Here is a 72,089-nt window from a genome sequence, read left to right on the forward strand (position 1 = left end):
TTTAACAATCATACTCCTTTTCGATACGTGCAATATCCGAAGATCGTTCACACCTCGACAAGCATTCGTTCATAACGTTCACACATCATCCATACACTACCTATAACATTCATATCTTTATTTATAACCTGACAGTATGCGCAATATCCGATATCGTTCGCGTACTGACAAGCAATCATTCTTACCTTTCACATATATCACATATGGCATACACTTATCACTTAGGATAAGTGTATTAACATTTCACGTCGGGTATGCACACAGCCCCGAAAACATAACAAGGAAGTGGGGCTAGAAACTCACCTGAACTCCGTTCCTTTCTCCGTTAATAGTTAATCCTTTCTTCAGTTGAGCTCTGCTAACTGTATATACGTTACACGTATCAATACTCGTCGGATCTAATCTAGTGGTCTAGTATTAGATTACTTAGCACTTTTATGGTTTTCCTTTATTTTAACTCTCATGTGTTTGATCTCCTAAGTCTTTACATTGCACGCCATCACGAGTATACACATATATGTCTACATTTGCAACTTGCCATGTATCCAGGTCTCAATGTAAGCGAACTTGAGTGTAAGCGAACTTACTGACGAGCGAACTTATATATATAAACGAAGTTATTGATAAGCAAACTTAGATATATAAGAGAACTTATTGATTAGCGAACTGGATATATAAGCGAACTTAGATATATAAGCGAACTTATTGATAAGCGAACTTAATATATAAGCGAACTTACTGATAAGCGAACTTAGATATATAAGCGAACCTTCTGATAAGTGAACTTAGGTGTGGCGAACTTAACAACAAGCGAATTTATAGCAGCGAACTTGTATGGCGAACATGCTTGCAAGCGAACTTGCTTGCAGACGAAGTTGTCACAGCGAACTGCTACTGTACGGGTTAGTTTATCGACCAAAACATGCGTTTTACAACCCTTAATCCGCTCGTTTATGGTTCGGCTTTAGTCCCAGTCAATCCCTAGTCCGATTGCGGCCCAAACTTGACCCGTTTGTAATATAAATCATGAACCTTTAAGGCTAAACGTTTAATACTAGATCTAGGGTTCATTTTAGACGAGCCGCACATGTTTGTAGGTCCATTAAGTTCGTTTTAGCATCAAGTTTACAACTTTACGTTTTGTTTATACCCGATCTATTCTCGTTTCAAGTTTCAAGACTAAATGTTTATAAAATCGTAAACTTTTAAGATCAAGAACATACCTTGCCGGGTTCGTTTGGTCGCGGTTAGTTCGGTTATGAACTCTAGATCTTGCGTATATCTTGTATATGGAAGATCTATTAATAATCGTTCTTCCCTTTCCTCTCTCTGCCGCGATTAACAAAGAGGTGTGTGTGTGTGTTTTTTGAGTGTGTAGAGATTATGAAAAGATAAAATGAGAGTTAGGGTTTTAGGATGGTTTAAGGGGGTATTTATATCCCTTAAAGTCCATGGACCTAAGGCCCATTACCCTTTAATCCACCTTAATTAATCCAAGTCCATGATCTTTTCTTTATTAATATTAATTAGTTTTTATCACACGACAACTCGACGCAACTTTCTTTATTATAATATTTGGGATGTTACACAAAAAAAGGTTTAAGTATGGAGATATTTGATATGAGCTAAATTATATATAAAAGCAACAACTATTTCCTACACTTTTGAGTATAGTTGGGGTTGTTTTTATTAAATTATGCTCGTTCATGGTTCATTATTCTAATTTAAAGGGTTTTGATAATAACAAGCTAATATATATTAAACTTGAAATAACGAGTTAAACTTTAAGCAAGTTATGTAGATTAAAATAAGACTTTAATTATATTTTAATTATCATATAATGTTGATTGATTTTGTGGTGTAACAAACTGATGCAGGCCACGTGAGAGTAAATTCTTCAAATAAATCATGTTAGACGTAAACCCAATTGGATTTGAGGATACAAAATAAGTTCGTAGCGGCCCAACAAAAACATGTGCAGCCCACAGAGAAAGAAATTGTTTATTTTTGCACAAGTCAATGATAAAAAATATAATAACGAAAACAGAAGACACGTGGGGGAGAATTAATTGACCGCGGCAGCTACAAGGCATGTTGGTCATATTTCAACGCAAAAAGGAAAAAAGAAAAGAAGGTCAGCCGCAAAGAGGAACACGTTGGTTCGAGCAGAGATCGTTTTGGTTCAACACCTACTCAACCAAACATCATTATTACTGGTTTGAATTTATTATTATCTTTATGAATTCATTATTTGAACCAAATTATTTTCTTTTGTTCTTGAGTTTGGTTGTTGGTTAAACCCTTAGACCGTCTAGGTTAGTGATGAACTTTTGTTGACATGGGATTTTGGTTTGTATTTTGTTTTCGTCTATGGTTTATGATTAAGTAAAAGGTTTCTTGAATTTCATTCAATGCATATGTGTGCTTAGGATTGTTTGATGAGTTTTATTGTTTCACAGTTTTCTTGATGATTGTCTGTCATATAATAGGATTATGTTAGGTTATCTACTGTGTGTTTTTGACTAGTTTGTGGTTGATTTGCAATAATACCGTAGGAACAATATTAATAAATCAAGTAGACCTAAGTGTGCTGATAATCTAAATAGCTGTAAGGTGATAGATTATGTGATAGATCTTGGTTGGTTTAAACTACTAGATTTAGTTCTCTGTAAGGAGTCCGTCTAGGTTTGATTTATCAGCTTTTTCTATCTAGTCGAGTGAGTTCATTAGACCACCTTTGATTTCCGTGCTGTAAGGTAGGATTTCTTATGGAGGTACTTGTCATAAAATAAATTAGCAATCGTAAGTGAGTCTAATTAAAACCGGTAATTATAATTGCTTATTAGGATTCCATAGGTTCCTTCTTGAGAACGGTCAAGGGTCCTGTTCGGTTTCCCATTAAGTGAAGTTTAAGATCCTGGTTCTATAACTTAGCATTTTCCAACCATTTGATAATTGATGCATTAGGGATTCTAGCTTAGGTGGTTACTTGTCATATCAGAGTTAAGTCCACGTTTAAGTCGTCTTTAGTTTTATTAATTAGTTTTAATATTAGTATTTAGTAAAACCCCCCTTTTAAGAATATATAAATAGTCGTGTATGTAGTTGAGTCTAATTTAGCTAGTTTACGTAATTAAAAGAGTCTCATGGGTTCGATATCCGGACTTACTTAGTTGTACTAAAGTCGATCGGTTCACTTGGCGGTTAGTAGTTTTAGTTAAGTTAAGAGTCTAGATTTATTACTTAGTGTCTAGATTAGCTTATTTTTAGTTAATAAATATTAGACTACTTTTAGCACATTACTCCTCTCTCCTGATTAATTTTTTAATCAAATTTATTCTCAGCCACATATTCAATACCCATTTAATTGATTGTGTGGTTCATATTGAGTTCTTAAACTTCTTACAACTCATCAAGTTCTCAAAAGATCATTCCCCTATATATATACATATATATATATAGTTTCTAATAGTTCTTAAGTTTTTTAAGGTTCTTAAATGATACCAACCATATATATATATATATATATATATATATATGGGAACGTTAATGTCCAAATGAAATTAACATGATAAACGTGAAAATCAAGTAGAGTAATTATATGTACAAGTAGAGTAATTATGTAATTAAATCATAGAGTAATTACATAATTACTCTACTTGTATATATAATTAATTTACTTGATTCTCATGTTTAGCACGTTAATTTCAATTGTATTTTATCCATGCCCTATATATATATATGTGTGTGTGTGTGTATTTAAACGATTACTTACATATATGTAGGTAATAAGTAATATAACATACACGGGTTTTTAATTATTATTATTTTTTACAACGGGTTTTCTATATATGTCTATATATAAAAACCCATAATAAAGTTGTGTAAAAAGTAATTTTTTATGTAAAAATTAACTTTGTAAGAAATGAAATATTAACGCTTCATATATAATTGAGAACTTTAAGAACCATTTTGGACAACAACAAAAAAATCGTCCAGGAAAAAATAAATAAAATTTTATAAAGCTAAAAAATGCAAAAATAGAAAAACAACTTAAAAAAAAACAAAACGTTTATCTTGCACACCGGTTTAGAAAAAAAATTAGTTTTGCTAAATTATACATATATATATGTATATACGTATAATACTTATTTTTCAATTTTAAACATGTATGTACATATATATCCATACATGTTATTTTTTTATGCACATATGTACAATTAAGATAAATGATAATGTACATATGTGTATATTATGTAACTGGAGATTAAATGATAATATACACATATGTAGAATTAAGAGGTTTTTTTTTAAACCAAGATACTGAATAAACGTTTTGAATTTTTTATGTTTTTAAATTTTTCATATTTTATAATACTTTTTTTTGTTGTTTTTAAGGAATTTTTAGTGTTGTTCAAAATTCTTAGTTTCAAAAGGTTCTATATACACACATATAGATGGGAGATGTTGAGAAACTAATAAACTACTCGCGAAAACTCGACCCAAGCATATGCTAGAAAAAAAATCCGATCACAATATTTGGCATATTACACACACATATACATATAGGGGAATGATATTTTGAGAACTTGATGAGTTGTAATATTAATAACTTTAAGAACTCAATATAGACCACACATTTAATTAAATGAGTATAGAACATATGACTGAAATTAAATTTAATTAAAAAATGAATCATGAGAGAATAAAGATTTGTGATGATTATACAAGTTTAAATGTTAGTTACACATGTTAGAACATCGATTCGGTGTGTAAAAAATACTGTAAACTTTTTTACGTTACTTACACTTACATATTACATGTGTAAAAAAATTCAAAAAAAAATGTTACGTTGAGTTCTTTCGAGTTATTAAAATTCAAAGTGGTTCTTTAAAGAAATCAATCATATACATACATATATATATATATATATATATATATATATATATATATATATATGGTAAGGATCCTAAGAGAACTCTTTGCAAATTGAGAACTTTGAGAACCATTTTGGACCACTAAAAACACCTTTAAAAAAATATTTAAAAAAATCATAAGACAAAAAATAATACAAATTTTAGAAAAGTAAAAAACCAAAATTCTTATATTTAATTCCGGTTTCATTAAAAAAATTAAAAACAAATTAAAAATATTAAAAAAACGTCGTATTATACACATATGTATAATTTTATTTAATCTTTTGTTACGTAATATACACATATGTACAGTATCATTTATCTTAAATTATACACATGTGTACAAATAAAACATATAAATGTACATATATGTATATATTATACATATGTGTATATAATTTAGCTAAACCAAGTTTTTTTTTATGAAACCGGATGATAAAATAAGAATTTTGGTTTTTTTACTTTTTTGATTTTTTTGGTTTTTTTTTATTTATGGTTTTTTTTATTTTTGGGTTTTTTGTAGTCTAAAATGGTTCTCATAGTTCTCAATTTTAAAAAAGTTTTCTCATGATCCTGATCCTATATATATATATATATATAATATAATGCACCCCTCATAGGCAAATTAAGACACTTAAATATTTAAGTTTTTTACAACACTCAAAGCATGAGGTACAACATTAACTAGGGATAAAAATGTCATTTTTACATCAAATCTGACGTGCATTTAAAGTTTCTTCAAAATAGTTACAATTTTAATTCTTTAAACTTACAACATTGGTCCTTAATATTTTACATATATATTATTTTGTTTTCACTTTTAACCCAACTACCCCCACGATTTTTAAACGATCATAACTTTTTCATACGTTAATAGTTTTTAAAATAAATGGCATCATAAAAATGAGCATTTTATTATCTTTAATTTGAGTATGATATTGCTATAGTTTTTGAAGTAAAAAAATTATGCAAAAGTGTTTGTAGTTTGGTTTGATGGTTTTAAATTATACCATGAGCCAACTTTACACATTTTGTGTATTCGAAAACCAAAACTGAACTGTTAAAAGTAAAATCCAACTAAGCCATACCATTACCAACGGTTAGGTTCTGATATAGTTTCTACTTCAAGAAAAATATTGAGTTTAAAACTTAAAATAAGAATTATTAATTTACATATATTTTCCCTTCAAACTAAGCACCAACTGATACATTATTATAGACAATCATACTATGAACAAAGATAACTTTGGTCACACAAATAATAAATCATATTAGAATAAATAGAAGACGAAATCATAACAAGAACAAAGATTATAAAAAAACATGTTGGAAATTGGGCTAAATTAAAGTTGTAATAGACGAGTTTGTTTGTATTAAATAAAACTTTGTTTAACTATATTTTAACTATGTCTAATATATATTATAAACCATATCTAATACTAAATAAGTAAATAATTAACATTTCAATATGTACGTCCAGCTCCGGTTTAAACCGAGAAACCAAACTGGTGAACGGACCCACAATTTCAAACGGAATAATGAACATCCATATATTTGTTACATGATTATCAAAGTATGTGTTTCCCGCTTCATCGTGCGGGCAGTCTCATAGTGTAAATATATATATATATATATAGGGGAGGGTTATTTTGAGAACCATCGTGAGTTTTAAGAACTTTAAGAACTCAATTTTGAACCACACATTTAATTAAATGATATGAAATATGTGGCTGAGATTAAATTTAATTAAAAAAATGAAGCAGTAGAGAGAATAAGTATTTTTGATAATTACACAAGTTTAAACGTTAGTTACACATGTGTAGAAAGTCGATTCGGTGTGTAAAAAAATACCGTAATTTTTTGTACATCACTTACACTTACGTATTACACATGTGTAAAAAAAATTCGAAAAAAAAATTGTTACGTTGAGTTCTTTCGAGTTCTTAAAACTCAAAGTGGTTCTCAAAAAAATCAATTATATATATATGTGTGTGTGTGTGTGTGTGTGTGTAGGATTGGGATCATGAGAGAACTATTTTAAAATTGGAAACTTTGAGAACCATTTTAGAACACAAAAAACCCAAAAATAAAAAAAAACATAAAACAAAAAAAAAAACGCAAAAATAAAAAAAAAGTAAAAAAATCAAAATTCTTATTTGTCATCCCTGTTTCATAAAAAAACGTCTCGGTTTAGCTAAATTATACATATATGTATAATATGTACATATATGTATATACATAATTTTTTTATACACATATGTACAATTTAAGGTAAATAATAATGTACATATGTGTATATTACGTAACTAGAGATTAAATGAAATTATACATATGTGTAAAATACGAGGTTTTTTTTTATGAAACCGGAATGAAATATAAGAATTTTGGTTTTTTTACTTTTATAAAATTTTTGTTTTGTTTTTTATAATTTTTTTAAATATTTTTTAAAGGTTTTTTTAGTGCTCCAAAATGGTTCTCAAAGTTCTCAATTTGCAAATGGTTATCTTAGGGTTCTTACCCTATATATATATATATATATATATATATATATATATATATATATATATATATATATATATATATATAATAGTGTTGTTGGTGTGATGCGTGGTATAGTGAAAAAGTTTTTTAATAGTTTGTTTCACATAATGTCGAGTTTTAATATTACAAAAATGATTTTTATCTTAATTATACCACACACAATTGACAAGTGTATCTATCGTATATGTAGTAAAGTATAGGTAAGAACCAAGTATCGATCCACTGGAACACTGTTTTGATTTTTACTAATAAATCACTGTATTTATTTTAAACGAAAGTATATATCGTAGTAGTCTTTGGTTTGACAAATAATTTTAAGAGAAATTTAAATGCATAAATTAAAAACAATACTTTTTTTTCGGTGTTTTATATTTTTATAGAGATGATCAAATATAAAATTGTATCATCTTGGCTGAAACTTCTCTTTACTTGATTTAACATTTAATTGGTAAACATTTGATATAAGCTTGCTACGGTGATTAAATGTGGGAATAGCACTTTATTTTTAAGTCATGTATTCCATCATAATTAAAGAAAGAGATATGCATAACTTCATGACCTCCACTTAAACATCATTTTATGTAAGTAACTGGTTTATATCATGTATTTATAAGATAACTTACTTTAAGATGAGACAACCCCATAAATTACTAAGTGAATTGCCCTCTATATTTTAGTGAAAATAACCATTGTATTATACTTAAAATCCCAATTAAAATTAGTTAAGTTGTAAAGGATTAACTTTGAATTACCAAGTATTAACCACATAACTCTTGGACAATTATAGAACTCATGTAATAATAATCCAAGAGTTGTTTAAAGTAGGTTGTGTTGCACATTCACTTGACAAGTAAGGAACCAATTTTAGTGGATGAACATTAACAGTTCGTTTTAACAACATTGTTAACATTTCAATTTTATGATGATCAATTACTACTAATAATTTATTTGGTCCATGTTCATATTAGAATTTATGTTTTTTCTCAACCAAACCCTTACAAGAATGGCAGTTCCCCGGCTTATCATCAAGTTCGGTACTTGGCGTCTATTTTAAAATTTATTAACCAAGGCTTCGCAAGAGTGGCACTATGGCAATTCCTTGGCTTATTGTCAAGCTTAGAACTTGGGGTATCTTCTAAGAGTATTTTAGCATTCCTCATTGTAACATCCAACTTTGATATTAATAAATAAAAGAAATTATGTTTGTTTGATATGTGTCAATATTTAATTAAGATTAAATATTATAAAAGAGTATGGACTTGGGCGGGGAAAGATGGAATAAGGGGTGGGATGGACCTTAGGTCCATGGGCTTAAGAGGGTATAAATACTCCCTTAAACCTCCCTAAAACTCTAAAACCCTCATTTCTTACATTCCAAGCTCCCTACACACTCTAAAACACACACACACCCTTATACTTGCGGCTGCGACCAAGGTGGTGATCCAAGACCAAAATAAATCTTGAATCTTGATAAATCTTGATTTTAATAGCAAGATACAACCCGAAAGTTCATAACCAAGCTAACCCGTAGCCTAAAAACGCATAAAGGTATGTTCTTTACATGTAAAGGTTATGTTTTTATGATTGGTTTGCCCTAAAACTTAACCCTAGAGTAGATCGAGTATGAATGAACCATAAAGTTACAAACTTGATGTTTAAAATGGACTTAAAGAACTCATGGAGATATACGATTCATAAAGAAAACCCAAGATCTAGCTTAAGAACGTTTTTCATGCTTAAAGGTTCAAGCTTTACGTATAAGCGGGTTAAGTCATGGCCAAAAACGGAAATGGAAATGGGTTAAGGATGATATAGTGCCATAATAAAGTATTAATATCGTGAGATGTAATGATAATGGTGAAAAAAAGGACCAAGCAGTAACATCCCGTTCGAATACAATGTATGTATTCGCATACATCTATAAAATTCGAATACAATGATGAAATCCCATACATCTATATATTTGAATACAATGTTCTTACTCGAATACAATGAATGGTTCGAATACACTATAAGACTCGATTACAATGGAGGATTCGCATACATGAACACACTCGAATACAATGTTAGACTCGCATACATTTGTATATTCAAATACAATGATAGACTCGCATACAATGTATAACTCGATTACAATGGAGGATTCGCATACATGGACACACTCGAATACAATGTGCATAATCGAATACATCATATGAACTCGCATACACTGAGCATTCGAATACATATGTATTTGAATACATATGTATTCGAATACATATTATATACGCATGCATATTGTATTCGCATACAATGTGTAATGGTATACATACATGTCTTTGAATACCATATGGTTTGAATACAAAATTGTATTCTAAGTAACCTCCATTCAAATACAGAAAAGGAGAAAGAAAGATTTAGCGAGTGTTAAGTATTCAATTACAAAAGGAAAGAAAGAAAGGAACACATTTTATTCAAATACAAAGTATTGAATACATTAGTGTTGAGGGTAAAATTATATTCTAAGTAAAATTTATTCTAATACAAAGCCATGCTTATGAATACAATGCCTTACAAGCCATTTTACTAGACCAGACTTAGCCATTTTGGCTGAAACATGATTAATGTGATTAGGACAAGTTTTGATACATGTAATTACTGTACAGTTATCCGAGCTCAGTTAAAGAAAGGATTAACCATTAACGGAGAGCGTAACAGGATTCAGGTGAGTTTCTAGCCTCATTTCCTTGTTATGTTTTCGGGGTTGTGTCATACTCAATGTGAATGTTAATACACTTACCTTAAGTTGTAAGTGTATGCCTTTATGATAAATGTGATAGTTATATTTATATTGTGAAAGAATGCTTGTTGGTACGTGAACGATATTCGGATGTTGCATATATTTTCAAGGGAGGTAAAGTATAGAAAGTATGTATGAAAAATGTATGTATGTTAATATAACTATTAAAAGTATGAATGATTATTACAATTGTTAAAGATAAGGAAAGGGTAAGGTATGATGGTAGGGTTGAAAAGGGAACAGGCCCTAATAATACTCAAGGAAAAAGGGAACCGAACCCTAATAATATTCAAGGCAAGAGGGAGCCGGGCCCTAATAATACTCGAGGCAAGAGGGAACCGAGCCCTAATAATACTCGAGGCAAGAGGGAACCGAGCCCTAATAATTATACTCGAGGCAAGAGGGAACCGGGCCCTAATAATACTCGAGGAAAGTAGGGCGTAATGCTCTTTAAAACGTAAGGTATTAATAAGAAAGAAAGAAAGTATGAAGGTAAGTAAGTATGTATTGAATGAAAGTATGAAAGTATAGAATATGTAACGTATGAATGTATTGTATGTTGCCTGATTAACTAGAACTCACTCAGCATAGCTGACTTTTAGTATGCACGCAGGTGAGTAGGTTGAGGCAGTTCGCTTGACGTGGACACATGGCATGGAATTGAAGAACACTAGCATCTCGAGGAAGAATGATAAGATTATGTTTATTTTAAAAAGACAAAGTTTGAATTATGTCAAGGCAATGTTTGAATGTTATGTAATATATATTAAAGTTTTATATTCCACGTAAAGTTTTAATTAACTCTGATATTTAGAACTGTGTTTATGAGTAAATCCAACGTCCAAAATGAGGCACCGGTAACGGGGCCTTACACTCATCAAGTGATAATTACAACATAACCTTTACTTTTTAGACAGAATTACAAATTTTTTCCTTTAAACAGCCAATTTATGAATCGTGTCCCTTTTTTAGTTTGTTTATAGGCGGTGTCCTTTAAACATTTTTTTCCTACACGTTATATCTTTTATGCTAACTGGGTTAGAAAAGCTCAGTTAAATATCGTCATGTGATTCGCATGTGAGGTGTTTTTGGTCTTTACATCTATACCTGCAAAGCAAAGAAAATTGTGGGCTCACGTAACCGTCATTTCCACCACCATCTCTACAACACTCTCTCTCTCTCTCTCTTTCATTTCTTGAAACACACCTCTGCAACTTCTCCTTTTCTCAAAATGCAATCCGCAATCCAGATCAATATAAAACCCCAAATCATGTACATAAAACCTAGATATGGTAAATTCAAGAAATTACAATTGCAAAGAAGAAGGTTCATGGGGGTTAGGATTGAGAGGCGGCGGAGGTTCACGACGGTGGTTTGGCTCGTTTCAATAAATGTGATGACGTCATCGCTCTCTACCTCCACCACCACCATATCCTGCCACCTCCAACCCATCCACCACCACTGTTTTGAATTACAAGAAAAACAAGCAGTAGGAAGAACGGCGTTGTAAGGAAGACGGGAAGGAGAAAAAAAGGTGAATAAATATTCTAATTCCAAAATTTAGGGTTTAATTGTGTTGTTTTAGCTTTGTAATTTAAACTACCACCGAAAAACGTCCCAGGTCTAGTGAAGAGAAGAAGGTGTTGTTAAATCCAGTCAAGGGAACTGACAATAAATGAAAGGACAAAAAAGCCCTCACATGTGACTCACGTAACGATATTTAACTGATCTATTCTAACCCAGTTAGCCTAAAGGACATAACGTGTAGGAAAAAAATGTTTAAAGGACACCGCCTGTGAACAAACTAAACAAGGGAACGATCTATAAATTGGCTTTGTTTAAAGGACAAAATTTGTAATTTTGTCTACTTTTATAAACTGATAACATGTTTAACCAATATTATTATACTTCATTTAAGATTCATTATAAATAAAGATGATACTATAAAAGTTCAGCCAATAGTAAGCATAATGTTATACATCAAAGTAATAGATACAAACATGATCAAATTAGAACAATTTAACCAATTTCAATGACTAATCTTTGATGCTAATGACTTCTTACAAGTGTTTAATGTCACACCCCAACCTACGGCGGAAATGTTGGGGCATGAACTGATTGCCCACAGCTCTCAAGATGGACAATTTAATATCTATTAAGTTTATTCAGTTAAAATCAAATATTCAATACAAACATTCCAAATCAAATAATTCACCAAACAACATATATCAAAATATAAAAGACTTGTTTATTTCTATCTTGAATCATAAGTTCTCTTTCCAATCTTGACTTAACTTCACATCAAACGATAACCTGCATACGCGTTAAAAATAAAGTAGATTTGTCAACATAGTTTTGGTGTATAATATAATATATAAATACGCGACTAAGTTAAATGAGATAAGAAATTCAACCAATGAGTAAATAAATGAGTTGTCGAAAAGCACGAAGCTATTACGACTGTCGTATGATCATACTATTCTGAGATTATGCTAGACCTCTCCGAATGCAGTTTACATAAAGTACATTATAATATTTAATATAATATTTTATTATATAAAAATATTTGCGTAAAAGTAAAACATATCTTTTATAATTAATTAATTTTTCAGATATATAAGTATAAAAATTTACCTTTTTAATATATATTAAATCCATAATCCAAGATATAAATTACGTGGTAGTAATTATGCATATCTATACATTAAAGATTCTTTAATGCGGGAAAAGCATAAAAATCATAATCGATTTTGTAAAAGATTGCTTATTTATTAGTTATTATTATATATATTATTTATTTAAATAGCTTAAAAGGAAGAAAAATAACAAAAATAGATATACAACGGGGTGGCAGGGACTCGAACCCGCGACCTGCCAACCCATAACCAATGTTCTAACCAGCTGGCCTAACCAGCGACGTGCAACATAAGTCATAAACCATTAAATATAAACATACATAGTAATCAGAGTTCAAGAAAAAAACCCTAACAACATCAATCGGTAAATCCGAATGATGTTGATATAATAGGTGTTAGGGCTTTCAAAGAAGACATCACGGCGATCATAAAACACTAAACAATTACCTCAAACGACGTTTGATGATATGTTAATTGGACAGAACAGTGGCCGGCGACGGAGTATGAAGAACAACCAATCAAACAGTTAGTATAATTTAACTGATTAAGGGGTTAAGGACGGCTAGAGGTTTGTGATGATTACTGCAAGGTTAATTGAGTTTTTATAAACAATAACTTGATTAACAAGTTCGTGTTAAGGGGCGGCTCAAACAAAAAAGGTAAAACGAATCAACGAGATTGAGTTAACACAATTAGCTTGTCGGTTAGGCCGCATTTGGTAAGTATAACGCGAGTATAGGTATAATATCCATAAACATGACGAGAATGGAGGTCCAAGGCAACCAAAATGTATACGGGTTTGTGAATTGGGCTAACGGGTCTGGGTTGGATATGGGTAACTGGATTATTTGAATCAAAATCACAAGATTTGCACATTAGTCCCTGTGGTTTGAAGGTGGATACATTGTGAGGTAAGAGTTTGGTTTTGGGTCAAAGTTGTCTATTATGGAAAGTTAAAAAAAATATATAGTATATAATTAATAATAATATAATAATAGTTTATTTTCTCGATAAATGCGATAAAATTTCCCGATCATCGAAGTGGGTCGGGTTTTATTAAAGATATAGTTTTTGAAAAGTCCGAGTTGTTACATTTAATCTCCTTGATCTTCAAAGGGTGGATGTATGGGATAATTCTCTTATTAATGATGGTGAAAGGAGATGGATGAAGTGGATTTAATGTTATTGAAGGTGTATTGAATGTGGAAGATGAGAATTCAATTTATACCCAGAGTTGGGGACTTAACACGGCCCGTGTTTAGCTAGGCACAGTTGCGTTGACCAGTTTGTCGTATTGTATTAATTGCTTGTTTTCAGATGATACAGCAAGAGAGAGAACACGGCCGTGGTGAGCATAGTGTTCATTTTTGTCTTTTCTCTTCTACTTTTAACATGGGCGTGTTTGTGTTGAACATGAGGTGAACCCTCTATTTTGTCTTTTACTCTTGTACTTTCAACATGGGATGTGTTGAGGTTAACATGGCCATGTTGTGACTTCCTCAATTTTGTCTTTTCTTCTTATGTTCTTAACATGGCCATGTCTTGATTCACCGTGGGGTGTGTTGGGTTCGTTTCCATAGTTATACTCCGTTTTTCTCCGTATAATAGCTTGATTTATTCTCCAGGGTTATATTTACCTAGAAATAGAAATTATAAATATTAGTGGTTATTTATTCTAATATAATTGCCGATATTACGCTTATTTATAGATATTTTAGTGCCGAAAAATGTATAAATTATTATGCATCAGTTATATTACATATATGTAATATAACAGTATTACATATTTAATACAACAATTTTACATATATTTAATATCATGATCGGTGTTTTCTTTTTCTAAATTTTGGTAAATAATAAAAACATATAAGAAGGATGAAAAAAAATATAACTTAAGTTAAGTTAAGTTTTTGCGAGGTATTTGTTATTTAGCCATATCCTACATATAATAGTGGGTGGCCCGCATTTCGGAATTTGTCCGTAAGAGTTAAATCTAACTGCACCTACAAGTTGACATGCCTTAAACACTTACTAAAATTGGATATTATTATTTAAATAGTAATAATAATAAATATCATTAAATGTTCATTATTATGTGTACATAATATAGTGAATTACATATTATTATGTGTACATAATATAGTGAATTACATATGCATTAACAAATAAATAATGTACACTATTTATTAGTAGTTACAAAAGACAATTTAACCTCTCAAAAAAAATAATTACTTAAAGTGAATAATAAAATATTGTATCACATTTGTATTAAAATTTGTAAAATTATTAAAATTCTTAATATACCATCTAAAGTGCTTTATTTATATATATATATAGAGAGAGGGAGAGAAACTAGTGAGTGACCAGTGTTTAATAATGAGTTTGTAAGAGTTAAATCTAACATCACTTGCCTTAAACACTTATTATATATGTGTATTATTAATATTATTTAAATAATAATGATGATTATTAATAATAATAGATGTGCATTGGTGTAGTGGGGGTCGGGTTTTATCCGGAAATCCCTCAATAGGTGGACCGCTAGGGACTTCGTTTGTCCGGACTCGTGACCGGCTCGGGCTCCCTTTAGCCAATGGGGACCGCGTACGGAGTACCCGGCGTTACTTAGTTGGTCGTTCCAAAAAAATACAATAAATTAAATATGCTTTAATAAATATTATATACTATTTATTATTTATTTCAAAAGACAATTTTACCCTTTTAAAAAGTTTTTTTATTAAAGTGAATGTGTTAGTGTTGTCTCGTATGCATCAAAATTTATTGAACTTAAGATTAAAATAATTCTTAGCATACCCATTAAAAATGTTATATATATTTTATGTGTGTCTGAGTGAGTGAGTGAGTGAGTGAGTGAGTGAGAGAGAGAGAGAGAGAAATTTTGAATATATAACAACTATACTCTTTAATTTCTTTGTGTAATAATTAATAATGCACGTTAGTGGGGTTAACAAATTTGTTCTTTTTTTTAAAACAGTGGCTTTTTTGTATTTAGGCTATCGCACTCTTTGTAGAGTCCTGATGCCCTAAACCCTGATGCCCTACTCTTGCCAGACTATGTTGTCTTAACCGGGCCCACGCTGGCTTCAGAGTTTGGCTTGGGCGTTCCCTCGGGAAATCATATCGTCGACTGCCACATGACAGCCTTATACCACCGCAAGAGCATAACTCTCTGGCGTAACACATGGTAGGACGAAAACCCGGGTGGGCTCAGGGTTCGAACTGAAAAACTTTACACAAGGTATAGCTCAAATCCTTCATTGCCAATATCCACCCAAATGTGACACAAATGATATTCGAACTTAAGTCTCCACTGGAGAACCCAAGCCTACTACCGTTATAGACCACAAGTGGGGATAACATATTTTTTCTTACCACGCATTAAACTGCATAATTTAAAGGAAATTGATAAAATAAAATGTCTCTTTATTCTATGTTATATTATAGATTTTATGTTTCTTTTTAATTTCAAGAAAAAACTAAAATAAATTAACTTATATCTTATTACATCTTGTTATATCGTATAATAACGTATCATATCATATTGTGTTAAATAACATCAAATTACAATATATCATATTATTTCACATCATTCTATCAGTTGTTATATGGATAGTGTTAAGGCTGAATGCTTAAACAAATTTATCAACATTTTCTTTTAACCGCATGTGTTCTGTCAAGAGAAAGAAACCATATCAAAATCTAGCACATAAGCAAGGAAAAATGTTTTCAATAGATATCAAATGTTATGAGTGTGGATACAAAACCAAGCAAAATCACTTTATTACACTTACTATTAATCCAAGTGAAAGAGACCTTAAATAAAGCCATATATATATATATATATGGGATGGTTATATATAAATATCAGGCGAGAAATTATCTTAGTACGAGAAATGCGAAAATCAATATGTACCACTAGTTTTATTTGAAATTACAACTCTTTAAAAATAAATGAAAATGGTTTAATTACAACAATATTAAATATCTTACTTCTTTCATTAATACAACTAATAAAACCATTAATTTCTCTTTTCAATTAACATAACTAATCAAACTTAATAGTTAAAAAAATAAAAAAGAGTTCATCTATTTTTGTAACTTATTTATCTTCTATCGTGATTTTTTATGCTACACAAATACAAATTATTCATGCACTACAAGTTCTTGTGATGAATACATTTTATTCTCAACTAATATATCTACACAAACTCATACATAGTTTACATCGTGATTAATGATACCAAAAAAAATAAAAAAAATCTTATACATATTTGCACGAAAATATAGAACATACACTTGTTTTAAGCATAAGAAAACTTATAACATACAACCTACAAATGTAATACATCATCAACAAATATATATATATATAGGGGATGGATCTTGCGAGAAATGATATTACAGCGAGAAGTGCGGAAGTGAAGGTATAACTCCATTAATCTTTAGTTTCACTCCATTTCATATGATGTTCCATACATATATGTACGTTGGTTGTATTTATGTCTTAATTACACATTCAAACCTACATACAAACATATAAATGTATCGAGCCACATTCAAACCTATGTACCTATACACATACAAACATACATACACATATACAAAACATACGTACACATATACAAACATACATAACTACACACATACATATGCACCTACACATAAGAAATAGAGTGAAATTAGGAATTAATGGAGTTACACATTCACTTCTCGCACTTCTCGTTGTAAAAAAACTTCTGAAATAATCCAATACCTATATATATATATATATATATATATATATATATATATATATAAGCTACACAAAAAATACACATATCCTACACATTTGAACATTAAATATCAATAAAAATATACAACCTATACAAAAAAAAAGAATAAAAAAAAGATAAACCTACACTTGTATTTCAGCATCATAACCTACACGAAAATGCACATAACCTGCACATGTATATTTAATATTAACAAAAACATTAGGAGGTTGTATTTTAAACTACACATGTGATATATACATGTTAATAACAAAATTATAAAAATAAATTAGACCTTTTTATTTTTTTAATTATTATCTTTTAATTAGTTATATTAACTAGAGAGATAATTACAATGGTTTTATCTTTATATTGTTTTTAATTATTTGAGTTTGTTTAGTTATGCTAATTTAAGAGTGAAATTAATTATTTACCTAGTTGTATTAATTAAAAAGAGAAAGCACTTAATGTTGTAATTAAAACATTTATATTTATTTTTAAATATTTAAAACTCATAATTAAATTAGTGGTTCATATTGATTTCACGCGCTCCTCGTACTAAGATCATTTCCCATATGAACTTAGGCTTGTATATATATAGAGAGAGAGAGAGAATGAAAAACAAATATGTATATATATTTATATGTATGTGTGTATGTATGTATATGTCCAAGGAATGGGTTGTGTTAAATTAGAATAGGGATTTATACTAATTACAATCATGGCAATATCATTACCATCATATCACTTTAGTAAATAATGTGTTTTTTGACCATTAATTGCAAACAAGAAGTTTAGTCTTTAATATATAATAATCAAACAATTCATTATGGCATGTATTCACTTTTAGCTTTTCGCGTGTTATTGCCTATTCAGGTAGAATTTCGCGTACTAAAACATGAAAAATTAATAACTGAGAAACATTTCAACATAAATATTTCAACCCACTCCAATTTGGTCTACCATTATTACATAGGGAACAAGGATCGAAAATAACATTAAAACGAAAAAAGAACAGAGCATGTGTTGCTTGTAGCTGCCTAAAAGGGTGCAGTAGCTGTGCGATAGAACTCGCGCTCACATTCGACATTTCCTCATTAATTCCATTCATTTCTTTTTCTAAAGAAACCAACTCTGAAAGGGCCTTGTTTTTCTGTGACACGACTTCAGAACGCTTTTCCTCAAGCTCTTTCATCTTTTTGCCATCGCTCTCAAAAGTTTTTTCCACATCAGTCAATTTTGAAATCTCCTTTTTCATATCCGCGAAGATCTGCACAAGCTTTTCATCAAGCTCATTCAACTGCTTTTTGATCAATTCGAGCTTATATTCAACACTTTCTTCTTTCATTTTCCCTTTTTAATTACCAAATTAAAGAGAAAACAAAAAAAAACAATTAGAATTTTAAAATATAAAAAAAAAAATACACTAAACATTTTAAGGCTTGTAATAGACTCACTTTTTATCAACTTGTTCCTTATGACATATAAATAACTTTACCTATTGTCCTCTATTTATAGGGGAAAAATACAACATAATTATATTTATTTACTAAAGGCCCGGTATTAAATAAGCCTTTTCTTTTTCAAATGGTAAGAGCCCAAATCTAATTGATGATAAAGATAAATTAAAAATGAAAATAATTTAAAAAAAAATATTTTGAAAAACCTTTATGTGGGATGGGATCCCAACTAAGAACATCATTGGTTCTTCATCTGTCGGCATCCGGAAAAGGAGCAAGTCTGGAACTATTAATAAATGTCTTTATGCGTGTTTTATTTCAGGTTGAACCTAAATATTATTGTTTCGCACTCAAGGAGAACTCCTGGGTTGAAGCTATGAAAGAAGAGTTACTACAGTTCATGAAGCTCAATGTGTGGAGGCTGGTAAAGAGCCAAAGAACAAAAGGCCGATTGGTACCAAGTGGGTGTTCAGGAATAAAAAAGATGATAAGGGTGTGATTATCAAAAACAAAGCTATGAAAGAAGAGTTACTACAGCTCATGAAGGCTGCCTTCTTCTATGGATCAGTATAAGAATAGATCTATGTTAAGCAACCATCAGATTTTGAGGATCCTAATTGTCCAAATTATGTTTATCGTCTTGACAAAGCTCTCTATGGTCTCCACCAAGAACCCCGTGCTTGGTATTCTACTTTAGAATACCATATTTTGGAGAATGGATATAGAATATGTGTTATTGATCAAACACTCTGTGAAGAAGGTTGGCAACGATCTGATCATGGTCGAAGTGTATGTTGATGACATTATTTTGAGTCAACGAATGATAATCTGTGTAGAGAGTTTTCAGAGGTAGTGTGGAGTCGGTTTGAAATGAGTACATTGGGGGAGATGACATTCTTCCTAGGCCTACAAGTTAAACAGAAGATGTATGGATTTTGATTCATCAAAAGAAATACGTCCATCAAATTGTTCAGGAGTTTGGGTTCAAGGATGTCACTCCTTAAGCCATTTCGATAGCTACAAGACCGGCATTAGCTCTAGATCCATCTGGAAAGTCAATCGATCAACACCTTTACAGATCTATGACTGGTTCCCTGATGTATCTCACTACAAGCATGCCGGACAAATGTTCCATGTTTGCCGATGTGCCGGATATCAATCAGATCCGAAAGAACTCACTTAACCGCTATCAAATGTATCTTCTGGTATCTCAAGGGAAATACTCGTTTGGGTCTTTGGTATCCAACGGTCCCTCCCTTGGTGCTGCATGCCTACACCGACAGTGATTATGGAGGATGCAACTTAGAGAGAAAGTCAACTATAGGAGGATGTCAATTTTTGAGTGACCGCTGGTAATGCAAGAAGCATGTCCTGGTGTCCACCTCCACCACTGAAGCAGAAAACATTGCCGCATCCAGCTATTGTTCACAAGTGATATAGATCCAACATTAACTGTTGGATTAGTGTTTGAATTTCTTTAACACCCCAATCAAGTATGATAACGATGCAACAGTTTGTATTGTTAAAAACTCGGTCCAACACTCAAAGACAAAACATATTGACATCCGAATGCACTTCATTCGTGATTGTACGATCGTAAACTTGTCAATATTGTACATGTTTACACAGATTACAACTTTGCAGACTTTTTCACTAAAGCTTTTAATCATGCCCGATTTCTATACCTTGTAGAATCGCTTGGCATGATATGTTATGATTAAACCTATCAATCTATCTTTTTGTATATAAATTCGTAAATATTTTTCAAATATGTCACAAATTTAAAGGTAGAAAATGAGTTATTTTAACTCACCAAAAGGATTCTTTTAAATTTTAATAAAAAAAATTGAGTTTTTGTCTCGTCAAAAAGATTTTATCTTTTTTTTAAGAAAATCAGAAAATATCTCAAAAAGAAAGCTCCTGTTAAGAAGGATCGGGATTTTTTTTAATTTCGAGAGATTGATCCGACCTTTGGAAAGTGATAAGAAATTAACTAAGTTCTTCTAGCTCATGAATAAAGTAGACAATAAACAATAAGCTCATAACCTGATATGCTCGATAGGCTTTACATGTCTAGTAAGTACCTAAGTGATATAAACTAAAACCTACTAGATTAAGTGGTTTATCCTTTGAAAGGATGTGCATGTCTCAAGATATATTTTTCTGAATGATAAACAGAAATAAAATTATCCAGTCATACATGAGCCCGTTAATGGTTGGTCACCATAAAATAGTTGTTGTCTTTGATCATATATATTGAAAATTCATAAGAAAAGCAAAAATAGACATTTTTTATATGTTGTTAAATCCAAAGATAAGGCAGAAAAACTGCAAAAGAACTTAACTATTTAATATCAACACAAAATGTTAATTTCTAGAAAAAAAACGGGGGGGGGGGGGGGGGATATTATAACTACTTAAGGTGGGGCAATAAGTTGATAGTCGTAAGTCCTAAAAACCTTGAATGAGAGGTATGTAAGTTTGAACTGTGTGGCATGTAAGTCCATGGTTCAACCTTTATCATTTGTAAAAGTTTTGCAAAATGTATTAAAAGCTTGTCTGTCGAAAATGTTTTAACCAATCATTAAGGGGTCAGAGTTAATTCGCGGTGATCTGGAGAAAGCAAAATAAGCTTTGAGAATATATATGCGGCATCATTTTTCTAATAAGTGGGGACCATACATAGTCTATGCCTAATTATAACTTAATCAGTATCATAAGATTTTGAAAACATATGTGTAGTTTAAAAGTGGATTAATATATCGACAATCAATCTGACTTCGGGTTGTAATAACAGCCAAAATATGTGTGTTGCGACGGGCATCTCAGTCAATATGATTCCATATTGTGATTTTTCTCGGAATATTATATATGTTTATTGTATATTATAACAATTACATTCTGTTTTTAAATTTTCAAAATTAATTTATTTTGTTTGTTTTGTTATATTGTGTTTTCTTTTTTTATGTTTTTACTCAAAATCTTATTTTAAGTTATTTTATATTATTTTATTTTAACTTTAATAATTTATTTTTTAAGTTTGTTTCGTTTCTTTATGTCAATGTCCTTCATGCAAACGTTATTAACCAGGTGGACTAATAAAAATATATCTTGTATATACCCAATGTTGTAAAAGTAAGTCTACAAGGAGTACTCGCTACAATGTATGACGTCGAGTCGAGTTTCTTTAACCCCGCCTAGCTACTAAAAATTAGCCAAATATGATCAACTTCAGCTAGAATCAAATGTAGTCGGTCAACTTGGACCACCTTTAAATAAGAAAAATAAAACAATAATTCTTACTTTTGTTATATAAAGAACAAATATCAAGTTTTCTATAAATGGTTAACAATTTTTATAATAACTTAGTATTTAAATATGTATTTCTCTTATTTATATTGATATTTGACATATATGTAATATCCAAAATTAATTTTTTTTATATTTACTATGTCCGATTAATCCTCAAGTACTTCGAGTACACCCAACTCTCCAGTCCACTACATAGGGCCCATCTAGCGACTTTTGCAACCATGTATATACCTGAGTGTTCAGGTTCGGTGCATAAAAGTTTTCAGGTTTAAATCGATAAATATTTTCAAAGTTCGAGGGTTGAAAGTGTAAAATAATTCAAAAAATGAGAGGATTTGACCCTATCGCAAAATAGGATGACCCTATATAAAGGGCAATCCATTTTCTCTCTAGAACCGACTCAAAACCAAAGCACTACCGTTATCTCATCCTTGTTTCACACTTGAATCATCCTCGTATCATCAACATGGATCCATCTCCAAGGGTACAACATCGATTGATGTTGACTCGATCTTGTACTTATTAGTCGGTTCAAAACCAAACGTTTATGAGATCAAAAGGACCTTAATATGTTGTTTGTTTCAGAATCGATAATATATCTTTGTTATCGACATCATAATGGACTTGTGTACTGATTTAGTTAGGTTTTTGTTCAGATTTGTTAAGTTTTTAGATTTTTGAGGGTTTTCGGACACTAGTTAATGTGTTTGGTGTTCTTTGTGTTCATGATAGTTGATAAAAGTTATACGCAAAGGTTGTTCGGACTTAGGCGATCTTAGATCTGTATGAAATTGAAGTTTGGAAAAACTTGAGTTTGAATCGCGTCACATGGTTCAAAACGAATCGCGCGTTGTTCAAAATGAATCGCATCGCAAGATTGTTAAGAATCGCATTGCATGATCCTTTATGAATCGCAATCGCATGATCTTCTGAATAGCAAGCCTCAGCATGCAAATATGGTGAAACAATCTGTTTTTGGTTCTATGATGAGCAAGGGTTCTTCAAGAACATATCAGTCTAAAGGATGGGTACCATGACACAAGTTTGGTCTGTTTGCAAAGAATGAACCAGTTGATGAAGATTCAAGTGATGATGAACAGAGTGTTGAGAAGTCGGATGATGAGGAAACTGAGATAGAAGTTGAGGTTAGAAAACCAGTGACACGGGGTGTCAAGGCTACGAAGAAAGAGTCCAAGAAAAGGAAAACTACTAGCAAACCTCCTGCTGGTGGTTCTTCCCAACAAAAGGAAGAGCAAGAAGAGCCCAAACAGCCATTGAAGAGATTAAGGAAGCTTGCAGACTCCAAGAAAGCTGCAAGCTTGATAATAACGTTGTCAACAGTCCACGAGACAAAGGTATCCACCACACCACCCAAAATCACTCACAAAGACCCGCACCAAGCCTCATCCACGACCATGGCCCGCCAAATTGAGGCCATGAAAGGTAAACAAGTTCATGTACCTAGAACCAAACCTAAATGCATACCACCCAAGCTAAAGCTTCACGACTCCCCAACACCTAGCCCACCATCTTCCCTACAACATCAATCCTCACCCATATAAACCTCACCTTTCCATTCCTCTCACCCAACCAACCCACAACCTCACCTTAGACTTCCCAATATCTCCCAACCAACCACAAGCCTCTCCTAAACACAAATCACCTAGTTCATCAGCCTTTAGGTCACCATCCTTCCACACCTCACTTCTTAAATCCACAACTTATTGGACCTCCACTTTCACATCCTCACCTGCCTCCTTACCACTCATGATACCTATACCAGCCTACTCCCAACCACTAACCCAAACCTCACCACCACCTAAAACCCTACCATTAACCCAAGTCATTTCCCATCTAGCCCAAAGCATTACCATGCCCATACAATCAACTACCCAGCCTACCCGTTCAAGCACTCCACCCTCAACTACTCGACAAAATATCCTAACCCTAGTTTTCCCAGATCCCGTCTTAGAGAGGATCGTGGCATTGGAAGAATTCAACAAAAAGCGGGCAGAACAGGAGAAAATAATGATGGATTTTAGTAAAAAACAGAAGGAAAAGTTGGAGCAATTTGAGGAGGAAAGGGTTGTAAACAAAGAGAAGGTGGAGAAATTGGAGTAAGAGAATGTTGCTAACGAAGATAAGATTGCTATACATGAAGTCTTGATTGCATCTCTCGAATCGTGAGTGGAAAATCAACAAAAACTAGTGAACATTCGGTCATTATCCCTCATTGAACGATCAGATGAAGTTGAGAGATTGGAGTTTAGAGTTTCCTCATTGGAAAGTGATCTCATATCCTCAACCAACCTTGAAGACAACTAAGGACTGAGATCATCCAGCTAGGTCACAGATCGATAGGTTGAAGCTGAGAACAAGGAACAAAGCCGACTGAACGAGTTACAGATCAAGATCAATGAAGACCTTGCAGAGAAGTATAAAGCAGCTTTTGATCTCATCACCTTATCAGATAAGGACACCGCTGATCTGAAAAGGCAAGTGAAGAAGGTATTTGGTAGCTGGGAACAGGGGTGTTCAAAATCGGATATTCGAAGTTTCGGATATCCGAACTTCGCATATTCGGTCCTTTCAGATATTGGATATCACTATCCGAATCCGAAATGTCGGATATTCGAAACTTTGGATATCCGATCGGATAATGGTTCGGATATCCGAAAAAAATCTAGAAAAAAAACTTGTTTTAAAATTAAATTGAACTTGCAAGTCACTAAACATACAATCCAACAATCCATAATACAATTGTTATACAAGCACACAACTAATAATTTGTTATACAAGTAACAAACTTTAAAACAAATATGTAATTAACAATCTAACAAACTAATAGAAACCTAGCATGCCTTACCAAGGTGGAGCGTGGTGGAATTGGTGCAGAAAAAAGAAGGATTGCGGCGGACGAAGGTGGTGATAGGTTGATAGCGCCGGAGGCGGTGACCGGAGCCGTGGAAGTGGTGCGACGGTGGACGGAGGAGGTGATTAGATACCAGAGAACGTGACGGCTTAAACCTATAAAGTGTGAATGTATGTATGTATGTATGTATGTATGTACGCTTCAAAATTAGGGTCAAATAAGCCATAGTATATATTAAAATTAAAAAATAAATTTAGTATTTCGGATAGTTCGGATATCCGAACTATCCGAAAAATCTTAAAAGTACTATCCGAATCCGAATCCGAATTTCGGATATATGGGGTTCGGATATCCGAATTTTCGGATAGTTCGAATACAGATACTTTTGAACACCCCTAGCCGGAAAGACTCTAGTGAGTAGGATGAAGGGAAGAAAAAGAAAGACAGTCTGTTATGTACAATTGGTCCTAATGTTGGTGGGGTGGTAATAGTGTTGGTGCTGTTAGTGTTATGTTACAATTGGTCCTAATGTTGGTGGGGGTGATAGTAGTGTTGGTGCTGTTAGTAGTGATGTGGTTATTGGTACTGGTGGTGACTCTAGTCTTGGTGTTGTTTCTAATGTTGCCGGTGAAGACATGGTTGAAGAAGTTGAAGAAAATAGCGATGATGAAGACGAGCAGGAGGAGGGGGAAATAAGTGACGGGAGTCAAATGAACATCGAAATTATAGATTTTGTAGTTTATAAATTCTGCTCTTGTAGTTTATAAATTCTGCGGAGTAAATGTTAAAAATGTACTTTTTCTTCCTTTTTTTTGGTATATATCAATGTGTATAAAGGAATGATTTTAAAGTTATAAATATACAATCCGCGACCTTTTTACGAACAAAGCACAAGCTCAACATTTTAGCTCATAAACGAGCCGAGCTTGCTGGTTTAATTTCAAACCTAAGCCCAACCTGCCTCAACTCGTTTGCAGTCCTGGAAAGAAATGATCCAGAAAGCAAATCATTTTCATAAATAAATGGTGCCATTTCATGACCAGAAAGCATACACAACCAAAATTTAGTTCCAGCATGATCAAGTACATGAACAAGTATGAACAACCCGCGCATCCATGGCTTCCAATGAACAATACCATCAAAAGACAAACGCCAACACCACAATTCAAACACCCTTCTAACTCCTCCTTCGTTTCTCGGGTGGTGGGGTCCCACCACCCTTCCTTTTCCCGTCCTGTCTCACATCACCATCATCCAACACCGCCATCTCACCTTCTTCCACCACCTTGACCTCATTATTTTTCCTTTCTTTGTTTTTCTCAGACTCCGCAGCCAATTCAATACCATCCTCCAACACGTGTTCAATCAACTCATCATCATTCATAAAATCCGTTTTTCTTGCCACGTCACCACCACGTTCCTTTCTTCTTTTCTCAAGAGCCGCACGAACCTTATCTTTATCAATCTTGTTCATAGCGTCTTTTGGTGTTTGACTTCTTTGACCACCACCCTTTTCTTGGTTTTGATCATCATTGTTCTCAACATCGGAATTAACATCCTTGTTTGACTTATTTCGATCTGTGCTTCCATCATCATTACTTTGAAGATCTTGAGATGTTTTTTCATGATCAGAAACTGGTCTTGAAGTTGCAGCACCAACATGAGAATCACCGTCATTTGTGCCATGCTCTTGTGCTTTTTGAGCAGCCATGCCACCTGTACTTCCATCAAGAACCTCACTGGTTTGTGAAGGTGGCATTCTGTTTTGTTCATATAGTTCCAACATTTGGTTACTTACCTCTGCAATAAAACAGAAACGGGTCAAATCGGTCGACCCAGATCAAAAGGATTTGCTATAATAGCAAAAAAATTATAAACCAACCCTCCAGCTGGCGTGGGGTCACATTGAACTCCTGCCACCAAACCTTTTCACCATCTGATGGCAGTTTTACTTTAAGAAACTTTGCAGCAAGAAAAATGGCACCGGCTGCTATGTGGTGGGGTTTAAATTGCAAACATAGAGATGTCCGAAGCCTGCAAATGTTGTTTTCGCGGGTCAAAATCAGAAAAAAAAAATGACCACAGACATGTTACATATTCTTTAGAAAAAATTACCAAAACTGTTGAGTTGGCTATAAAAATTTCCAAAATAACTGAATAAGGGCTTAACTAGTAGCTAAACCTTTTTCAGTGCTAAGCTGGCGACTACAAGACTTAGCCGGCACGTTTTAGGGCTTAGCAGCCGGCTAAGATATTTTTTTGTCAAATGACTACTTTGGGTTTTGGTAGAAAGGTTGGTCAGCTTGACTATTTTGGTAAATTTCCCTGTTATTTATCAAGTTCCCTATTCTACCCACTAAACTGGAACTAATTTTGCACGTTGTCTAAAACTGTATGGAAATTATAAGGGTAAAATTGGCATTTAGCCATCATAAAATGCAATAGCTCTTTTTGGCTAGTGGACGCTTATTTCAAGAGAGGGGTATTAAAAGGAATTGATCTTACCCATCGTTCACAAAATTCCAAGCAACCTGAGCAAGTGCATTTTGAGCAACTTTGAACTTCTTTATAGCCTCAACAAGTGGTTTATATGGATGATGCACATTGAAATCAAAAGCAAGAGTTGCCAGAACAACACGTTCTCCAATTAAAATTAATTCTTTTTGTTGTTCATACACTTCCTGTGTGACAAAGTGAAAACAAAAAGATTCAGAATTGGTTTAGACTATTCATGATTAATAAAGACACTTTAGTTTACAAAATATACCTTCTGTTTAATTCTCTGGGCTGCACTGGGGTCCTTTTTGTGATGAATTTCATAAGAAACGAGAATAACATCCTTCAAAGGACGGGGAGTTTCTTCAACCTTGCCCGCAAGAAACATGCAGACTGTTGCAATCGTCTGCAATCCAAGAATGTTAATTAATAAATTGTCTTTATAATTTATGCCATTAATAATCATGCTGGTACCAAAAATGGCAACTTTCAGCCTAATTACTGATATATAAACTATATTCACGTAGAGTATATAATACAAAGTAAGGCATTAATTAGAGGACCCCTCGCCATAACATATATACTTGAAAAACCTTATGAAAAAATTTACATACTTTTTCAAGATAAAGAAGAGACATCAATGCAAGTTCAAATCATAACTTGAATTAAAATATATGGAAGTGAAATGGGGCAGAACTCACCCTCCTGTCGTTTCTTGCAAGTGACTGGCGAACGAAGAAACGATGACAAAAGATAATAGCAGTAGCAATAGTTACCTGAGGCCTGTAAATATCAATAAACAAAATGCATTCAAAACGTCTTATTAGTCAAAACATAACTCACAATTTCCATCAAGGATCTATTATTTCTATGAAGTGATAGTTATAGACTTTCAATAGGCACAATAGTCAAGTATGAAAATTGATTCAAATTCTAATAGTGAGACTTGAAAAAGTAACAAATGTTTAGTCGATAGGGTTGTTATAATCGCACTTTCAAACAAAACTAGATTAATGAAATTATATGACATAGTTACATTGTTACATTAGAAGATTGTGTGTACTTAATAAAGCTCATACTTGGTCAACTTTAAATTTGTACTAGTGATATAAACTTCTGAAATCAAAGACTGTGCACCACTTATGACCAACAAAGGAGATTTGTACAGCCATAAAATCAAGCCGTTTAGACGCCTATCATGGCTGCAGACTGTAGAGCATCATAATGAAGTATAAATGGCAATGTAATAAATAAGCGATGTTTTAAAAAAGAGAACGTATTAAGTATCCTTATGAAGGTCTCAGGCCCACTATAGGTGCAGACAACTCTTATTATTAATATCAAATAACAAATTTGGTAATACATATCCAATAGGATCGAGCCGGGGGTCTCACCGGAAGCAGCCTCTCTATCCCTATGGGGTAGAGGTAAGGCTGTCTACATCTTACCCTCCTCAGACCCTACCATAGCTTTGCTATTGGTGGGATATACCGAGTACGATGATGATGATGATATCCAATAGGAAAGTTTTTTTGTCATCTTACAAAATAACATTTATTGAGATATTCAAATAATGAAAAACCACGTGAATAGCGAACTTACACTTTAAGTCTCATACCCAAGTCCTGCAGGAATGTGCAATAAGATTTGCGCAAGTAAGTCTCCTTCTTCAAATCAATACCGTCTGCTCTAGATGGTGAGTTTTCTTCTATTTCTTTCCTAGAAAAATACCATTGTACGCTATTTTCCTCATGCTTATTATCAGACTGTTTATATGGACCGTTTCCATGCATTCCAGATAACGTTGCATCACTGGATAACAAAGCAGCCATTTGTGGGTCCCCAACAGTCTTCCAATATATCCTGGAATGAAGCTAAAGCACCGTCACCTGCCTGTGTAATTACAATATTTAACAAGAGACGCGGATTTAAAGAAATACATATATACATATAAGTTAATAAAGAATAACTTGCAAAAGAAGTAACTAAGCATAACTGCATTCTAAGCCTACATACTATCTGAGCCTTAATTAAACTGATCTAAAAACTGCAGGCGTAATAAATATAGAACTTCACACCAAATGTATACACTCGAGAATCTCGATGGCCTAAAAACCTTTAGAAAATGCACATATATATATATATATGTGTGTAACAGAAATCTATAATGGGAGCTAACGATATCTTGATACAAGATACACAATTACAAAGTACTTGATTTGATACACAGGCAATGCAGCTGGTAAGTACAATTTAACATTCACTAATCCAATTGTAACATTAAACACACCATGCGCATTAAATAGCTGTCGGGCAAAACCTGACATAACTATACTGAGAAATACAATGCCCAAGAGAAGATGATCATAATTCATAAATGCTTCGCGAACCGCTTATGTAGGATGAAGGATCAATATCACGCACAACACGCTACTCGTAACAATTTATCATAATATCCAAATCAGTTGTTGCAGAATAGACTTTGATTAATGTTATGAGTCAATGGAAAATTTCAAAATATTAGCCTCTCATGTTTATGAGAAGTTATAAAAATATAACTAATATATTTCAAAACCGGCTGCCAAACATCCATGATCATTGGCATAAAAGCATAAAATGAGCAGAGAAGAAAAAACATCTTCCAATCATACAGTTGTATCTACATTTTAACCATAGTTATCAAAAGCGATAAGCGCTCAAAAGCGTTGAGGCTTTACCTAGCGCCTAAAATTAAAGCGCAAAAAAACGCCCGATTTTTAAAAAAAAGCGCACATTAAAAAACAAAAGTTTAACTAAAGTAGAGCATCTTATTAAGAAAACAAAGATTCTTTCTTGAAACGCTTCATATATATCAAATTATATATTAAAACTTAATATATACTTATATAACTATTATTATTATATATATCAAATTATAATAAACATGACTAAATACTAAACAACATATATTGTGTTATATTATAAAATAAAAATAAATAATAAATATAAGAAAAAAGCATTAAAACGTATATAAATTAAATATTAAATAATAAATTATAAACTAGCTAAGCCCTTAAATAGTAGGAGTTTTAGTTTTTACTTGAGAATAGGAAGAGGTGGGTTAAATGTCATTTAATAAATAATACGCATGCCACTTGAGAACAAGAACAGGTCAGCGCTTTTAATATCGATGCATTAAAAGCGCATTTAATGCGCCTCGCCCAATAAATGCGCTTAAGCGGTCGATTTTGATAACTATGATTTTAACAAACCCTAACATTGTCTAGTTGAAAGAGAAAAAAGAGTGACTTTTTTATTAAAATACATAAAAAGGTAAATGACGGGCAAGAATTTCAAATTTCTACCAATGGCTAGTTAACCCAGAACACCTAAGTAGAAGTTTCTCTATCTACGTAAGTACGTACCGAGTGATAATATATAAACATGCAGAACGCATTATATTTACAAGTGATATCTACAAATTTGTTTCAGAATACACATATAAACCCTATCATGCAACCACTTAATGCTTGACAGCCAGTTAAAACACAATACAGAACAGAAATCATACGACCAAAAGATTCAAACTAAAGTACCATTCATGCCATTATATATGAAACCGAGTACAAACACGATATCAACAAATCACTATCAAATCAACAAGACGCCCGAGACATCAACAAGATTCCCACTCTAGTTGCATTAAAACTCATAATATCATATATCATAACTATAGCACTTCCATTAGTTTCATATCAACAACAAGGAGACTTAATCACCAACAACATTTACTCATATCACTTTCCCTATTCTATATAATAAGATACAACACCTACATAAAAATACCCATTTACCCAATTAGATCTATCATAACTTCTAAAAATCTATAAAAACGTAAAAAACATTCAATCTACTAACCTAAAATCAATCAAAAAAAACTTCAATAAAAAACCCTAATTCTCACCAAGATCAAGTAAACCCATAACTACAAATCAAGATCGAGTAAACCCAGACCAAAAATTAATATCAAGTAAACCCGCAACAAAAAAAAATCAAGATTAAGTAAACCCACAACCAAAAATCAAGATTAAGTAAACCCAGAACCAAAATTCAAGATTAAGTAAAAAACCGAGTAAACCCACAACAAAAAAATCAAGATTAAGAAAACCCAGAACCAAAAATAAAAATCGAGCAAAACCCAGAAAGGAATCGAAAAAACTTAGGGCAGAAATCGAACCGCAGATGTAAAGGGTAAGGTAAAGGTAAGAATGAATTGAGACTAACCGGATACCAACGGAGTGTTATCTCAGCTAGATTCCGGCGGTGATCGGCGCTTCCGACTTCGTCTTGTAGTATCGGTCGAGCTATACCTTATTCAGAGAGAGATCACGAGAGAAAGTGGATTCAATCGGACGGAGAGTGAGGGTTTATGGTTAAGATATGTTGACTTACGGACTTAGTCCCTAGGGTTTTTATTATTCTCCATTTTATTTTTTTTTTGAGATAGTTTATGTAAGGTTAGTTGTCAAATTTGTAAAGAGAAGAAAATAGATGTGACAAAATTGATGTTGAGATTTGAGAAAGTATTAAGTTTAGAGTTTTCGGCTTTGAAAATTTGGAACTGACAAACTACTATGTTGAAGGAGGTGTACAATGCCATCGGAGAAAAGATGGGTTCGGTGGTTCATCATGTTGATCCCCAGTGGGATGATGGGGATTATTCCGTGGGATGGTTAGGGGTTATGGTGGAATACGGGATTGAAATACGCGATGAGATAAAGATTTGTTGGAAGGACAATGAGTTTAGTGTGTGGATCATTGAGGAATCAGGGTCTTGGGTGCTGGACGGTGTTGGGAAAGTGGGCAGACTGGAGACTGGAAGTGCTGATATGAACTCCGGGACGTCGCTGGTTATAAATAAGGGTTCAAGCCAGACGGATAAAGAAGGGCATGACCAGGAATTAGAAGAGGGATCTATGCATAGGGAAGTTGCAAAAACTATGCATGGGTAAAGGGTTAGTAATGATGATGAGAATGGTAATAGATTCTTAGAAAACTCAAAGAAAAGGTGGTGGGAGAAAGAAAAATAAATGTAGAAGAAAACTGGACCCAGATTATTCCTATATTTTATCTCTATCAGCTGAAAATAAACTGGCTAGGAAAAGGCCCAAAATGATTACCCTTTTGGGTTAAATGAATTGTTGGGCTTGGATATGTCAATCAACTGGGGCTCTTCTAGTGATCTGATTATTGAGAACCAGCAAAGGGTTAAAGACTTTTGACCTAAACAAACAAATACCATCTTGTTCCATTGGAGAGGCAAACAGAGGGGGCACTGATTTGGGGGAAATGGTCACTGAAGGGGAGAATTCTAAAGAAGACGGTGATGGTAAAGGGCTGCCGATGGTCACTAGATGTAGCAATGAAGTAGAAGTCAATATTACTTTTGGAGATCGAATTGGAGCAGATTTGTTTGGGTTAACAAATAGGTGGAGGCGTTAATCTTGGAAGAAGGTATTGAAGTCGGGGTCTAATGAATTTTCTCTCAGTTAATATATGGGGGTTGGGGGCGGTCAGGGAGGATCGTAAGTTGGATTGGTTAAAAAAGTTGAATGACAAAGAATATATTTCTTTCATGGCATTATAGGAAACTTTCCTAAAAGGCTTAGATGACTTCCACATGTCTAAGCTCTGGGGTACTTCGTCATTTTGGGTTGATTGGGTTAATTCTTCAGGCAGATCTGGCGGGCTTATTCGTGTCTGGCATTGTGGATGCTTTCAGATGCAGAATACTATTAAAGATTCTAATTTTCTCCTCATTCAAGGGTTCGTTAAAGGTAACAATTCTTTATGCAATTTCTTGAATGTGTATGCTCCCCAAGATATAGGAAAAAAAAAAAGAAAGTTATGGGAAAAGATCTTGCTTCTTAAAGCGTCGAATCCAGGAATCTAGTTATTGATGTGAGATTTCAACACTGTTAGATGGCCTAAGGAAATAAGGAATTCTCGGTTTGATGCTCTGAAACCAAAGGATTTCAATGATTTCATTTTTGAGGCAGGCCTGAGAGAATATATTAGGAAAGGGTTATCGTTTACGTTTAAAAGAGGTAACAAGCTTACCAAAATCAATCGGTTTCTGGCTTGCCAAGAATTCATTAACTCCTGGGCAAAAGCGGAGGTTCGTTCACTTCTCGGCTTGCTATAGGATCATAGTCCTATTACTATGATTTGTAGGAACGCCAATTTCGATCAGAGGCCGTTCAGGTTTTTAACTCTTGACTTGATAGACTTGATTTCTGTCGAAGCACGAAATGAATCTGACCTGATCCATGACGATGTTTCCACGGATTTTCGAGATGAACGAACCACGTCTTGATCTTCTTCTCCGGTTGCTTGAGACCTGCAATGGTTTTTCGGGGGTGTGGAGGTGACTGCTAAGAAATCTCAAAGATCTCTTGTTTACAGACACAAAAAAGTGGTGGTGGCTCTTATTGAGCATGACCCTTTAATAAGGAGGTGGAGACCTCCTTATATAGAGAGCCTCATGGCCACCATCATGATACCCTAATGGGCCTAGCCCAGTTAGGGTTACTTCCACAAAACCCCCTCAGCCCAATAACATTGTATTAGTCCATATAATAAAATAAGCCAAACATAATAAATTTAGGGTCGTAAAACCGGGTTTAATACCATACCCCTACAAGCCCCCCAAGTCCAGCGTTGCTCCTCGGCGCGCAAGCGTCTAGGTGGAGCGCTGGACTTTATGTGGTGTGTTAGGCCATGAGGCGGTTTTTTCCCTTTTCTTCGGCCTTGTCTTTATTGTCTTTGAGTTTTGGGAGGTTTTCTTCATGATGGTGACATGTTGCGGTCCTTGTGATAATGATGGTGCCCTGGCATAAATAAGATATAGCACGCATCATAGTGGCGCGAGGCCTGATAAAATATGGAGCGCGCATCTCGATAATAATGTAACATAACTTGCGCGCGAGGCAGCTTACGAGTTATGAGAATAATAAAGCCTGCGCGCGAAGCGACTTACGAGCTATAAGAATAATAAAGCCTGCGCGCATGGCGACTTACGAGCTATAAGAATAATAAAGCTGGCGCGCGAGGCGACTTATGAGCTATAAGAATAATAAAGCTGGCGCGCGAGACGACTTATGAGCTATAAGAATAATAAAGCTTGCGCGTGAGGCGACTTACGAGCTATAATAATAATGGAGCTTGCGCGAGTTGCGGCTTACGAGCTATGAGAATAATAAAGCTTGCGCGCGTGGCGACTTACGAGCTATAATAATAATGAAGCTTGCGCGAGTTGCGGCTTACGAGCTATAGTAATAATGAAGCTTGCGCGAGTTGCGGCTTACGAGCTATAGTAATAATGAAGCTTGCGCGAGTTGCGGCTTACGAGCTATAATAATAATGAAGCTTGCGCGAGTGGCGACTTACGAGCTATAATAATAATGAAGCTTGCGCGAGTTGCGGCTTACGAGCTATAATAATAATGAAGCTTGCGCGAGTTGCGGCTTACGAGCTATAGTAATAATGAAGCTTGCGCGAGTTGCGGCTTACGAGCTATAATAATAATGAAGCTTGCGCGAGTTGCGGCTTACGAGCTATAGTAATAATGAAGCTTGCGCGAGTTGCGGCTTACGAGCTATAATAATAATGAAGCTTGCGCGTGCGCGTAGACTGTGCGTCATGCGACGCGCGCAGATGTTGCATGCGCGTGCGCATAGGCTCTGGCTTTGTGTTATGCGCCACGCGCAGATGTTGCATGCGCGTGCGCGTAGACTTTATGTCCCGCGCCACGTGCAGATGTTGCATGCGCGTGCGCGTACACTTTATGTCATGCGCCATGCGCAGATGTTGCGTGCGCGTGCGCGTAGACTGTGTGATATGTGTGAGCATGTGGCGCGAAGCCGTATGGGTTTATGAGGATTCCCAACCTTTAAGTTTGGCGCTTGGCCTGATGGGTTTATGAGGATTTCCAACCTTTAAGTATGGCGTGTAGCCATATGGGATATTATGAGGATTCCCAACCTTTAAGTATGGCGTGTAGCCGTATGGGATATTATGAGGACTCCCAACCTTTAAGTATGGCGTGTAGCCATATGGGATATTATGAGGATTCCCGACCTTTAAGTATGGCGTGTAGCCATATGGGATATTATGAGGATTCCCAACCTTTAAGTATGGCGCGTAGCCATATGGGATATTATGAGGATTCCCGACCTTTAAGTATGGCGCGTAGCCATATGGGATATTATGAGGATTCCCGACCTTTAAGTATGGCGCGTAGCCATATGGGATATTATGAGGATTCCCAACCTTTAAGTTTGGCGCGTAGCCATATGGGTTTATGAGGATTCCCAACCTTTAAGTATGGCGCGTAGCCATATGGGATATTATGAGGATTCCCAACCTTTAAGTATGGCGTGTAGCCATATGGGATATTATGAGGATTCCCAACCTTTAAGCATGGCGTGTAGCCATATGGGATATTATGAGGATTCCCAACCTTTAAGCATGGCGTGTAGCCATATGGGATATTCCAACCTTTAAGTATAGCGCGTAGCCATATGGGATATTATGAGGATTCCCGACCTTTAAGTTTGGCGCGTAGCCATATGGGATATTATGAGGATTCCCGACCTTTAAGTATGGCGCGTAGCCATATGGGATATTATGAGGATTCCCAACCTTTAAGTTTGGCGCGTAGCCATATGGGATATTATGAGGATTCCCAACCTTTAAGTATGGCGCGTAGCCATATGGGATATTATGAGGATTCCCAACCTTTAAATATGGCGTGTAGCCATATGGGATATTATGAGGATTCCCAACCTTTAAGTATGGCGCGTAGCCATATGGGATATTATGAGGATTCCCGACCTTTAAGTATGGCGCGTAGCCATATGGGATATTATGAGGATTCCCAACCTTTAAGTTTGGCGTGTAGCCATATGGGATATTATGAGGATTCCCAACCTTTAAGTTTGGCGCGTTGCCTGATGCGCGCATGCACGGCGATGGAGTGGTGACTCGCGAGCGCGCGTGCATGGCGGAGGTCTCTTGCGCAAAACCCACATGGTGGTTTCCGCGGTGGTTTCCACGGGCGCTCACGCATGTCGGCGGAATGATGACCCGCTGGCGAGCATGCGTGGTGGCAGTCTTCTGCGCAAAACCCACATGGTGGAGGTCTTTTGCGCGAAACCCACGTGGTGGTTCTCGCGGCGGCACATGCATGGCTGCGGAGTGAGAATCCGCGGGCGCGTGTACATGGCGGCGGAAGTCTGGTAATTTCTGGATCTGCAATTTAAGAGTTAGATCTGCAATTTTAAACCTAAAATCCAGGTCTGTAATCTAGATCTAGATCTGTAAATCAGATCTAGATAGATCTGAAGCTCGGAGCAGATTTAAAACCATCACAGATCCGGAGACTTGATCACTCGAGTCAGGCAGTTTCTTTTTGCACAGATCTGGAAGCCTCTTTTAGATCTATGGATCTTTTTGAGCTTTAATAGAACAAGCCTTGAAGCCTTTTTCTGTAAACTTCCAGATCTGGGTTTTTCCTGGGAGAGATCTGACAGCCGAGATGAAGATCGAAGGGTAGTTCGTTGCCGTCCCACGGATGGCGCCAATGTCGAAGCACGAAATGAATCTGACCTGATCCATGACGATGTTTCCACGGATTTTCGAGATGAACGAACCACGTCTTGATCTTCTTCTCCGGTTGCTTGAGACCTGCAATGGTTTTTCGGGGGTGTGGAGGTGACTGCTAAGAAATCTCAAAGATCTCTTGTTTACAGACACAAAAAAGTGGTGGTGGCTCTTATTGAGCATGACCCTTTAATAAGGAGGTGGAGACCTCCTTATATAGAGAGCCTCATGGCCACCATCATGATACCCTAATGGGCCTAGCCCAGTTAGGGTTACCTCCACAAAACCCCCTCAGCCCAATAACATTGTATTAGTCCATATAATAAAATAAGCCAAACATAATAAATTTAAGGTCGTAAAACCGGGTTTAATACCATACCCCTACAATTTCGAAGTTGTTATTAAGGCCTATACCAAGGTTGGAGACCCAGATATTGTGCTGACTAAAAAGCTCAAGTTAATCAAAGAAGAAATTAGAAGTCGGTGGAAGATTAAAAAGAAGAGGAATGGGCCGAATCGAATAAAATCCTGGAGGAGTATCATAAGTTAGAATAAGTTATGGAAAGTAGGGAGCTAAATGAGGAAGAATGGTGGGTTAAGATCGAAGGGAAAAAAGTTGTTGGAAATTGAAGATCTTCGTAAGAAAGACATTATGCAAAAGTCGAGGATAAAATGGGCTTCGGAAGGAGATGAAAACACCGTTTCTTCCATAGTTGCATTAATATAAGAAAGCTTAGAAATTTCATTCCCGTCCCGAGGCGGAGGTTAACTGAAATTGGTTAGTAAGCCGAAACTAATAAAGAAGGAAGTTTTTCAGTTTTACAAAAGACGTTTTCAAGAATCTTTCCCAAATTAACTGCTATTAACATTGATGATTAGTATGTTAAACTGAATCGACAAGAAACTGAAATCAATGAGTTCCCTAGTTCAAACTATAAAAAAATAATTATTTTTCTAAAACACGTATGGGAAATATTTGTACATTTTAATAAACAACAAGTATTTTGACCCCGCTTTGCAGGGGCGGTCAATTCGATCAAGCAGTTAACGATTGGTCAATTCGAGCCATTAACGGTAGACTAAAATTGGTGAAGCCACCCCAGCGCTATCGCCGTCAAGGGCTCATAATTGGAACCGGGCAATGGTAGCCGACAAATGAAAGTAATTTCCATTTATACATGTTGCTACTAAAGTGCTGCTTTTGTTCCTTTTGCTACCGCTACAATATGTTATAAATCAAAGTTCTTGTGATAAACAATTAATCAGAGGCAACAAATTCTTGTTGTAGTAAATACCTTTCAGTTTATGAAAGAGCATATACACAAGATATGAAACTTACACTAACTATGCAAATAGTCTAAGCCCAAAAAAGCATAGGCACTCAATTGAAACACCACACGATATCTTTGTTGGTCACATGTTGTTGAAATTACATGGTGCAAAATCATGTTCCCGTAAAAACAGATCAAAGGCAGTCTAAACCCCGCACCGATAGACGATTATTACTATAGGCTAAGATACATGATCTTCACTGCCGTTATCAACGAAACCGACTCAAAGGCACAATCACAATCCGATAAACAATAGCAAATGAATCTGGCAACAGCGTACTTGGCCACCAGGGTAGTCAAGTGGCACACAAAATAGATAATTGTCAGCCACGATACAATCATCATCGGTCAACGATTCCAAATGATTCTGGCAAGGGTCTCAACCAACACATAAAATAGACCACAATAGGCAGTCGCCATCAACAGACCACCGCCACGAAGGGTTTTGACGTAGTGGTACCCGACAACGATGACCATGGGTACCACTACGTCAAAACAACATAGGTTCCCAAATGGAATCCGACCACCACAATAGTAAACCACCACACCCAATTTCGGGTTTATACCAAAAAGACAGCGGCGTCGTGCCGACACTCCACCTCGGCAACGGAAGCTACAATGGTACTTACACGACGGTAGTGGTTGCCTGAAGATGAAGTAGAGAAAGCGGTTTTGTAAGACACCGTCACCGCTATCCGCTGCCGCCACAACCTTTAGGACCATGGGCAACAACAGAGCAACACCGTGCTTTCTCTCAGTAGTAAACGATGAAGAAAGTTGTAGTTTACGGTGATGTTATACCGGAGACGAGATGTGAAACAGACCATCCACAGAGAGAAACAAAATCTCAGGTGAGAGAAACGGAAACGAGGGAGATAGAGAGATATATATCTTATAGAACAATGAGTCACCAACTGACATGTGAAGCGGTAACTTGTTGATTTGATGAATAGTGTTTTACGAGTGACTGACATATTTTGGTTTTTAATATATATATAATGACACGCCCGTTAGTCTACACCGTCATTCCCACTTTGATGAGAAGGTAAAATAGTTAGGTAGCGTTTGCTATGCAAGAATGACAGGAGGAATAGAATGATTCATTACGTGGGAATGAAGAAAGTGGTGTTTGGTTGCTCAATGGAATGGAATCAGCCATTACACATGGAATCCCATTCCACTAAACCATTCCTTCACCCCCCCCCCCTTTTCATTCCATTCCTCTATCACCCTACTTTCTCAACACCACCATCACCTAACAACAACCACCACCACTACCATTGCCACCACCACCACCACCGTCGCCACCACCTCAACCACCACCGCCACCACTTTACCACCCGCGCTACCATCGCCACCTGACCATAACCGTCACCACCATTGTCGATGTCTGACCACCATCGCCGTCGCCACCACCCTACTATCGCCATCACTACCAATGCTACCACCGCCACCCTAGCGCCGCCACCACCACCATTTTTGTCGCCGAAGCTACCACCACCACCGTCGCCATTTCCGTTTTTCTTTTTTTTGTAACTTTTTTTTTTTGTAAAAAAAATAAATATCTTTGAGTTCATTCATACAATTTTTTTTGAGATACCAAACAACATAAACTAAGTTTTCATTTCATTCCCATAGGTTAACCAAACAAGACAAAGGACTGGTAATGATCCATTTCATTCCCTTGTTCATTCCATTCATTCTCTCATTCCATTCCCTCTTCATTCCATTACTTCCAACCAAACATACCGGTGTGAAATAGAAGGTTGGGCGTTTCCTTTCACTGGAATGGAATTTAGATGGAACTGTATTTGATTTTCATTTCTTAGGGTGTTCGTTTCGATGGAATTGGAATCTTAATTCCATTTTGCGTGTTCGCTGCCAAAGAATTGGAATTAGAATTCAATTCCTCCAAATTCCTTTAAATAAAGGAATTCCAAATTCTTAAAAAATGTGGAGGAATTCAAGTAAATTCATTGGAATCTTTGATCGGTCGACTAACATGGTCACATCGGGTGTGTTCACATTTGGGTCGACTCTCAGGATCGATTCGCATGCGGGTTTGGCGCCCAAAATCGGTTCGACGACTGGGGTCAGTTCGCATTCGGTTGGACGCTTTCGCTTTGGTTAAACACTCTGGATCAGTTCGCATTCGGTTCCACGCTTCATGTTAAAATGTGTTCGGTTCGATAATTCATGTCAGTTTGGTTCGACACTATGGTTTTGTTCAGGTTGATGCACCGGGTTAGTTCACGTTTTGTTCGACACTTTCGCTTTGGTTAACATTTATAGTCAGTTCGCGTTCGGTTCAACGTTCTGCGTCAAAGTGTGCGCGGTTCGACAATCTGGGCCATTTCCATTTAACGCTTTGAGCCAATTCATGTTCGGTTTGACGTTCTCGCTTTGTTTAACACTCCGGGCCAGCTCACGTTCGATTCAACGCTCTGCGTCAAAGTGCGGGTGGTCCGATCGCTTTGACTTTTCGGGTCAGTTCGCATTCAGTTCAACGCTTCTGGTCAGTTCGGTTCGGCATTCCGGGTTAGTTCGCGTTTGGTTCAATGTTTTGAGTCAGTTCGCATTATGTTTGAAACTCCATGTCAGTTCGCGTTTGGTTTGACGCTCCGTGTCAGTTCACGTTCGGTTCGACTATCAACCCGAATTCGACCAGTACCGTCGACACGACGTGTAACCGAACTTTGACTCAAACGCGATCTGGATCACCGACATAAAAGCACCCCGGTACATCGGCTCAAAAGCGACCCGATTCGTCGACCCGAATGTGACAAGACCGTCGACCCACAACGTCGGCCTGAACGCGACACAGAACACAGACCACGACTGTCGACCTCGACCCGAAAGTAGTCCCGGACGCAAGACAAACCATAGGCTCGGTCGGTCGACTTGTAAGGCCTCGGTCCCGGTGCCCTACATTATTGTTGGAGTTACTCATAAACACAGTTCTAAATACAACAGTGAATAAAAACTTTCGCGGAAACATTAAACTTCAACCATATATTACATAATCGTTCGAATCTTATCTTAACAATCAAACATTTGTCTTAAAACATAATAAAATATTATATTAAAACATCAAAACATTTTTCTCAAGATGCCCGCCTCTTCAGTCTAATATCATGTGTCTTCCTTAAAGCTAGTTGTCTTAGTCTATTTACATGTGTGCATACTAAAAGTCAGTTATTCTGAGTAAGTTCTAGTTAATCATGTATCATACATTATATTCACATGTATTCGAAGATACTCATTTCTTAATTAACATGTTTGTCTTTTTTCATACATACATACATACATTCTTTCATACTTTAACTTGCATATCGCATGCGTAACTACCTCTACTTTTCAAGAGCCTTTCGCCACATAACCTCACAGATACTATAAGGATCTGGTCCCACCAATCACCATCACATATATTATAAGGGTCTGGTCCCCACCATCACATATATTATAAGAGTCTGTTCCCCACCATCACAGATACTATAAGGGCATGGCCCTTCTTTTCACACAACCATACAACCATTAGGGCTGTTCAAAACCGGATATCCGAACTTTCGGATATCCGAACCTTGGATATCCGAATATCCAAAAAAATAAAAAAAAATTGTGAGGGAGGGACTGACGGAGACGGACGATGGTGGTGCTGGTGCTACCGTGAGGGTGGGATGGACGATGGTGGTGCTGGTGCTGCCGTGATGGTGGGATGGATGGTGATGGTGCTGCGACGGTGGTGCAGCTGCTGCAGCTAACGTGAGGAGTGAAGACGGAGGGAGTGAGGGTTAATGTGTGAACATTGAAAGAGAAGAAGAGGGAGTGAGGGTTAATGAGTGAGGGTTAAAGTGAAGACGGAGGGTACTTGGCTGCTGCATGTGTTATGTGTTTGTGTTTGTGTTTGTGTTGTGTGCGTTATAAGAGAGAGGGTTTTATATTATATATGATATAAAATTAAATTAAAAAAAAATAAAATCAAAATACCGGATAATTCGGATATCCGAAAAAATCTGAAAACTACTATCCGAATCCGAATTTTCAGATATCCGGGATTCGGATATTCGGATATCCGGGATTCGGATATCCGAAAATTCGGATAGTTCGAAATGGATAGTCAGATAATTCGAATACGAATTCAGATTCGGATAGTTTTGAACACCCCTAACCACCATACATTCATTTCATACATTTAGTTATATACTTTCTCGTACATTTCATGTACATACAATTAACTCTTTCTATATCATTCATATATCATTCATGGACATTCATATAGCATACACTTACCACTTAAGGTAAGAGTATTGACTAAACACATAAGAGTATGCACACAACCCTGAAAAAAATAACAAGGAAGGGGTTAGAAACTCGGATGGATCCTGTTTCTCTCTGAGTTAACTGTAACACCTCTTTTTAGCTGTGCATGGCTAACTGTGTAACAATCATACGTAATAATTAACTACTCCTAATCATATCGTATTCTAAGTTAGTGGAACCCTTAATGAACGGGGTCTGGGGGTACGCCCCTGGCAGCAGGGTTCTAGGGGTGGCGACCCATAGCAGGGTTCAAGGGGCAGAGCCCCTGGCTGGGGTTGAGCTAGCTTGGAAAATATTTATTTTCATTAATAAGCGTTTATTAAAAAATTATTCAAAAAATTATTTTTTAAACGAATTGAGTTTCATTTGAATCGAGTTTCTTCTAATGGAATCGAGTTTTCATTCGAATTGAATCGAGTTTTCATCCCAATCAAATCGAGTTTTCATTCTAATCGAATCGAGTTTCTCGTTTCATTTCTATTGAATTTGTTTCATTTCGATTCAATTCATATAATTTCGATTTGATTTTCCTTCAAACGAATCGATTTTCTCAGGAACTCGATTCGAATATGGTTTTTCATGCCTATCCATTCTAATTACTTTCTTACATCCCATTATGCCCGTTTTACTGATGAAACAAGTTTTGGGCCATAACAACTTCATTTCTTACTTTAACTTAGTTTGAACGTCACTAGTTCGTCCCGGCTCATCCCAAACTACTTGTTTATTACAAAGTTTACGCTTTTCTTAGACTGTAAGGTCCGATTTGGCTTAGTACCAAATCTTAAGACAACTCGACCCGTCAAAAACGTACCTTTTTGGGTTCCAATTTGGTTCAAATATGGACCAACACGTGTATCTAGACGTGTTTTTTGTTTGTATATGGAAATCAGCTGCAAATCACACTCTTCCTTGCTCGGATATGGATCCAGGATTAAGGAGAATGTTTGTGCGTGTTTTTGAGTGTAAGAAGGCAAATGTTGAATGATGGTTTAGGGTTTTAGGGAAGTTTAAGGATGTTTAAATACCCCTAAGGCCCATCGCCATCGCGTATTCCATCTTATACTGTCCAAGGCCACACTATATTATTATTATTTAAGTTAACTAAATAATAACACACCATTAAGTAAACAAAATTCTTTTATTTATTATTATCAATCGTAGAATGTTACATGACTCAAACGCGATCCGGTTTCTTGGGGCTGGTTGGATTCCGATTTATTTGTTAAACGAACACACAAGAAGGGAATTTGATTCCGATTCCTATTTATGTTACAATGTTTTAGATTCCAAATTCAATTCTTTCCAATTTCAAATCCTATGCGAATTCTAATTTCATTACATTACATAAAACGAACACAACTTGACTTAAGGGTTCGTGGGTTATAATAAAAAAATACAGTTTTCTAAGAAGAGTAAGAATAAATCTAAGCCCTTGGATCTATGATCAAATGGTTGAGATTGGTAGTTTTTAAAATACCAAATAGTTTACTAAGATCTAGGATTTAGACAAAATAGTTTCTTAACTCTAAATTTTATGTTATTTTTACTCTTATTACAAAACTATGTCTTTTAGTACCAACGGTTAAAAAAATATAAAAAGAAAGGTTTACCCTATCCTATAACGACACCCCATAGAAAGCACATGCGTCCGTACAAATGTAGAATCCACCGTTGAAACAAACCAAATTACATTACATTACAGTCACAATCACTTGAAAGCTCGCGAGCGCCTTCAACCAATTCGATCTCTCTGCAAAATACCCCCTTTTTATATCATTATTATTATTAGGGTTTTGGTTTGAGTCTGATCTAGTCATTAATCTCCCTGTTTCATTAATCCTTTCACCTGGCTTTTCGGTAATATAATAAATTTATTATTGTCTTTTCTATTCTACCTTATCATTTGTTCAAATTGGGGGAATTTATTACAGAATTTTAAATAAAAATGTTTGCTTGGTGTGTTTTTATCTTCCAATTTGTTATGTCATGTTTTTATATGTGAATTTGGGGAAATCCCAATTTATGTGATTTAGGTCTTCTTTGTCTTTCCATAATATTATTTTTTTCTTTTGTTGCTATATATTCTCTCTAGTTTATATTAATTAATGTGTTTGTTTTTAATATGTTAATAGGATGATTGTAGGAAGGATACTTATAGTGGTGGTTGTTTGAGTATTTAATGGGTAGCAGTGAGATGGAGAATAAGTCCGCCAACGAGGAGGCCAAAGACACAACAAAGGACCCAAAGACACCAAATTCCCAAGTGCGCTTCTTTCTCTTTGTTCGTTTTATAGATTTATAGATGCGTCGTTGTATACATGTTCTCCATGTGTGTATATGCAGGGGTGAAGCATAGTGAGCCCCCCCCCCCTGTTTCTTCGCACAATGTTGTAAGTTTAGTCGTTTTCCGGCCGGAAATTTTTATACGAAGTGTAAACTTACCTGTTTTTGATCAAAAACTTGAGATTGGACCCCCCTCGTTTATGAATTTTGTTAATACATTTTGTGTCCGGCTCACCAGGCGTTCTTGTCCAAGCTTTGCCACTGTGTATATGTATATACACGCACACACATACCCATATATATGTGTGTGCCGGTGTGTATTGGGTTAGGTTTACTGAAAAACACTAAATTTTTGCAAAAACAAATCTTTATCATTTAGTTTTTTGATCAGTGGTTGTGGTTCATATGTTTAAAATTTTGTACTTTTTAAATACAAGCATGTATGTTATGTACACAAAAACAATCAAAACAATTTCTTCATTTTTTTTTTTTAATTTTTAACACTTTATCTACTACACATGTGTAGGTAATATAACCTACACATGTCGTGCAGTTTCCATGAATAGATAAAATTTGTTCATACACATTGCGTTTCATTCATTTCTTATATTTTTAAATAATTGTAAGACTGAAAATATGAATGATATAGTTTGTTCTGTGTGGCCTCGCAAAAAACTGTGTTGTGCCTATTTATGTATATGTATATATGTTGGTAGCATGTGCTCGGATAGTATGTATTTATCTTTTCTTTATAAATACTTTCTTCAGGAGCAGACATCAGCTACTGCCAAGGGTACGGTGGTCAATCCAGATTGGGCCAGGTTTCAGGTTTTGTCTCAAAATATTTGAACTTTTAACAAATTGGTATTTTTAAGATTTGAGATATTTTACTAATCCTAGGTTTTATGTATACCTTGAACAGCCTTATCCTCATATGCCTCCTCCTGGGTTCATGGCATCAAGCCCTCAAGCTCACCCCTACATGTGGGGAGTTCAGGTACTATTTTGCATATATTTTCAGTTTTTATCTTCAGTTTAGGTTGTTAGCTTGGTTAATATTATGGCTAATTGAAATTTGTAACGATGATGATTATTTAAGCACTTAATCTTTAAGATAGAGTGGCAAAATGGGGGAGTTGAGTAACAAATGAGAACAGTTAGCTTATTATTATGAGTGGGTTTGCCCGCAGATAACTTGAGACACTAAATATCTCCACTACATGAATGTCACATTTTTCTTGATGTTCCAAATATGATGTTATCATTGTCTTTAACGTTGGTCTATCATTCTTGTAGCTTAAAGTTAATATCATTACATACTCACATCTGAAAAATACTGCTCGTCATAATCCCCCCTTGAATTTATTTCTGTTTTCTGATATTAATTGCAGCATCTTATGCCTCCGTACGGTACTCCACCTCATCCATATGTTGCCATGTATCCCCCTGGTGGCATTTATGCTCATCCATCAATGCCTCCGGTATCTTCTTCTCATTCATAATATTAATTTGATACCTTTTTTACCCCCTATACAACAATTATTATAAAATTTGGTATGCATTTACTCAGGGATCATATCCATTCAGCCCGTACGCAATACCTTCTCCAAATGGTGTTGCTGAAGCTTCTGTAAGTTGCCTGAGTATATATTATATATTGACTTTTTTAATTTAAAACGTAATTTAAGTTTATGATGATAAAATTGTTATTTTATATAGGTGAATACTCCTGGTGATACAGAAGCTGACCGCAAGTCACCGGATGGGAAGGAAAAGCTTCCTATTAAAAGGTCAAAAGGAAGCCTTGGTAATTTAAATATGATTACTGGCAAAAATAATGAATCAAACAAAGCAGGTGCTAATGCTAACGGAGCTTATCCCAAAAGGTGTGATTAGTAAATTCTTTAAGTATTATTACTTTTATTACTTTTTCTAATGTTTGAAAATTGTAATTGGATTTTCGTTTTTCAGCGGTGAAAGTACTGCTGCAAAGTATTTGTTTATTTAGAAACCAGAGATAGAGAAGTGATTTTAGTATACTCTGATAGTTAAGAAGATTACATAGCCTTCAGTATATAACTGAGCTTGTCTAACAACCACACCTTTATTATTGGAAAAAGATTTCCGACAACCTCACAATACTAATCTAAATAATACAAATAAGAGGTCAAAATACAAATAAGAGATCAAAGTTATTCCCTCAAATATGAGGGAAATGAGGACATGAAAATAAGCCGACAAGACCTCATATGAAAAAAATTCAATATGTTCAATCATGTATTGGGTGAGTCTTTGGAAACATAATTGCAGAGATTTATATATCTGGTGACTGAAATGCGATCTGCAAACATAAACTTGACCGCTGCTGAGACAAATAATAAACTGGTCAATTCCTGCCACAAAGTTGGGATATGAATGATGCTGTGATTAAGAAGACTAAATATCTCGCCAGGCTAACTTTGTCAGAAGTAATGGGCTTCTAAAACCCCCCAAATCCCACCCAAAGGTCTAGGGAAAATGATGTGAAAAAATCTTTATTATCAAAATTCAAGTCTGATCTTTCACATTGCATATACTGAATATAAATAGATGTTCTAATACGGATTGGCAAAAAAAAGGACATGGGCCAAACACAAACCCAAAAATAAAAGCATAAAAACTGCTGAAAAAATATAAAAAAGGCCCATAACTTTATTTAGAAGATGTTTTTGGGCTTTGGACAGGGGCCACTATGTGCTCCTCGTCTCAAGCTTCGATTTGACTGCTAATGGGCCTGAAACAGAGCTTCGTGTGCCAAGTTATGCCGTTTTCGTGGGCCATCTCTTGTAGCGCGATCTTGGGCCTCCAGAAACATAATAGCCCGGTCTTCAACACTTGGGCCCACATCACTAAATATCTCGCCAGGCTAACTTTGTCAGATTTAATGGCAATCATAAAAGCATGTGACATGGATGAAAAGCAACGGACCATAAACCATGCAAATTCCTACAATGCGGCCGGCTACAATGTTGCTTCCAATAATGCTCCCATCTCACAAGACAGCTTTTCAATGTTTAAGTCTTCTCAAGAGTAGTACACTCAGCCTCAGCAGACTCAGAATAATTTCTCAATGTTTAAGTCTGCTCAAGGTCATTTCACTCAGGAACCACCACAACCAACTCTCGTATTCTTTCCTCAACCTGTATAATAATTTGCTTCTGCTGCTAAACCCTAACCAACTGCTGCATCTTCCGGTCAGTCTCCCAATCAGATTCCAATTATTTCAAAGGATACTCAAGAAAACATCGCTCTAATGGCAAGGTTCATGAATTTCTTCAACTCCTTTCTTGCTGGAGATCTGGTTCAACTAGTTGTAGCTGCCGAGTTGGATCAAATCCATCCTGATGATGTGGAGGAAATGCATATCTCTTGGCGAATAGCCATGACAGTGTTTCGTGCGAAGCAATTTACAAAGAGAACATGCAGAAACAACTGGAATGTGCCAGTTAACTAGAAGGTGGGATTTAACAAAGACACTATGAGGTCGTACAACTGTCACGAGCTGGGTCACTTCACTTGTGAATGCACTAATCCAACTAAGGAAGGAAACAGAGAAAGGGCACTGGTTCCGGTGAGCAATGCAAGAGGATAAAATACGGCTAGCTCAGGTGAAGGTGAACCGGGATTGGTAGTTCAATAGTTCTCTTGGAATGAACAGATGTCAGTTCTCATCATTGGAAATCAGACTGCTTTCTTTGCCCGGATTGTGGTTGCTGAAGAAGAGAACGCTGCTGAGGAACAAGTTAAGGAACTTCAATTTGCTTTCATGGCTTTCACTCTTTCCAATTCATCCGAGGTAAGTTTCGAATTATGTTCTCAATCTTGTATTAATAAAGTAGATTTTTATAAATCTCATAATAGTAACTTGATTAGAGAAATGGAAGGAATTAAATCTGAAAATTTCACTCTTAAGAAATTCGAGAAAGCGTTAAAATAAAAACTTGAGGCACAAAAAAGGATTTTTCTAAATATGATTTTAGCAAAAAGCATTGTCATCACTTAGATGCCAAGCAGATAATTGATGATTTAACTACTGAATTAGAAGCTTCTAAGTTAGAGATCGCTAAGTTAACTAATAAATTTGAAAATGCTGAATTCAATTTTTAAGAAATTCGATGGCTCCAGTGCTGTTGCTAATTTTATGATTGAAAATCAATTATGGTGGAAAGAAAACTATGGTGAGGGTGTAGGGTACAATGTTGTACCCCCTCCATATAACGAGAACTACATTGGACTTTCTCTTACCAAAGAGCAGGAAGAAAAAGTAAAGACTATGTAATATGGTAAATCAGCTGAAAATGGCAAAAGTGCTCCTGGTTTAGTAAAAGCTACTGAATGAACCTCAAGTGTGAATGATACTAATGTGTTTGCTTCACGTGCAGATGAAGTAATTGTTGAGGATTGGACTGATGAGGATGATGAATAATCTGTTTTGAACAATAAAGACATTAATCCTATGCTCTTTTAAATTTGCCTGTTTTGAATTTTATTGCTTCAAATGTTTGTGTGAGCTCTGTTTTCAAGAGCAAAGACAATTGCGTGCTTGATTCTTCTAAAACTTTGAAATCTGGTGGTGTGTTTTTGAATAAGTTTGATAAAAATAAGATTTCTCATAAATATTCATCACCTAAGTTTGCTAAAGAAGGAAGTTCAAATGTTCACAATTGTGATAAATCAAGCAATAAGTCAGGTGTTAGGTACAAATCAAGGTAAACTAGCTCTCACAACAGATCAAGACCAGGAGTAGTCCACAATGAATTTTATGTTAAATGCCAAACATGTTTACACTCCTGTTCATATTGATAGAAATTTCCCACACCATCCATATGTCCCATATTATGGATATTATAAGAGGAATATGCCTCAAAATACCTTCCAAAATACATCAAGGTATCATGAGGCAAATCCCTCTGATGGTGACTGGAAAAGAAACAAGGCTGATAGGTTAAGTTTTCATCAGACGAAGCCTAACATGTTTTAGAGGTGTGATGGGAACTCGGCTTTGGTCCCAAGAACCAAGTCGGTTTCTGGACCGAAACAAGTTCAGGAGTCAAAGTCAAATGTTCCTTTCGCTCGCAAACCAGAGACTAAGTCATCCATTCATACAAATAACAAAGCTTCTGAAACAAGATATGAATGGCTGCCTAAATCTCCGGTGACCAAGCAATCATGTTCGATCTTAGATAATCAGGAAGACATGTCATGGCAACCTTTGACATGCTTAGATAAATCAGGTTTACCCTGCACTACTATGGACTGGGTATGAAAAACTAACTAATCTCGCACATCGTTCATGAACAGCTATGGAGGAATATCATCACACCTTGGTATGTTGATAGTGGCTGTTCCAGGAACATGACATGATACATCTCCCAACTGCATGATATTCAAATGTTTAATGGTGGATATGTTTCCTTGGCGGGAGAAGAGAATGGGAAGATTATTCAGAAGGGTACTGCAAGTAATGGTGTTATAAAATTTGAAAATGTTGATTTTGTTCCTGAGTTGAAGCACAGTCTGCTCAGTGTCTCACAGATCTGTGACAAAGGCTTTTCAACCCGTTTCACTAACAAAGAGTGTCTAATTTTAAAACCTAGTATCATCATACCAGAAGACTAGTTTCTTGTTTGATCACAAAGAAAACATAATGCTTACGTGATCGATACAAACAAAAATGTTCATGATGAAATCACTTGTCTATTTTCAAAAGTGTCTGAACATAATACCATGCTTTGGCATAGTTATGTTGGCCCCGTTACCGGTGCCCTACATTTGGAGTTGGATTTACTCATAAACACAGTTCTACAAATCAGAGTTTATTAAAACTTTCGGGGAATATAAAACTTTAACCGTTTATTACAAAACATTTAATCTTTTCTTTAAAACCATAACATAAATCATCATATTAAAACATCATTTCTTCCATCTTCAAATGCCAGCCGTTCGATCCATGCCATGTGCCAACCTCATGCTAGCTCTTTAATCATATTCACCTGCGTGCATACTAAAAGTCAGCTACGCTGAGTGAGTTCTAGTTAATCAGGTGACATACAATACATACACATATCTTACATATATATATATATATATCTTAACTTTGTATAAATATCCATAAGAGGACGTCACATAATATATATTAAAAGAACTATTACTATTACCCCACTATTTATATTCTCCATAGAAGGACACTCTGTATATATATATTCTTCATAGAAGGAACATCCTATATACTTCTATAGAAGGAACACTATGCTTTCCGTTAAAGTAACACTATGCTTTCCATCAAAGGAACACTATGCTTTCCATTTAAGGAACACTCTATATATTATCCGTGGAGGGAACTCTATATATAAGTTATCGTTTAATATCCATATAAGGAGACAATCATCGCTATTCTTGGCAATACATGCAATATCCGAAGATCGTGCACGTATCGACAAGTAATCATCCCTGCATTACATACAATATCCATATCTTTATTTATAACCCAACGGTACATGCAATATCCGAAGATCGTTCACGTACCGACAAGCAATCAATCGTATCTAACACATATATCATACATGGCATACACTTAACATTTAAGTTAAGTGTATTAACTGTCACATCGAGTATGCACACAGCCCCGAAAACATAACAAGGAAGTGGGGCTAGAAACTCACCTGAATTCTGTTACGTTCACCGATAGTAGTTATTCCTTTCTTGAGCTGTGATCAAAGCAATTACACGACTAATTCGTTAACTATCACTATCTATATCGCGTTTCTAGTTTATTCATAACCCACAACGAACGGGGTCCGGGGGCAGCGCCCCTGGCAGCGGGGTCTAGGGGCGGCAGCCCCTAGCAGGGTCCAAGGGGCAGAGCCCCTGGCTGGGGTCGAGCCTAATTCTCATTAACTCATTTTCTATAACGAATTAAGCCTAATTCGTTGGCTAATTCGTTATCAAGTCACTGTCTAATTCGTTACCAAATCCTCCTTCATTCGCTATAACGAATGGCCTAGTTCGTTATCTCAATTATAACGAATTGAGTCTGATTCGCCAACTGATTCGTTACCTTATCTTCATCTGATTCGTTACCCAGACACAACTTAATTCATTATCTGAATTATTACGAATGGCGATTAACGAATCGTCTGATTCGTTATTTGAATCATAACGAACCGGGTAGCTAATTCGTTATCTTGACAGAACGAATGGGCGAGTAACGAACTACCTGATTCGTTATCTTAATTTTAACGAATCATCTAGTTCTTATCCAGACTTTGACTCAAGGATCAAAGTCAAAATCGTCAAGAACAATAACAGTCAACATATCTAAAATCTTCAATTAAACTTTCAATTCTTAACGAAATATCATGATTTTGGTATCATTGGAATCTTCTATGCAGCGCCTACAAACCCCAAGGGTCCAATCATCCAAATATCTGAGTTTACATGGTGCGATTTATGTATATACATACGAGTTTTTCATTCTAACGATTAACCTATCAAACTGTAATCAATTTTAGTAAGTTTAGCTTTGTTGGATTTGTTTTTTACCATGCTAGTACAGATCTATGATTTCTAGACTAAATCCGAATCTAACGAACAAGATCTCGATATAAACGTACCGTAAACGAGTCGAACTACGAACACGAGCTGGTTGTTGATGTTGCTTTGGTTCGTCACGACGATCTAGCACCAACATGCTCGGGTTCTCGTCTTTGGATTTTGGCTCGGGTTATAAAATAATGTGTGTGTTTCTCAAGGTGTAGGCTATGGTGTAATGATAGATAATAATGGGAAGGATTAGGGTTTAAGGGGTGTTTATACTCCCTTAAACCCATGGACCTAAGGCCCATCTATTCTTTTTGGTCTATAATTCCATCTACTTAGCCTACTTGAACCATCTTATTATCACGGCATCATTTCTCTACCAATTCTAGTAAACTTTTCCACCAATAACGAATAATACATTAAATATTATTCTTGGAAATTTCGGGATGTTACATCATGCAAACATTAAAAATCTAAATCGTCTTGCTAAAAACGACTTCGGTGCGTGATTTGCATGTAAAGGATTTTGTAACAATTGAAAAACGTGGCTTGTGCGTTGGGTAAACATAATCGTAAATCTTACAAGCCAAAACTTGTTAATAACATTTCATCAGTTTTTCAATTGCTACATACGGACATATTTGGCCCATTTCATGTTTTGAGTCTTTCTCGCAACTTTTATTTTCTGGTTATTACTGATGACTACTCACGTTTCACTTGAGTGTTTTTCTTGCCAAATAAGAGTTAGACTGCAGAATTGATAAAACACTTTATGGTGCTTATGGAGAATCAACTCAATCTAAAGCTAAAGGGTATTCGCTGTGACAACGATACCGAATTCAAGAACTCAACATTGAATTACTTTTGTGCCGAGAAAGGGGTGCTTAGACAGTATAGCTCAGCTCGCACACCGCAACAAAATGGAGTTGCTGAGAGAAGGAAAACCCTTATCGAGGCGGCAAGAACTATGTTCTGTGATTCAAAACTACCTTTGTTCTTCTGGGCTAAAGCCGTTAACATGGCCTGTTATGTTCAAAATCAAGTGCTGATCAACAAATCTCAGATGAAGACTCCTTATGAGATTGTTTACGGTCACAAGCCCACAGTTGCACACTTTCGATCTTTTGGATGTCCATGTACTATTCTAAGTCTCGGAACGACTCCAAAGTTTGGAGCCAACCTGATGATTGTTACTTTGTTGGATATACTGGTCATACCGCCTACATATATAGTTTACAATAAGTCAACGCAGCAGATAGTGGAATCTTACGACATGCACTGGCTAGAAGAACATGAGATTGATGCTCGTGTCGGTCCTGACTGGTTATTTGATTATAATGAACTATTTAAGCCATTCAATGTGTTTCAGTTGTTGATACAGAAAATTCAGGTGCTTGTGCTGCAAATTCTGTTGATGAAGAAAAAGACATTCCTATTGACTCTCATATGTCTCCAGTGCTGGGTATTGATCCGTCGGAATCATTAGATACTACACAGCTGTTGTCAGCTAGCCAACAAGAAAATGTTACTGAGACTGTGTCAGCCAACAAGAAAATGCTTCATTAGTTGAGGAGGAGAGTGCTATTCGTCAAATTTTTGGAAGTACTATATTCCCAAATGTCATACCAAATGAATACATTGCAAGTACTTTATACTCACGTAGTGCATCGACATCTGGATAGAAGGACCCTCTGAAATCCTTGAAGATCCAACAAATTTACCTTCTACCAGCTCTGTTCCCGGTTATTCAATTCCGACAAGAATTCAACGAGATCATCCAATCAACAATGTCATAGGTCCTCTTGAAACAGGCATGTCAACCAGAAGTCAGACAGGATACATCAACAGCTGTTTATTTTCTTGTTTCATCTCTCATATTGAACCTAAGATAGTTGAAATGGCTTTACAAGAGCCAAGCTTGGTGGACGCCATGCATGAGGAATTGAATCAGTTTGAGAAACTCAAGGTTTGGAGGTTAGTTGAGTTTCCCATTGGAAATAAGGCTTTAGATACAAGATGGGTTTTCCGTAACAAGCAAGATGATACAGGAGTTATTGTTCGAAACAAAGCGCGGCTCGTGGTTCGTGGTTTTTGTCAGGTTGAAGGCTTAGACTATACTGAAGTGTATGCTCCTGTGGCTTGTCTTGAGGCTATTCGAATTTTTCTGGCATATGGTTCCTACATGTGATTCACGGTTTACCAAATGGATGTCAAGACAACGTTTTTGTATAGAGAAGTAAAAGAGGAAATTTATGTGGACCAACCACCAGGTTTTGTTGACTCAAAGCATCCTACTCATGTTTATAAGCTAGCCAAAGCCCTTTATAGTATTCACCAAGCGCCTCGCGCATGGTATGCAACTTTGACATCTCACTTACTGGGGCATGGGTACAAGAGAGGAACCATTGATCAGAATTTGTTCCTTACAACTGTTGGGAAAGACTTGATCTTGGTTCAGATTTATGTAGATGACATCATTTTCGGTTCTACCAGTACTCCTGCATGTTCTGAATTTGAAGATGTTATGAAGAAAAGATTTGAAATGACTTCGCTAGGGAGATGATGACCTTTCTGGGATTACAGGTTCGCCAGAGTTCGACAGGAATTCAGGTGCATCAAGGAAAATATATCAAAGACATGCTTGCGAAGTTCGAATTTCAAGATTCTAAGAGCGCGACAACCCCTATGGCGGAAAGACCTCTTCTTTCGTCTGATTCTGAAGGGAATTCCGTAGATCAAACGTACTATTGATCAATAAACGGATCCCTGATGTATCTAACTGCAAGTCGCCCTGACATCATGTCTGATGTTTGTAAATGCGCTTGTTTCCAGGTTACTAAATTTTCTCATTTAGTTGCTATTAAATGTATTTTTAGATATCTGAAGGGCAACTGAAGCTAGGTCTTTGGTATCCTAAAAACTCAGATTTTGATTTATATGCTTTTGCTGATAGAAATTATTGTGGAGATGATATTGACAGGAAATCTACGTCTGCTGGATGTCAATTCTTGGGTGATAGACTCATTTCATGGTAGTGCAAGAAACAACAAACGGTGTCCACATCCACTGCTGAGGCTGAGTATGTTGCTGCGTCAGCCTATTGTTCACAGGTTATCTGGATGCAACATCAATTGCTAGATTACGGTTTGAAATTTTTTGATACTTTAATCTTTTGTGATAATGATCTGCTATTGCTATTGTTAAAAATCCTGTTCAGCATTCAAAAACCAAGTACATTCACATCAAAATTAATTTTATTCGTGACTGTTGCGACCGTAAATTGATTCATCTTGAGCAAATTCACACTGATAATAATGTGGTGGACTTATTTACAAAACTGATCGGAATAGCCAACTTAATGTGCATGTAGGGTTTCTTAAATGCTTCGTTTTACGATGATTGAGTCTTTTTGAGGTTAAATTTATGCATAAATGTTTTCATTCTCTTAGGTAAAGTTATGCACAAATTTAGTGGGAGAAAATTAAAAAAATTCAAAAAGAGTATGTGTGTTATTATAAAAAAAGTTATTTTTACTCTTTCCCTTAAAAATATGTAGGTTACCTAAGTATGAGGGACATATACTTGTATTTGTTTGGTCCTATTATCTACCTGTAGACACACGGAACAGCCATTCACCTGTGGTGTGTTTCATTTAATTCTTTCGCTTAAAATTATGTCGGTTATCTACCTGTAGACATACGAGATAGCCATTTACCTGAAAACTGAAAGTGGCGGGAGCGAATGAGTTTAAAATTGTCTTCTGTAACACATTGTGGGAAATGATATGATTATTCAGTTAAGAGCTTTTTAGAAGCTTAAAATATTTTTCAAATGAAAATTAATTCAACCTTTGAAAAATGATAGTAAAATTGCTCATGTATGCCTAACGTGTGAAGTTACTAGGCTTAAAAGCTTTTGAACAGTCTTTGATTTGTATGGTAGCTTTCCATGATGCATAAAAGTAGAAGTGATATAAACTAAATATGTTAAACTTACTGTGGAGAGTCATTTTGAAGATGTGTGCATGTCTCCAGATATATCTCTCCGAATGATATGCAAAAAAGTAATTACCCGGTCATACACAAGCCCGTTAGTGTCTTGATCATAAAAAACATTGTGCTTTTAAGTTAATATATATATATATATATATATATATATATATATATATATTATAATATTGTGTTATTAAAATTCATTTTTCAAAAGCTTAAAGGATCAAACTAGAATTACAAGGGTGGGACATTCAAATAAGTCCTAAACACTCTGAATGTAAGGCCTGTAAGTCCGGATGGCTTGTAAGTCTAACGTTCAACTTTGAAGCCTAAAATTTTGTTTGTATAAATCAAATCTTTTGATCAAACACTTGGGGGTTGGAGTCAAATTGGGGTGATTTGGGGAAAGCCAAATACGCTTTTAGAAAAGATATGAGGCATCACAAGTCCATAAGTGATGTCCATCTAAGATTTATGCCTAATTGAACATAACTCATATCACTAACGCAATGAAAATCATGCTAAGTATCTTTATACCTGCTATCAACCTGTTTCTCTTGTTATAATAATGCTGAAAATGAATCATTGTGAAAGCATCTTACTCAATATGATTCCTTGTTCAGATTTTTTCTTAAAAGGTTGCCTATTTATCAGAACTAAAATTTAATCCCAAAATTTGCTAAATTATAAGACCGGGTGAGTAAATTTTTGTATTTTTTTATTTATTTCTTATTCGTTTTATTTTACCTCATGCTTACTATTGTCGAAATAAACGTTATAAGAGATCGTTTTTAAACATGGATCAAGCCCATGATTGAGCTTGTGAAAATTTGTTATGAGAAGACTGGGTTCTCAGCCCAATCAGAGTGGCCCATAACCCGATTTGTGATGAAAAAGGTTTTAGTCCTAATGGCCGGGCACACTTGTGTTCTCGGCACATCAGGGTTTTCGGTCCAGACAAGTATTTTTTGAAGATTAAGAGGCATTTATGCACATTATTGGTGATATCATCTTAAATATGCACTCCTCTAATTCTATTTAAATCCTAAAACTCGAAGTCTTCGTTTCAAACATCTTTACCTTCAACAAAATTATACTTGATCATCCAAATTGTTGAGTACTAAAGGTATATGAAACTTTGAGGAAATTGTTCTTGGGTCACTGTTGAAACATCTATGGACGGAATGAGTATTTTGGGTTAATTAATTGATTGAACTGCTATATTTGATTATGATGAATGTTTGTGATGAATGAATATTGTGTGTGCTTGATTTGTCCTGAGTTCTCTTGAAGTTGCAGGTCTCTCCGTAAATGGTGTTTTGGTGCTCTAGGAAAGACGGCACGAAATTCAAGAAGGAACCCTAGGGTTCTAAGGCCGGGATCTACGGAGATGTCGGGATCTTGGGTTCTCGGGGTTGGTTGACCGAAAATCCTTGGTCAACCAGAGGACCCTATGACCAGCTGAGATCTCAAGAGTTCTCGGTCAAGGTTTGACCGTGAACCCTTTTGGTTAACCGAAAACTCAGTTTATCGGCTGTACTAGGTCCCTTTTGAACAGTTTTGGTCCTTTTAGACCGAATACTTCACACTTGGACCGAAAATTCATCTATTAGACAGAGAACTTAGTCTTTAAACTAAAAACTGCCTTAATCACATATAATTGACACTGTTTTACAAATAAGGAATCACATTATCTATATTTGTATTTTTGGTCCCTGTTCTTTAACCAAGATGTTAATTATATATATTCTATAAAATGAGTGATTATCCAGTAAAATGAATATATTATTAACTTGACTCGTTTGCTGCAGTCATAGCTGATCAGGCACCTCTAAAATTTGTTGATTCTCACAACATTGCTGGATGTTTGTTTGATCCACCTCTTATCCACAAGGATATCAAGTCAATGATCGTGGGTCTTAATACATGTAGGATCTCTCATGCTTTACGAGAAACTCCTATCATTTGCAAGAAGACGGTGGCTGAATTTTGGAATCATGCTTCCATTAATCAGAGAGGTGTTGGGGGGGAGCTGTGGTGATTGAATCAAAGATACAGAAGAAGCCTATTATTATTATTATTATTATTATTATTATTATTATTTCAGAGGCTATTATTTGTGAGGTTTTGCTGTTCGGTGATCAACCTACCCGATTATCCAACAGAATACTCTACTGAAGCTGTTGCTGAATAGCCTGAGAATGGGATATGAAAGATCCTACTCTCCGGCCATCAAGAAGCTATTCCATCCATATTAGAGGTTCTTGATTCACACATTCTTCACGAGTGTCTCAGGACAAAAAGGGGGGTTTCGATGAGATAAGCCACATTCAAATGTTGGCTGTGGTTGCTTTGATCATGGACTGGAACTACAATTATTCCAAGTTGTGTTTAATGAAATTATAAGTAATCTCAGTGGCAAGAAGAAAGAGATGTTCTTGATGTACCCGTGGTTTCTACAGTTGATCTTTGATTCCCACTATCCCGACCTAATCAAATATGTAGAGACACTCGATCTAAAGGTCATGGGTCCCAATACGTTTGGAAGGGGGCTAAAGTGGTCTACAAAGGACTTCATCAGTTGGTTAAGTTTGGAAGATTCACTAAAACTGAGGTTGTTACTACCGGTCCGAGTGCTTCCATTGCTTATGAAGATTTGACTTCGGCTTAGAGATTCATAGCTGCTAATGAGATGATTTTTGATGATGATGAGCCTAATAATTCTCCATCACTACACATAGAGACTTAACACCAGGAAGAAAAATCAGTACCTACTGCTGATCAAATGAAAGAGTTTGAGGTATTCAAAGAAAAGCTCCAGTCGACTGCATTGAAGCCTCCTCAATTAGTCATTACGACACATGATGATGATGTTGAAGAAGAAGCAACTACCGATCTCATGGACTCATTTCAAGAAGAAAGTGAAAGAAAGATCTGAGACCGGGAAGATCTGAGACCGGGTATGTTGGCTACTGATACTACACCAACCAACCAACCCAAAAATTCTGAGCCCAAAGCTCAAGTTGATCAAGGTCCGTCTACTGCCGATCAAAGAACTCAAGACCAAATATTCGATGACATATCTCATGAGTTCGAGTTTGAAGCGCACATTCAATCCACTAATGAGCCATTGGGATTGTCTGACCTGATTGGTCAACAAAGTTCAAGTGCCGCTGACAAGATCGCACACCATCTGGCAATGCAAGACAAATTTTTGCAAGATAAGGGCAATGGATTGCTCTTGAGGCTGAACCTGTTGATGTACAATCCTTACAACGTCGAGTCTTTGAGCTTGAAAAAGACTCTATGGTGAAGGATGTACGAATCTAATAACTTGAAGCAGGAAACACTCATAAAGACTCAAAGATCAAAGAGCTTCAAGCAAACATGGGTGGGTGGCCTCACTACTCTATACTTAAACCTCCAACAAAAGTTGATTCAGAAGTTTGAAGATGAATCTAAAAGTGGAAATGTCGGTGTTGAGAATACAACTTGTGATAATCAAGGTAGTGCGTCCTTCTTCAAATATAGATGCTTCTGAAACACTTGAACAATATCTTGCCGCCCCTCCAAAGACAGCCGAACAAAGTGAGAGAATACAAAAGAAGATTTTGATAATGAAGAACTCAAATCAGAATGTGGAGTCTTCCGATCACCCTGATAAATTCATTATTTAATTCAAAAAGGATTCTATGATAGATATGGTGATCGATCAGGTGTTGTGTCGTGGGGATACGATATTGATAAATCGATTTGTTGGGTCATAAGAAAGTCGGGTACCACTGAGTATTATAAGAAGATGAAGGACTTTATATCATGAACAAAAGTTGATCTAAGTGATTTGATCAACGCTCCTTTTCACAACCCTAACAACGATAAGAAGGCTACCGACTTCTGGAGCTTCCTAAAGAATCAAGTTGATAGAGGATTCCCAAATATGACAACTGCCGAATCTTTTTTGAAGAAAGCCAGAGGGGTTCGAGATCCAAAAACCAGGAAAACAATGGTCAATGTAATGTGGCTAGCAACAAAGAAGGCAACCCACATTCCACTTACTACTAGAATTCCCGATGGAGCGCTAGTTGTGATGAAATTCTGGACGTGTGATGGTGAAACTGCTACGGTAGTCATTCGTCTAAGGAAGGGACATTTCCGACTTGTCGATCCCATTATTTGCTAAAGTTCGGAGAGAAAGATATTAAAACTCTTAGCAATTTCCAAATCATGGCTGAACCGTTGTACGAGCTGATATGAGCTAAATTAAATATAAATATTGTAAGTATTTCCTACACTTTTGATTGGTTTTTAGTTGGTTTTTATGAAATAATATTTGTTATTGGTTCATATTCGAATATTATTGGTTTAAAGAGAGAATGAGCTAAGAGCGATTTAAAAGTTTATTTATTTCATTGGTTATGATTTTCAATCATTAATATGAATAATTAGACTTAAAACAAATCTCATAAGATGGTGTTAAAAATAAGTTTGCGTTAGAATTTGAGAGTAATAACTTTAATGCTCATTAATATAATAAATTCCATTGTTGAAAGTGTCCGTAATATTCAAGAAATAAGGTTTGGAATCTTGATGATTCATTAATGAGTAACTCTATCATGATTTATTTATTTACTATTATTAATTCGTGAATTTCTAATACAGGCCGAATTAAATATTCTACAACTCTTTATTTTGAGTTATCTTTTGGTGCAACAAGTATTATGGGCTGAACTTATTTATTGAGCTTTGATTCGTTAATATGGGTTGAAAAATGTTGATGTGGGTTTAACATATAGAGATTTAAAAGACATGCAGGTCTTTGATTTGGGGGTTGAGCCCCTACGTGAGGGTTTTAGATACAAAGTCAGAGACAGGGGGCGCCATATATATTCTTTGTCCTAGGGTGGAATGATTGGAAGAAAGTCAGCAGCGATATATATACTTTGTGGTGAATTAATAACAACAAACACTCTTTTGTGGCTTGATTGGCACGTACAACAAAAGAAGGAAAAAAATAAATTGAAGCCATGAGTGGTGAACCACATCGAAGAAATCAAGAAAGAGTAACTGGAAGCAAGTAAGTACAAAGGCTGCTCAACTGATTTAAGCTAGCAGGCTAGTAGCTGAACCTATTTATAGTTTCTTTTCAATGAACTCTTTTATATTTATTTTGTCTTCAGTCTTGAACATGATTATTGGCTAAACTTTTTTTTGTTATCTAGGCTTGTGATGATGTTTTGTTGATTTCTTTGGACTTGTCGGTTTTCGGGTTTTGATTAATTAAAAGTTTTGATTAGTTTTATTGGATGTGTCTCATACGTATTTACTTTTGATTTGGGCCTAAATGAATGTTTCACATGCTGCTTGATTGAATGTCTTTTGATTATAAGTTGCGTGTTAGGGTTGTTTACTATGTGTTTGCAACTTGTTTATGGTTTATTGAGCTCATTTACCATAGAAACTGATTTTTGGCATATTATTAGAAGTTTATATTCTTACCTACTTAAATATCCGACTGGTGATAAGTTGTCGGGTTTGTCTGCGTTGTTAGGGTTTTAGGTTAAATTGTTTGACAGGAGATTTACTTAGTTTACCTTTATTTCACTGTTTACCCGTCTCCTTTAGACTGTTCAAAAACCACCCCGTTTACTTAGGTGCATTGAGATAGTGAAACCGACTGGTTAGCTGTTTTCTAGGGTAATTAATCATAGTTGGTGAACTGACAGGTGAACCAATAAGCCGGTGTTTTTACATGATCTTTAAGATTTCTTATTTTTGGTGACACCTTGAGAGTGATTAAGGATCCATTAAGTTTCCTAGAGCTTCATACCTTTAGATTCCCGGTTCCCTAGCATTATTCCCGTAACCGATAAAAGCCCGAGTCGTCACAATTCGGATTCCTTGCCTTGGTAACTTTTGCTCTCACTTGAATTCGCTAAAGTCTTATTTGGTAATTTAATTTTCTAGTTTACTTTAATTTAATTAAGTAATTAGTTTAATAAATTATTAGTTTTTAAAATAAAATAAATAAAAATCTAAAAATATATATTTTCTTAATTATTACTTTAAATTAGCTTTTAGAACTAGTCTCGTTAATTAAATAAGTGTCTCTAGGGTTCAATATTCCCGGTCTTCCCATAGTTATTCTACACCCGATAGGTTCACTTGTCTGTTGCTAGTGGTTTGGTTTAAGGTATTCTAGGTTTTTATTACTCGTTGTGCTTGGTCATTATTTGCTAAAATTTTATATGCCACTTTACGCACATCACGAGCCAGCTGCTAAAGAGTATACATGCATGGTTGGATTGATCATACGTACAGGTTTGTGGGCTGATGCTTACAAAGAGGCGGATGCAAATATACTTGAGCACAATTGAAGTTGAAGATACAAACCAAGGGGGAGATTATTGGGATAATATTTATATGGTTTGTATTTGGTTTTGGTCTTACATTGTAAACCGAGATCACATGGATCTCGGTGGGCTTTTGGGTAGTGTTGGGCTTTTGTGTAGTCACTATATAAACCTTGTATCTAGGTTTAGTGTGCAACAGACGTTAGAGAGAGAAACGAGAGAGAGGAGTATTTTGGTTCTTTTGTAATCTATTGTTTTTAAGCACCAGATGTGAATATACGTGTGTTTTGAAGCATCTTACTGTGTTCTTATTGTGTTTTACCTTCGTGACATTGAATCCAATCGTGCTAGATTCCGCCTAACAATGAGTTTAGGTGATATCACATTGAAAAATCTGTTCACAAGACTTACACAAACATATTATGTTGCTATAACAGAACATCAAAAGGGACACATTAGTACTGATATAATATGGAACATAAAAGGAAATAAAATTAAATAGAAAATCAAAAAAAAAAAAAATTTAAAATTTTGAAAATTTAAAAATATTATAAGTGTCGGAATAGCATTCACATAGGCATTCAATCGCATCCGCATAGTTATGGGAATCGCATTCACATGGTAGGTCCTATAACGAGATCTTAGAACTTTACTCTTGTCAATTTGTGTTGTTAGTTAGCGGAAATCACTAACATCACTCGAATCTCGTATCTTAGTTTTGCAAATACAAAAGAAAGAAAATGACGAAGTTTTGTGAAGAGAGAAAGTGAAAAGTAAGTTTGAAATTTGAAAGAGTTGTTAGCAGAATTGGGTGAAAGTGACCCTTTATAGGGTCCTCATTTCTCCTAGGTTTTCATTTTATGGCCCAAGTGGGCTTACCCAATGGGCTTTTACCGTACGAAATAAAGGTATTGAGTACATAATAAAGCGACTATAAGAAAACCGAAAGACATACACGATCTTAATAATAATATAGAATATTAGCCCTACAATCTCCCATTAGGATTGTGTTTGTCGAGGTAGCTTCATCAAGTTCTTTGCTTCTTATTTCTTGAAATTTAGTACCTGTCTTGATCCAAGAGCTTGAACGAGATTGGATTTTGGACAATTATTTATTTCCATTCTTGTAGACTTGAATTTCAATCTTATTTTCTTGGAAGGATTGGTAACCTCATATTTTAGAACATCATATGCGGGAGGCTCGACTTCTAATTTTCTTTTGTTGACAATCTTGAGCTAACTAGTTTCTTTCCTTTGGCTTTTGATTAATCTTCATACATGATCAGTTCATTTTTAGGTTCAACCACCAACTTTCACGTTCTCGTTTTTTAAGCGCCTCAGCATTTGCAACTTCAGTCTCTGCAGCCCAGAACACTTGATATTGATCTACATATCCATGTACAACTGCACAAAACTTAGAACAAATAAGATTCGTTCACAGACCCTTTTGAGGGTCAAAGAATAATTGCCTTTTTCAAAACATGCCCTTAGTTTGAAGTATTTGCAGAATAAATTTGAAATTTTAATTTTATTTTTTTTACTTTTCATTAAATACCATTTTTAGTCCCTCAACTTGTAAATGATTTGTTTAAGTCCTAGGTTTCAAACGAACTTTGTATTAACAACCTTGACAACAAAACACATGATTTTGAATAGAACAAAGGTTTACCAAAATATGTACTTACACAATAAAAAATTAAAATCCTTTTGGCATTTTCATATATTTTATTATTACAAAAATATATACATAATATTTTGTATTTTTCTATGGTGAAAAATGCAAATAATAAAAATCAGCCGTATATATTTTTATGAGAAAGATTGCAACATGGAATCACATTGACTGAGATTCTCTTTGCAACATATCTATTTTGATTGTTATTACAACTCTAAGTTAGATTGAATACCGATCTATTGATCCACTTATAAAATACACATGTGTTTTTAGAACCTTTTGATACTTATTAAGTTATAATTAGGCATAGATTATTTGTCGTCCCCACTTATCAGAATAATGATGCCTCATATCTATACTCAAAGTTTATTTTGCTTTCTCCACATCATCTCAAATTGACTCCGACCCCTGGATGATGATTGGCAAAAAACATTTTCAGTTGAAAAAACTTTCACTACATTATGCGAAACTTTTACAAACGACAAGGGTTGAACCATAGGTTTACATGCCACGTAGTTCGAACTTACATGCCTCTCATTCAATGGGTATATGACTTACCGTTATCAGACTTATTGCCCCACCTCAGGTAGTTCTAATATACCCCATTTTGTTTGGTAATTATCAACATTTTGTGCTGATATTAAATACTTAAGCTCTTTTGTAGTTTTTCTGCCTTTTCATTTGATTTTTTAGCATATAAGAACTGTCTGTTTTTCCTTTTCTTTTAAATTTTCAACATTTAGGAACAAAAACAGTTAATATTTTTTGATGACCAACCATCAATTGGCTAGTGTATGACTAAATAATTACATTTCTGACTATCATTTGGAAATATGTATATTGAGACATGCCCTTTCAAAGGATAAAACCACTTAATCTAGCAGATTTTAGTTTATCACTTAGATACTTACAAGACATATAAATCCTATCGAGTACATCATGTTCTAAGCTTATTTTTCTTTTTAGCCCACTTTATCCATGAGCTAGAAGCATTCAATTAACTTCTTATCATTTTTAGCATATAAGAACTGTCTGTTTTTCCTTTTCTTTTAAATTTTCAACATTTAGGAACAAAAACAGTTAATATTTTTTGATGACCAACCATCAATTGGCTAGTGTATGACTAAATAATTACATTTCTGACTATCATTTGGAAATATGTATATTGAGACATGCCCTTTCAAAGGATAAAACCACTTAATCTAGCAGATTTTAGTTTATCACTTAGATACTTACAAGACATATAAATCCTATCGAGTACATCATGTTCTAAGCTTATTTTTCTTTTTAGCCCACTTTATCCATGAGCTAGAAGCATTCAATTAACTTCTTATCATTCTCAAAATTTATATATCTACTAACTCCTCTAAATGGGAGAACCTTCATTTTGAGATACTTTTCAGCAAAGTTAAATTTGTTTTGGTGAGTTGTAGAAACTCATTTTCTCCCTCTAAAAATAAGAACATTCTTTTTGAAACATTATATGTTTTTTCTTAAAAAGCAAAGTTAAAATCTTTTTGTTGAGTTGTAGAAGCTCATTTTCTCCCTCTAAATTTGTGACATATATGAAAGTATTTACAAATTTACATACAAAAAGATATAATCGGTTTTTTAATCAAAATTGATTATGTCGAGCAATTCGAACATGATGGCTTTAGTGAAAAGGTCAGCAAAACTATTGTTAGATGGACTATCTTAAACATGCATTATCACATTGTATAACAAACTTTAAGAGATTCAAACCAAAACCCAGCAGCTGATGCTGGATCCATCACTTGAGAAAAGCAGTTGGACGAGGTGAGTTTGAGAAACACTCGACAAGTTGTGGTTGAGCCATTTGAACAAGGTTGGAGTTGTTGAAGCACAAAGTACCATATGAAATATTTCCCTTCCTTGAAGATTGTCCTCCCTTGTTGCTTACGAAAGACTTGAATCTGCTATCAAATGGTTTAACATCAAAAAAGCAAGGGTTCGACTCCCATCATATGCCAGATGCAACCACTATCTAAGTACCGTATACTATTGATTGTCGTCATTGATTGACCCTGCATGCACTAGCGCTTAATTAAACATAGGTTTGCGAGACATTTTTGTCCCGGGAAGGTAAACCGTAAACTGACCAAACTTGATTTTAATACTTGAAAAATATTTATTTCTTGGTGAACCCTCAATTGATGAAGAATAGTCCTTAGGAATCCAAGCAAAAACTAGTTTCTTGGTTTTGGCAATTTTGGACTTTTATTTTCTTGATTTTAAAACAGATTTTGGTGAATCCTTAGACCTTACAGTCTTAGGATCTTTTTTTTATTTTATCCTTCTTAGTTTTCCAAATAGGTTTATTTTTGTGTTTTACTTTATTAACTTTGGATCTCACATCCACTTCACTGGGTTCACCATCAGCTTGATCATTCCTGGACTAGGCTACTAATAGCTCCTTTTGTGGACTGACTAAGCTATCTTTGAATATCAAGTTGTTGCTTGAATCAGCGCTTGCAATTTCTTGCAAGGTGAGAAGAATTATGACAAACAAAACAACACTTTCTCTTAGGGTAATCGTAATAGTTATCAACATTGTATGACTGACTGAACTATAGAGAAGAAAATGGATTTGAGAAGTGATACTCACTGCCATACTCTTGTCTGAAATGAAACCTCTATCATCAAAAGCATTTTCATAATATGTTTCATTGTTTCCATAATACCCACACCCATAATAATTTCTATCAACAAAATTGCAATATTGAGGATAACTAAAATGATTACTTGTTTGAGAAAATGTTTGGCGATTATGAGGTGGAATATACTTCCTAGAAGTACTTGGTTGATTAAAATTTTCAAACACTTTGAATTTAATATTGTCATCCTTAACCTTACAATCTGCTGATGAGCAAATTGGCACATCAATTATGGCATGCTCATTTATATCAACACAATTATCAACATTACAAGCATCATTAACTAGCTTATCACATCCATAACCAATGCCAACATTAACATTGTCCACCAAATCAACACAATCATGATTAACCAAAACATCACCAACATTATCAACTGAACTAACACAAACACTATCACCAAATCAATACAGACATTATCAATCAAGTCAACATGTTTATCAGTATTAGATTCAGATAGTTTTGGTGTTAGAAAATCTTGGTTATTTTCTTGAAATTTTTTTGTTTCGTCATCAGCAAGTCCACCATTCACAAAGACATCACCTGCTGAACAAGATGAACTGCCAATAGTACTCACTGGTTCACTAATTGGATCAATAGACACAGATACATCATGGGTGAATATCTTAGGCTTTGACACCTGACCAATTTCATAGACCATTTCGTCTTCTGAAGGGGTGTTAAAAAATAAAGTGAAGAAGAGGTGTATACTCATCATTACATGGTGGTGTAACTGCAGTAAAATCATATGCAATACCCCTATTTTGTTTCACCCCCAATTGTGAACTAATAATACCATTTAACTTATCATAAGCCATTTCAAACTTATCGACAGTTATCTTTCTGTTGGAAAGATCAAGCTCAAGTTCTTCAATTTTAGCATTTAAACTAGTTATTCGTTTTTTGTGAGAATCAACTTAGAAATATGCTTCAAATAACATTCGATGTAAGTTTGCGATGTCATAATGATGAGTCTTAATTCTAGTGGTAAATATCTTCTAAGCTTTCTTATACTCGTCATTTTGGTACCTAATGCCAATATTTTCTGTTAACAAACTAGAATTATGGGCTCTACAGTATTCTACTTTGTCAATACATAATTTAGAGCATATGTGTATGTACCTCGGAAGTAGCCTCGATTTTCTTACTTTTATTTTCATTACCACTTGAGCTCACGTCTTGAATAAAAAACATTTCACATTTTATTTTTTTCAACGAATTTTTTTTAGCAAATAAAAAAATGTGATTCTTTTACGACTTACCGTTCAATGCGAGTCACTATTCATGCGATTACTATTCACATGATTACTATCACCATGAGTTATTGTTCACCATGTGATTATTGTTCGCAATGCAATTCATTGTTCATGGCGGCATTGTTCACAACTCTTCACCAACACTATTCACCAAAACCTTTCAACACAGGGTCACTAGCGCTATTCACAGATACTATTTCTAGGCACTATTCACTCAAGAACATAAACTTCATACTTGAACGAAATCGAGCAGATCTAAGGTCTAAAATTCTCCTAAAGTGGTGACAAAAACCAATCCAAGCTCAAATCCAGCAAAAAATCGATCGAAATCCGAAGTGTACAATCCAAAAACCACAAAAAGTTTGCCAAAACCTCTGATACCAACTATAGGTCCTCAAAAGAGATCTCATAACGTGTTCCTGAATCAATCTCGGTTGTTGGTTAGCGGAAATCACTAACGACTTAACCAAGATCTCGGATCTTGTGTGTTTGGGTTCTTTTCCTTATATGGTAAGGTTGAGAGGATAAGGTAGAGAGAGAGAGTGAGAGAGTTGGTACTAGTTATAGTGCATGTCTCATGCACCGTTCTTTATTTCCATCGAACCAGGGGGCTTGTTTACCGGAGGCCTCGGGCCCAAACATACAAGCTAACAAAATACAACCGACATATAAACCTACACATACAAAAGACTTAATACATTGAAATGGGCTCTACATTTATAATTTCAAATGATCACTAATTTGGTAAACTTTCCGCCAAGTTAAGAGTGTTGATATGGTTGATTGATCTCTTATGAATTATTTACCAAAACATTATGTTGAAGTGGTATGTTGTGACATGCGTCGTAACAAAAGGTATGCTATATAATGAACTAGATTTGTTTTCCACATGTGTAATTGCTCAAAACATTTTCAGGTTATTGCACAACATAATAGGCACTATGACGAAATACTCAAAGAAATAGAATAATCGAAGCAATTGGTATCGAATTATTATTCAAGAACAAGAAACGAATTACAGCAGAAAGAGAACTACAAATTTAGTGAATACCTAATGTAATCGATCAATCTCACTATTTATGAACCCTAATCCCAAATTGTGTCATTAGTAACTAACAACATATCGTTCCAGTTATGCATAACATGTCCTTTAAGTTCCAAAAACATGTCACATTCTAGCCAAAGCTACTATCACAACTTTAAACACTTTCACATATTGATCGACATCTTAGTTTTTGAATTATATTTGACTTACTGTGGGTCGATTCTTAATCAAATCCGAAGTAAGTACATGTTATTTTGTAGAAGAAAATATACATATAAAATTCCTTTATAATTTCTAGTGATCACTAATTTAGGAAACTTTCCGTCTAGTTAAGATGGTACGGTTAATTGATCTTTTATGAATAACTGACCAAAAAATTATGTTGAATAGGTATGTAATGATATGTGCATTAAGAAAATGTATGTTATATAGTGAACTGAATTTGTTTTACCACATGTGTAATTACTCGAAATTTTCAAGTTATCGCATACCATAACATGATTCGTCAATAAGGATACCATTCAACAGTTACATGTAGGGATGCAATCAGGTATTATTCCTCATTAAAGTCGGGTTCACTAAATTCCCGGGAATAAAGAGTATAACTTCTTATTACAATATTAGTTGAACATAACATCAATGATTGGATCTCGAAACTCTAATGGTATGATGAAACATAATCATTAGGGTTCCATAACGTAGAACTTATGTGCATGTGAATGGTTTACATATACAATGATGACATAAACATTATTCTCTTAGTGTAATATCAGAATGTTTTGTAACTTCGTTATATTTTTCCTGGTATGATTAAATAATTTCTTTTATTTGAGCACAATGCCACATGAATAAATCTACAATGCCACATGAATAAATCTAAGCGCTGAGACACCCTGGGTTCGGGTGTTTCACATAATTTTATAATTTTATTACGATATTATCAAAAGTTTTACAAGTTATATAATATGGAACTTTGTTTCCTTGGAATGATCTACATATATAGTGATACAAACTATGCAATTTTCAAAAATATGTTTACATACCATGTTTGTATGAGTTTAAATAAATAAATGGGATATATGTTTACTTCAAAGGAAGTGATTTATTGATAAAGGGGCTAAATGCCATTTTCTCAAAAGATAAATATGGAAATCCTAATAAGAATCTAGCCTCGGTCATTTTTTCAAACCCAAGTTTCTTCCTAGAGGGGAGTAGAGAGAGAAACCAAGAGAAGAATCAAGAAGTTTACTTTTGAGCACAGATTTGGAAGGGCTATGTTTAGCTATTGATTCCAAGTAAATTTTTCTGAGGAAATCATCAATGCATATCTTATTCATCAATTCATTTTAGCATCAAAGGTTTCAGTTCGGTTTAAGGCTAGTATTACAAATTAAAGCACTGTTTTTCATGAAGATCTTTGGCTGGGTCTGCTGCTAATCGAGTCCTTAGAATCAAGAAAGTAATAAATAGATTCGTTTTCAGGATTATACAAGAATTAGCCGCAATCGATTAGGGTTTGTTCTTGAAGACCGGATAAAGTTTTCTCTTATAGAAGTTTTCACATATAAATTTTATTGCACAAACTGTGGTTTACGCTTAGGTAAGTATAGTTTTTGCATAAACAGAAAGTTCTCGCATAAGTTATAGTTTTCGCATAAGTTATAGTTTTCTCATACAACCATATATAGTCTTCGCAAAAACAATTGTTTTCACATAAACAATGGTTTTCCCATTTGTGAAAGTATTTGGGTTTAAGCAGTGACTCTGGCATGCAAATATTAGCGGTGCAAGCATTGTAGCATGAGAATACTTGACCTAAGCGAGAAGTAAAGCAAGTACTTTTGAATGTGCGAGTTTATTGATCAATAAACAGAAAGTCACAGAAAGAGTCAATATAATTAATTGAGATCAAATTTCGTGTTCGCGTTCTTGGGCATGTTTCCAAGATGTTATATCCTTCATGACTCGTGTAGGATGCCAAATTCCTATGTGATTGGAGTATCACGGGGTAATATAACGAATTCAGGTATTTGGAGTTACGAAGGACCCGCAAGAGCACATATTGTGTTTTCCAGGTGATTTTTGGAAGCTGGTGTCGGGTGTATTGGGATCTAGATGCATGTGTGAACAAGCATCACTAGTGTATGAAGGCACT

The 72,089-nt window shown here is 35.1% G+C and overlaps 2 protein-coding genes across 2 annotated transcripts; one reads left to right on the forward strand and one right to left on the reverse strand.

Moving 5' to 3' along the window:
• Nucleotides 1-26,297: 26,297 nt before the first annotated feature.
• LOC143630793 (cyclin-T1-3-like) lies at nt 26,298-32,211 on the reverse strand. The gene is made up of 7 exons (XM_077099708.1): nt 32,048-32,211; nt 29,387-29,677; nt 28,486-28,567; nt 28,056-28,190; nt 27,794-27,969; nt 27,171-27,322; nt 26,298-27,088 (listed from the first exon to the last, which is right to left on the reverse strand). Exons 2-7 carry the CDS (start codon nt 29,614-29,616, stop codon nt 26,466-26,468), a joined length of 1,398 nt encoding a protein of 465 aa, XP_076955823.1. The 5' UTR covers nt 29,617-29,677; nt 32,048-32,211; the 3' UTR covers nt 26,298-26,465.
• Nucleotides 32,212-44,910: 12,699 nt separating this feature from the next.
• On the forward strand, nt 44,911-47,259 carry LOC143630777 (bZIP transcription factor 68-like). Its single transcript, XM_077099692.1, has 7 exons — nt 44,911-44,937; nt 45,224-45,343; nt 46,132-46,191; nt 46,286-46,360; nt 46,755-46,844; nt 46,934-46,993; nt 47,083-47,259. The coding sequence occupies exons 2-7, from the start codon at nt 45,260-45,262 to the stop codon at nt 47,257-47,259; spliced, it is 546 nt and encodes a 181-aa protein (XP_076955807.1). The 5' UTR covers nt 44,911-44,937; nt 45,224-45,259.
• Nucleotides 47,260-72,089: the final 24,830 nt, after the last annotated feature.

The sequence above is a fragment of the Bidens hawaiensis genome, unplaced genomic scaffold (genome assembly GCF_021521415.1).
Source record: "Bidens hawaiensis isolate Kalapana, Puna unplaced genomic scaffold, B.hawaiensis_p1.1 tig00005823_1, whole genome shotgun sequence".
NCBI lineage: Eukaryota > Viridiplantae > Streptophyta > Magnoliopsida > Asterales > Asteraceae > Bidens > Bidens hawaiensis.

What these genes read in the sequence shown, in the direction of transcription:
- LOC143630793 (XM_077099708.1), bottom strand. Translation starts at nt 29,616, where the DNA reads ATGGCTGCTTTGTTATCCAGTGATGCAACGTTATCTGGAATGCATGGA. An exon ending in TTGCAAGAAACGACAGGAGG is followed by an intron (nt 28,191 to 28,485) that starts GTGAGTTCTGCC and finishes CTTGGATTGCAG; the next exon opens with ACGATTGCAACAGTCTGCAT. An exon ending in CCCAGAGAATTAAACAGAAG is followed by an intron (nt 27,970 to 28,055) that starts GTATATTTTGTA and finishes TTTGTCACACAG; the next exon opens with GAAGTGTATGAACAACAAAA.
- LOC143630777 (XM_077099692.1), top strand. Translation starts at nt 45,260, where the DNA reads ATGGGTAGCAGTGAGATGGAGAATAAGTCCGCCAACGAGGAGGCCAAA. An exon ending in CCTACATGTGGGGAGTTCAG is followed by an intron (nt 46,361 to 46,754) that starts GTACTATTTTGC and finishes TATTAATTGCAG; the next exon opens with CATCTTATGCCTCCGTACGG. An exon ending in CTCATCCATCAATGCCTCCG is followed by an intron (nt 46,845 to 46,933) that starts GTATCTTCTTCT and finishes GCATTTACTCAG; the next exon opens with GGATCATATCCATTCAGCCC.